This window comes from Balaenoptera ricei, chromosome 16 (assembly GCF_028023285.1).
Source record: "Balaenoptera ricei isolate mBalRic1 chromosome 16, mBalRic1.hap2, whole genome shotgun sequence".
In the NCBI taxonomy this organism is placed as follows: domain Eukaryota; kingdom Metazoa; phylum Chordata; class Mammalia; order Artiodactyla; family Balaenopteridae; genus Balaenoptera; species Balaenoptera ricei.
The window spans coordinates 48133261-48204918 of record NC_082654.1 but is presented as its reverse complement, the minus strand read 5'-3'; the positions used below and the strand labels follow the sequence as shown (position 1 = coordinate 48204918).

The following is a 71658-nucleotide window of genomic DNA, read 5'->3' as shown; positions in this document are numbered from 1 at the left end:
TGGTTGCAGTGGGCTGAATGGTGGCCCCCAAAAGATATGTCAACATCCTAACCCCCAGAACTTGTGAGTGTGACCTTATTTGGGAAGAGTCTCTGCAAATATAATTAAGGATCTAGAGATGAGGAGATCAGCTTAATTATGCAGGTGAGCCCTAAATCCAGTGACAAAGTCTCCTTTTAGAAGCACTCAGAGGAGAGAGACTTACAGAAAAAAAGAAGGCCATATGAAGATGGAAGCAGAGACTGGAGTGATGTGGCCACAAGCCCAGAAACACCTGGTGCCACCAGAGGCTGGACCAGCACTCAAAGGCAGCTCGGCCCTGACAACACCTTGATCTCAGATTTCTGGCCTCCAGAACTGTGAGAGAATAAATGTCTGTTGTTTTAAACCCCTCTGTCAGCACTAACATGTTATAGCAACCACAGGAAGCATTCATAAAAGAAAGAATGTAAAGATCCAACAAGAAGGAATCATTACAGGTCACTTGCATTTCTACAAAAGAATAGTATGCAGCCATGCAAAGAAGTTCGTGGACAGTCATTAATGATGAGGCAGATATTCACATTATGATATCAAGCCGGAAAAACAGAGTACGAGAATATTAATTTGTAAATGTATATGAATCTAATTTTGGTTTTAAAAGTATGCCAAGAAAAAGGGAAAAAAATAACTTTGACCATCTCCGGGCCATGTGATACCATGTTCTTTATTTTCTTCTTTGCTATTTCCTATATTTTCCAAATTTCCTCTCAATGAGTATAACTTTTATTATCAGAAAATAAAAGAGCTGTTCTAAAATCTTCTGCCTACCATGTCACGTAATTGTGCAAGAGCCACTGGAGGCCCACTTTCTTTCCACATATAACCTCATGAGATCCTTACAAAAGTCTCACCAGAAGCTCAGCTGTGATTCCATTTTGTAGGTGAGAAAATCATGCTTCAAGAGGTGAATGGTGACCACAGAGCCAGCTTGGGGCCAAGGATGGGAAAGGAACTCAGCCTGCCTGCCTTCTGAGCCTTGGGTGGGAAACCACACTCCCCTAACCCACAGAGACAGCCGCTGCTCTGTCCTCGCCTCCCTCTCCTGACCACGCCCAGGACTTGGCCTGTCCTTCAAGTCAGAATGACTGATCAAAGTCTTAAGTGCCCTCCAGGCAGAGATAAATAGCAGAGAGCTAGATCCTGGGATTCTGGTTTCCTATTTTTAAATGGAATGAAAAATAAATCATTTCTGCTAACTGTTTTTACCCGGCTGCAGGAAATGATGCATCACCATCTTTTAAAAGAAAATTAAGCCTTTAATTCCATGGCACATGTAATAAAATGGTACTTCAGCTCTCTGCCCTGAATATACGGCCCGTCATGTCCTAATGTACTATTTTGATGCTGCCTGAAATGATCTGAAGTTATTAATGTGGCAATATATTCAAGCACCAAACCTGGCCTTCACATGTTGTCGAAGCGCTCATTTAACACAATGGATGGCCATGCGGGAGCCAGAGGGGTCATATTGAGGGGTAGGCCACGTGGGTGGGGGGCACAGCTGGCTCTGCCATGGAGCGCTACCATGAGCCGGATTCCCAGTTTCTTCCTCTGGAAGGTGGAGATTATGGTACCTCATTCACAGGTGCAAGGTGCCAGGTTCGGATCCGTACCTGGATCTCCAGGTGCACCACCATCTCATTCTCTGCCAAGAATGCCCCAGATGCCGTTCTCTTTATTCTGGTTCTCTCGTGGTCCACAGGAGAGCTGTGAATGCTTCCACATGCATACCAGTGCTTAGCATGTGTGCACAGGCTCACACATGGGGCAATTCATCTTAAGGCTTTGAGCAGGCACATCCCGTTGTACTTTGAAAAGCAGCCCTTTATGAGCAGGGAACTGCCCAATGAGCCATGCAAAGATACACTGGGGCAGAGTTTCAAAGCAAGATAAAGGACAGGGGTCTGGGGGTTTCTAGGCCCGTGTTCGTCATCTTGTACACCTCTCTTCTCTCCCGTGGCCGTGTGATGCTGACAGGGAGACCGTGTGCTACTGTCAGCTGACCTCAGGAGTCCTCCCTGCTGGCACTCGGAACAGCCACTTCATGTGAGCACCTGGATGGGGCTACTTGAATGAGAGCCCTCGTGTTCTGCAGAAACCTCCAAATGGGCTCAAAGACACTGCTGGGGTCTCTGGGTTCAGGGACTTCAGGTCTTTCCATGGGGCCCTCAGCAGGGCGCCCAGCCCCCTGGGAGGTTCAAGGCAGCCCTGTGTCCTCTACAGGGTAAGGCTTGTCTGTTTCAGGGACAGGGAGTTGGGATAGTTCATTTAGCTTTCAGCAAACTCATAAGGAGAATAATTGCAAACCTATGTCTGGAGGGGAAGGCAAATGTGAAATTCTCAAATGTGGACCTGATCCCTTAGCAATGGGCATGAACCAAGCTCCCTCCGATACCCAGAGCTGGTGGCCCGAGGGAGAGACGACACTTACTGCTGAGACAAATTTTCTGGATGCTTGGGCAACCAGACAAGTGACTTGAGCAAATTATTTAGAGAACAATAGCAGCTTTCTTGTAAGATTGTTGCGATTATTAAAATGATTCAATAATGGTGATCAGTCACACAGATGCGCTCACTACCTGTTAGCTGTGGAAACCAGCCAGCTGCACGGTTGTTTCCTAAAACTGAAGCTACCCGTTTGTGGCAGACAGTGTGAGTATGTACTCAGTGCTGGGAGTCCTGCTTGGGTCTCCTCTTCCTCGTCCATCACATCCAAGCCTCCAGAGCCAAATTCAATCCCAAATGACCTCTCCCTCCCCTCCCTGAGCCTCTAGGCCACCGGCTGTCTCCCCTGAACCCCTGCAATGTCCTTCTGACTGGCCCTGCCCCCCATCTCATCCTACAACATTCTATTTTCCATGCAGCAGCCAGAGAAATCTTTATTTTTTTATTGAAATATAGTTGATATATAACATTACATACATTACAGGTGTACAATATAGTAATTCACAATTTTTAAAGGCTGTACTCCATTTATAGTTTTTATAAAATACTGGCTATATTTCCCCATGTTGTATAATATATCCTTGTAGCTTATTTTATACCTAACAGTTTGTACCTCTTAATCCCCTACCCCTATACTGCCTCTCCTCCCTTCCCTCTCCCCATTGGTAACCACTAGTTTATTCTCTATATCTGTGAGTTTGCTTCTTTTTTTGTTATATTCACTAGTTTGTTATATTTTTTAGATTCCACATATAAGTGATATCATACAGGATTTGTCTTTCTCTGTCTGACTTATTTCACTTAGCGTAATACCCTCCAAGTGCATCCATATTGCTGCAAATGGCAAAAGGTCGTTCTTTTTATTGCTGAGTAATATTCCATTGTAGTATATATACCACATCTTCTTTATACATTCATCTGTTGTTGGGCACTTAGCTTGCTTCCATATCTTGGCAATTATAAATAATGTTGCTATGAAATCTTTTTAAAATGTTCATCAGATCCTATTGGCCCTGTAACTAAGCCCACCATTGGCTTCCTATAACACTGAATAAAATGTAAACTCGATGGCCTGGCCACCAAGGCTCCACGTGGCCTGGCCCTGTCTGCTCTCTGCTCTCATCTTGAAACTCCCACCCCCAAACCCCAAAGTTCCATTAAAGCAGTGACTCTGCCTGTCTTGTTCATGGCTGTATTCCATTGCCTGGCCCATGGTATTTACAAAACAAATGCTTCTAGAATCAACGAAGGATTCAAAGCCAGACAAGCTATACTGCATTGTACCACTGGACAGGGGAATAGACATTAAGGAAAATAAATCCCTTCAGCTAAGCAAATTTCAATCCCTCCTCCTAAACTGGGAGCCTGTGGGGCTCAGAGGGCTGAGGAAAGAGTTTGTACACACCCAGCCTGTATCTCCAGTGTGCCAAGATGGCTTCGGGGGAAAGTGGCCCTAGAGGGACCACTGTATTCAGCTGCACAAATCCAGGGATGACACTGACATAGAACAATGCCCCTAGAGTTTTCAGATGAGTCAGTACAGCAGCCCTGGACCCCCCAACCTGCTCCATCGGGGGTGAGCCCCCTTGAGTCCCCTCCCTCAGCCCTGCCCAGACCCAGCTGTGCCCCTCTGTCCTCAGTTGGTTTCCTGCTTAAGAATTCTCAGACCAATAAACCAGAGAACAATACAAATGATCATCACTGGGTGAAGAGGGAGGATGGAGTATCAGATGGGTATCACCCTGTCTCTGCTGCTTCCTGTCTGCGTGCCCTTGAACTCATCGTTTTTCTGAGCCTCAAGCTCCCAGCACACAGAGATGCTCAGAGCACTTTGTCTGGGCTGAACCGGACACCTGCATGGCAGGGCTGATGGAGAGATGGCAAAGTCCATACCACGTGGCAGACTCCAGTTCCACCAGTGTGAGAGCTTCAACAGGACCCAAAGTCAGCACATCCTTGCTTTCCTTTATTCACTGTAATGGTGAGCATGAAGTTACCATGACTCCTTCTTGCACATGGGGCCACTGTGGCTCAGAAGTTCAATGGTTGCCCGAGTTCCCACACTGCTGGTGGTGAGACAGTGACTCACCCTGGCCCTACGGATGGACCCTACAGCTCCTGTGAGGCAGTCGTGTTCCCAAGGCCATAGGGCATAGGAGTCAGAGACTTTGATCTTGAGGACTCAGCTCGCTGTCATGCTCAGGTCTGCAGGTCCAGGCTCTCTCCAGCCCCACCCTACTTCCCACCTGCCTTCCAGATGGCTCTGTGGGGTCTGTCCCTGGGCTTACAGTTCGAGGGGAGGAAGGTGGGACGTCTGAAAACAAAATCCCTGTCCCATAACTGAGCTTAACTGTCAAGTCCCAGTCTGAAAACCTGGGACACACTGCTGACAATCTAAATGACAGCCCATGTGGAAGGGCGGCTATATTTAGCAACATGCTTGACCTACCATGTTATCGAGAGCAGAACCAAAAGGTTGGGGAGCTGAAGGGAGATGGCAGAGAGAACCTCCACCCCTCGCCCCCCCAGACATGCAGCCTTGAGGAGCTGCTCCGGAAAATTTCCACTTTCTGACCACATCTTTTTTCCCAATGTTAGGGAGCTTCTGTGACCTGCCCAGTGCTTTCGGCCTGGAGGTAGAGGACAAAACCAACCAGCTCTGTTTGTAGCAGGAAGAACTTCAGCACAAGGGAGTTAAGAAGCATGTTGGCCGTGGGTCACAAAGCCAAGATTTCCTTCCGCACCCCTGGGTGCTCACAACGATAGGAGGGCATCTGTGCAAGCAGCGCGTGGGCTCTGGGGAGGGGACCTGGGCTGTAAGGAGGTGGATCCACATCCCAGGTAATGACGCTCCCCGCCTCGTGGAGTTTTGAAAAGATCTAATGAAGCATAACATGAAAAGTATGCAGCACAATAAACACCGTGCCTTTCTCTCCTCTTCCCTAGATCCTCATAACCCAATGAGGTAGGATTTAGCCAATTTATCCCCATTCTACAGACGAAGAAACTGAATGCAACACTCAGAGAAGGTGATTTCCCTAAATTCTCAACAGGGGTTGAGCAATATTTGTGTTGCAGATACATCAATATTTCCCATCTCTGAGTTTGACATGTGTGTTCAATGGTCCAAGAAAATCAAGGTTGGGGGCAGGGGTGATGGTGCTAATTTCCCAGAAGCAATCTTACCTCTGCTCTTTGAAGTGTCATGAAATTGGCTGGAGACTGCTCCCGTCAGCAGCACTGCACTAGGCTGCTGAAAGCACTTTTAGCACCTGATTAAAAAGGAGCCTTATTTTCCTGAGCAATTACCAGCCTGCCTCTCATGATCTCATCCCAAAGACAAGGAAGAAAAATGAGGGAAGGCTGGCCTCCAGATGCTCCCCCCGCAGAACACTGAATGGCCTGGCCTCACTCGTGTGTGGGATGTACCAGGCACGGCTTGGGCTGCGGCGGCCAGAGCTGCAGGGCAGCAAGTGGTGCTCGCCATGGATGTAGGTTATATCCTTTCCAGCTCCGATGGAGATCCTGCTCTGGCCTGCATCCGGCCGTGACCTGGCTCCTGGGGGATTTGGGAATGAAGCGAAAGGAAGAAAGGAACTAGCCTGATTTGAAATCCTCCTGTGGGGAGGTCATCCCTTTCATTTCCCAAAACAGCTCTTCCTAGGAGCATTTTAGCCTCAAGGCATATTAAAGGAAACAGAGACTCCTCAGGAGATAACTTCCCGCCCCAAACTACACAGCCAGGAGTTTAGCAAAAAAGGATTCAAACCCAGGCAGAGCCCTAAACAGCACACTGCATTACACCATGCTGCCCTGTAGCGTCCCTGGGCTGCCTTTATGAGTAGCTAGGGGCTTGTGTTCACCTGGGCTTGCTCCCTCTGGTCCCACAGTGGGTAACAGGAAGGGTGCCCCACCCTGGGCATGGCTGAAGACTCCTGCCCCCATTTGTCCTGTAATTGTGTCACCCCAAGGGCACTCCACACCTGATCTCAGTCATAACCAGGGCTGTCTCTTAGAGCTCATAGTAGCAAGGAGCCATAAAAAGGAAATACCCAGTGCTGCCAAAGATGTGGTCAAACAGGCAGGCTTACTCATTGCTGGTGGCACTGGAGAGCAATTTGGCAAGATGTATGCATAATGTGAATCTCTTTGATCCACTAATCACACATCTGCAAATATATCTTTTTTTTTTAACATCTTTATTGGAGTATAATTGCTTTACAATGGTGTGTTAGTTTCTGCTGTATAACAAAGTGAATCAGCTGTATGTATACATATATCCCCATATCCTCTCCCTCTTGCGTCTTTCTCCCACCCTCCCTATCCCACCCCTGTAGTTGGTCACAAAGCACTGAGCTGATCTCCCCCTGCGATGCAGCTGCTTCCCACTAGCTACCTATTTTACATTTGGTAGTGTATATATGTAAATGCTACTCTCTCACTTTGTCCCAGCTTACCTGTCCCCCTCCCCATGTCCTCAAGTCCATTCTCCACGTCTGCGTCTTTATTCCTGTCCTACCCCTAGGTTCTTCAGAACCATTTTTTGTTTTCAGATTCCATATATGTGTGTTAGCATACGGTATTTGTTTTTCTCTTTCTGACTTATTTCACTCTGTATGACAGTCTCTAGGTCCATCCATCTCACTACAAATAACTCAATTTCGTTTCTATTTATGGCTGAGTAATATTCCATTGTATACATGTGCCACATCTTCTTTATCCATTCATCTGTCAGTGGACACTTAGGTTGCTTCCATGTCCTGGCTATTGTAAATAGTGCTGCAGTGAACACTGTGGTATCTGACTCTTTTTGCATTATGGTTTTCTCAGGGTATATGCACAGTAGTAGGATTGCTGGGTCGTATGGTAGTTCAATTTTTAGTTTTTTAAGGAACCTCCATACTGTTCTCCATAGTAGCTGTATCAATTTACATTCCCACCAACAGTGCAAGAGGCTTCCCTTTTCTCCACACCCTCTCCAGCATTTATTGTTTGTTGGTTTTCTGATGATGGCCATTGTGACTGGTGTGAAGTGATACCTCATTGCAGTTTTGATTTACATTTCTCTAATGATTAGTGATGTTGAGCATCCTTTCATGTGTTTGTAGGCAATCTGTATATCTTCTTTGGAGAAATGTCTATTTAGATCTTCTGCCCATTTTTGGATTGGGTTGTTTGTTTTGCTTATATTGAGCTGCATGATCTGCCTGTATATTTTGGAGATTAATCCTTTGTCAGTTGCTTCGTTTGCAAATATTTTCTCCCATTCTGAGGGTTGTCCTTTCATCTTGTTTATGGTTTCCTTTGCTGTGCACAAGCTTTTAAGGTTCATTAGGTCCCATTAGGTTTATTTGTGTCTTTATTTCCATTTCTCTAGGAGGTGGGTCAAAAAGGATCTTGCTGTGATTTATGTCAGAGTGTTCTTCCTATGTTTTCCTCTAAGAGTTTTATAGTGTCTGGTCTTATATTTAGGTCTTTAATCCATTTTGAGTTTATTTTTGTGTATGGTGTTAGGAAGTGTTCTAATTTCACATGTAGCTGTCCAGTTTTCCCAGCATCACTTATTGAAGAGGCTGTCTTTTCTCCATTGTATATTCTTGCCTCCTTTATCGAAGATAAGGTGACCATATGTGCATGGGTTTATCTCTGGGCTTTCTATCCTGTTCCATTGATCTATATTTCTGTTTTTGTTCCAGTATCATGCTGTCTTGATTACCTTAGCTTTGTAGTATAGTCTGAAGTCAGGGAGGCTGATTCCTCCAGCTCCATTTTTCTTTCTCAGATTGCTTTGGCTATTTGGGGTTTTTTGTTTTTCCATACAAATTGTGAAATTTTTTGCTCTAGTTCTGTGAAAAATGCCATTGGTAGTTTGATAGGGATTGCATTGAATCTGTAGATTGTTTTGGGTAGTATAGTCATTTTCACAATGTTGATTCTTCCAATCCAAGAACATTGCAAATATATCTTAAGGCAATAAGTCCAAATTAAAAAATCTTACCTACAAACATCTTCATCGTAGCATTTCCTAAGGAGCCAAATACATTGAAATTCTATAATGTGGAATGTTAAGCCATTAAAAATAACGTTTGATCTTGGATTGGAAGAATTAATGTTGTTAAAATCGCCATAGAACCCAAAGCAATCTATAGATTTAATGCAATCCCTATCAAATTACCCATTACATTTTTCATATAACTAGAACAAATAATCACAAAATTTATATGGAGTCAGAAAAGACCCAGAATTGCCAAAGCAATCCTGAGGAAAAAGAACAAAGCAGGAGGCATAATCCTCCCAGATTTCAGACAATACTACAAAGCTACAGTAATCAAAACAGCATGGTATTGGCACAAAAGCAGACATATGGCTCAACGGAGCAGAATAGAGAGCCCAGAAATAAACCCACACATCTATGGTCAATTAATCTTCAACAGAGGAAGCAAGAATATACAATGGAGAAAAGACAGTATCTTCAGCAAGTGGTGTTGGGAAAGCTGGACAGCTGCATGTAAATCAATGAAGTTAGAACACACCCTCACACCAAACACAAAAATAAACTCAAAATGGCTTAAAGACAAAAATAAGACAGGACACCATAAAACTCCTAGAAGAGAACGTAAGCAAATATCTCTGACATAAATCATAGCAATGCTTCCTTAGGTCAGTCTCTGAAGACAATAGAAATAAAAGCAAAAATAAACAAATGGGACCTTATCAAACTTATAAGCTTTTGCACAGCAAAGGAAACCATAAACAAAATGAAAAGACAACCTACGAACTGAGAGAAAATATTTTCAAATGATGTGACCTGCAAGGGCTTAATTTCCAAAAGACACAAACAGCTCATACAACTCAATAACAAACAAAAGCAAACAAAAAAACCCAAATCAAAAAGTGGGCAGAAGACCTAAATAGACATTTCTTGAAAGAAGACATACAGATGGCAAACAGGCACATGAAAAGATGCTCAACATCACTAATTATTAGAGAAATGCAAATCAGAACTACAGTGAGGTACCACCTCACACCAGCCAGAATGGCAATCATTAAAAAGTCCATAAACAATAAATGCTGGAGAAGGTGTGGAGAAGAGGGAACCCCTCCCCTACACTGTTGGTGGGAATGTAAATTGGTGCAGCCACTACGGAAAATGGTATGTTTCCTTAAAAAACTAAAAATAGAGTTACCATATGATCCAGCAATCCCACTCCTGGGCAAACATGTGGAGAAGACATTAATTTGAAAAGATACATGCACCCCATTGTTCATAGTAGCACTATTTACAATAGCCAAGACATGTAAGCAACCTAAATGTCCCTCGACAGATAAATGGATAAAGAAGATGTGGTACATATATACAATGGAATCCTACTCAACCATAAAAAAAAGAATGAAATAATGCCATTTGCAGCAACATGGATGGACCTAGAGATTATCATACTAAGTGAAGCAGTCAGACAGTGAAAGACAAATACCATATGACATCACTTATATGTGGAATCTAAAATATGATACAAATGGAGTTATTTACAAAACAGAAACAGACTCACAGACATAGAAAACAAACTTATGGTTACCAAAGGGGAAAGGGGGGGAGGGATAAATTAGGAGTTTGAGATTAGCAGATACAAACTACTATTTGTAAAATATATAAACAACAAGGTCCTACCGTATAGCACAGAGAACTATATTCAATATCTTGTAATAAACTATGAAAAAGAATATATATGTATAACTGAATCACTTTGTTGTACACCAGAATCGAACACAACATTGTAAATCAACTATACTTCAATAAAAAAAAAAGTTTCAGAAAAATTCATAATAACATGGAAACTCTTTTGTTATAAAGTTTAATGGCAAAAGAAAGTTATGAAATTGTCCAGATGGTGTGAAAACAACTATGTTAAAAACAAAAAAAGAGTGAATGAATAAATTGCACATGGGACTTATGGGTGGAGGTTTGTTTTTGTTTTTAATTTACAGACTTTATTTTTTATAGCAGTTTTAGGTTCACACCAAGATCGAGTAGAAAGTCCAGAGATCTCCCATATACCCCTACCCCACACAAGCATAGCCTCCTCCACGTCAACCTCCCTGGGCGGGGTTTTTTTCCTACTTTCTTTCACCCTCCCCAAATTGTCAAATTGTCTATAATGAGAAAAATAAATTTTGTTAGGGAGGAAGGAAAGATGGGAGGAAGTGTGGGGGAGGGGGAGGAAAGGCAAGAGGAAAGGCAAGAAGAGGGAGCCCTCATCCCAAAGGGAGAACACAAACGGCTCTTAACCCTTTCAATTTCCGATACACCTTTTTATTTCACCAGCTGTTGGAATTCCTCACCATTTAAAGTTTGTGACATCATTTCCCACGTCCACATACTTTTTCTCAGGGAGCAAAGACCATTTTAATGCTTTCTCAACCCTAAAACCATCCCTCAAACACCAAATTCAAGCCGGCCTTTGAGGGAAGCCTCTTTAGCTCACTCTGTGCCTCCCTGTACCTTGGACAAGTTTTCCTATTGATGTTGAGCACCCCCTAACCTGCAGCCTTGGAGCCTGGGCAGATTCTCTGGCTTTACCACACGCACACGCACACTCACACACGCCTCCGTGGTGACGGGGAAAATATGACCTGCAATGCGGGCCTCCGGCAAGCAGGGGGCAGAGTGGGTGGGGGCCAGCCCTGTGTGTGCATCTCAGGGTCCCCAGTACCCAGAACCAGAGAGGCACAGGCACGTTGAATGAATGAGTGGATGCTTCAGCAACCCGTTTTTTGGCACTCTTTGGAACTTTAAATTGGGAATGGGTTTTTCTGGGCAGTGATGGTGGAGTTTACATGCGTTAGATCACCCCACAGGAAGAATGGTTAATATCTAGCCTGCTTTGGTCTCTAATAGGTCATTCTAAGGGCCATTTCCACCCACTTGTGTGTCAGAGGAAAGAGGCCAGGACTGGGGATTGCCGTCCACACACCACAAGGCTCCTTTCCCCCTAGGGGCCTTGTTTCCCCAGTTATAGGATGAAGAAGTGGGATGCCCTCCAGGGCCTTCCCATGATGCTGTTCTATGACCCCATTAAGGATTGCTTGACTATATAACAAACTCTTCATATTGAAGTATTTCCAAAACATGAGACATTTCAGGGGATACATTTTATTTTTTATGTCATACATAGTAACATCTACAAAGAATTCAAGGTGAGATTCTTAGAAAAATTAGATCCCAAAGCAGTAGAAATCAGTTTCTTGTTCTCTTTTTGGTTAGATGGTAATACAGAGTCTGATCCACAAAACTGTCTGCACCCACCTCACACACACACACTTAGCCATGCACACACACACATATATTCACACATACACACACACACTCATACACATTTCCCATAATCACCACCAGCCCCCAAATGACTGTACGGTAAGTACACATGGAAAATTTCTAGGAATGGGACCACCCAATGGAACTTCAAAAGGAAAGGATGCAACTTGGATGTGAATTAGGAGGAAATGACACCAGGGAAATGGAGGCAATAAGCTCTCGATTGGGACTTAAAATAGAGGAAGGACTGGCTATTGTTGTCTTTCTGGGGAGGGAAGAACCGAGGGGTGAGAGGATTGACTTTTTCACCAGTACAATTACTAACAGCAACGAGGCATCCGGGCACTGCTTTCTGTTGCTTAAACAGGTGGCCTCGCCAAAAAAAGAGGCAAGGTCTGCCCAGGGGGCCTCTTTCTAGGACCGCAAATAACAGAGCACTCTCGGAGTCTGAGCTGCTTCTCACTGAGCGCCAGCCTGGGATTAAGTATGGAACCAGCTCAGACGCCGGCCGAACCCCCCGACACTGCACTCCAGAGCAGAGAAGACGAGCGCCCAGCACCCCGCATGACTCAGACCCTACGCCCGGCCCTCAAGCGACTGCACCTGACCAGGAAGCCCCTGACAGGAGGCTGCCCCTCAGGCGTCTCCAGGACTCGAGGAGAGGAGCCCCCCCACAGGATACCCGGCCCTCAGGTGACTCTGTGACAGGACAGCTGCCCGAGCTGTGTGGCTGACAGGGTCTTGGTGCTCTGGCCTGGTGTCAGGTCTGAGCCTCTGAGGTGGGAGAGCTGAGTTCAGGACATTGGTCCACCAGAGACCTCCGGGCCCAACGTAATATCAATCGGCAGGAGCTCTCCCAGAGATCTCCATCTCAATGCTAAGACCCAGCTCCACCCAAAGGCTAACAAATTCCAGTGCTGGATGCCCCATGCCAAACAACTAGCAAGACAGGAACACAACCCCACCTATTAGCAGAGAGGATGCCTAAGATCATACTAAGTTCACGGACACCCTAAAACACACCACCAGACGCAGCCCTACCCACCACAAAGACAAGATCCAGCCCCACCCACCAAAACACAGGCACCAGTCCCCTCCACCAGGAAGCCTACACAAGCCACTGAACCAACCTCACCCACTGGGGTCAGACATGAAAAACAATAGGAACAATGAACATGCAGCCTGTGAAAAGGAGACCCCAAACACAGTAAGTTAAGCAAAAAAGAGAAGACAGAGAAATATGCAGCAGATGAAGGAGCAAGGTAAAAACCCACCAGACCAAACAAATGAAGAGGAAATAGGCAGTCTACTTGAAAAAGAATTCAGAGTAATGATAGTAAAGATGATCCAAAATCTTGGAAATAGAATGGAGAAAATACAAGAAACGTTTAACAAGGACCTAGAAGAACTAAAGAGCAAACAAACAATGATGAACAACACAATAAATGAAATTAAAAATTCTCTAGAAGGAATCAATAGCAGAATAACTGAGGCAGAAGAACGGATAAGTGACCTGGAAGATAAAACAGTGGAAATAACTACTGCAGAGGAGAATAAAGAAAAAAGAATGAAAAGAATTGAGGACAGTCTCAGAGGCCTCTGGGACAATATTAAATGCCCCGACATTCAAATTATAGGGGTCCCAGAAGAAGAAGAGAAAAAGAAAGGGTCTGAGAAAATATTTGAAGAGATTATAGTTGAAAACTTACCTAACATGGGAAAGGAAATAGTTAATCAAGTCCAGGAAGTGCAGAGAGTCCCATACAGGATAAATCCAAGGAGAAACATGCCAAGACACATATTAATCAAACTATCAAAAATTAAATACAATGAAAAAATATTAAAAGCATCAAAGGAAGAGCCACAAATAACACAGAAGGGAATCCCCATAAGGTTAACAACTGATCTTTCAGCAGAAACTCTGCAAGCCAGAAGGGAGTGGCAGGACATATTTAAAGTGATGAAAGGGAAAAACCTACAACCAAGATTACTCTACCCAGCAAGGATCTCATTCAGATTCAATGAAGAAATTAAAACCTTTACAGACAAGCAAAAGCTAAGAGAATTCAGCACCACCAAACCAGCTTTACCACAAATGCTAAAGGAACTTCTCTAGGCAGGAAACACAAGAGAAGGAAAAGACCCACAAAAACAAACCCAAAACAATTAAGAAAATGATAATAGGAACATAATCAATAATTACCTTAAATGTAAATGGATTAAATGCTCCAATCAAATGACATAGACTGGCTGAATGGATACAAAACCAAGACCTGTACATATGCTGTCTACAAGAGACCCACTTCAGACCTAGGGACACATACAGACTGAAAGTGAGGGGATGGAAAAAGATATTGCATGCAAATGGAAATCAAAAGAAAGCTGGAGTAGCAATTCTCTTATCAGGCAAAACATACTTTAAAATAAAGACTGTTACAAGAGACAAAGAAAGACACTACATAATGATCAAGGAATCAATCCAAGAAGAAGATATAACAATTATAAATGTTTATGCACCCAACATAGGAGCACTTCAATACATAAGGCAAATGCTAACAGCCATAAAAGGGGAAATCGACAGTAACACAATCAAAGTAGGGGACTTTAACACCCCGCTTTCACCAATGGACAGATCATCCAAAATGAAACTAAATAAGGAAACACAAGCTTTAAATGATACATTAAACAAGAGGGACTTGATTGATATTTATAGGACATTCCATCCAAAAACAACAGAATACACTTTCTTCTCAAGGGCTCATGGAATAGCACTTCTCAAGTGCTATTCTCCAGGATAGATCATATCTTGGGTCACAAATCCAGCGTTGGTAAATTTAAGAAAATTGAAATCTTATGAAGTATCTTTTCTGACAACAATATTATGAGACTAGATATCAATTACAGGAAAAAAACTGTAAAAAATACAAACACATGGAGACTAAACAATATGCTACTAAATATCCAAGACATCACTGAAGAAATCAAAGAGGAAATCAAAAAATACCTAGAAACAAATGACAATGAAAACACAATGACCCAAAACCTATGGGATGCAGCAAAAGCAATTCTAAGAGGGAAGTTTATAGCAATACAATCCTACCTCAAGAAACAAGAAAAATCTCAAATAAACAACCTAACCTTACACCTAAAGCAATTAGACAAAGGAGAACAAAAAAACCCCAAAGTTAGCAGAAAGAAACAAATCATAAAGATCAGATCAGAAATAAATGAAAAAGAAATGAAGGAAACAATAACAAAGATCAATAAAACTAAAAGTTAGTTCTTTAAGAGGATAAACAAAATTGATAAACCACTAGCCAGACTAGTCAAGAAAAAAAGGGAGAAGACTCAAATCAACAGAATTAGAAATGAAAAAGGAGAAGTAACAACTGACCCTGCAGAAATACAAAGAATCATAAGGGATTACTACAAGCAACTCTACGCCAATAAAATGGACAACCTGGAAGACATGGACAAATTCTTAGAAAAGCACAACCTTCCAAGACCAAACCAGGAAGAAATAGAAAATATAAACAGACAAATCACAAGCACTGAAATCGAAATTGTGATTTAAAATCTTCCAACAAACAAAAGCCCAGGACCAGATGGCTTCACAGGCGAATTCTATCAAACATTTAGAGAAGAGCTAACACCTATCCTTCTCAATCTCTTCCAAAATATAACAGAGGGAGGAACACTCTCAAACTCATTCTACTCATTCTCATTCTTGGTATCAGGGTGAGGCCACCATCATCCTGATACAAAAACCAGACAAAGATGTCACAGAAAAAGAAAACTACAGACCAATATCACCGATGAACATAGATGCAAAAATCCTCAACAAAATACTAGCAAACAGAATCCAACAGCACATTAAAAGGATCATACACCATGATCAAGTGGGGTTTATCCTAGGAATGCAAGGATTCTTCAATATATGCAAATCAATCAATGTGATACACCATATTAACAAACTGAAGGATAAAAACCATATGATAATCTCAATAGATGCAAAAGAAGGTTGCAACAAAATTCAACACCAATTTATGATAAAAACTCTCCAGAAAGTAGGCATAGAGGGAACTTACCTCGACATAATAAAGGGTATATATAACAAACACACAGCCAACATCATTCTCAATGGTAAACAACTGAAACCATTTCCTCTAAAATCAGTAACAAGACAAGGATGCCCACTCTCACCATGATTATTCAACATAGTTTTGGAAGTTTCAGCCACAGCAATCAGAGAAGAAAAAGAAATAAAAGGAATCCAACTCAGAAAAGAAGAAGTAGAGCTGTCACTGTTTGCAGATAACATGATGCTATACATAGAGAATCCTAAAGATGCTACCAGAAAACTACTAGAGCTAATCGATGAATTTGGTAAAGTAGCAGGATACAAAATTAATGCACAGAAATCTCTTGCATTCTTATACACTAATGATGAAAAATCTGAAAGTGAAATTAAGGAAACACTCCCATTTCCCATTGCAACAAAAAGAATAAAATATCTAGGAATAAACCTAGCTAAGGAGACAAAAGACCTGTATGCAGAAAACTATAAGACACTGATGAAAGAAATTAAAGATGATATAAACAGATGGAGAGATATACCATGTTCTTGGATTGGAAGAATCAACATTGTGAAAATGACTATACTACCCAAAGCAATCTACAGATTCAATGCAATCCTTATCAAGCTACCACTGGCATTTTTCACAGAACTAGAACAAAAAATTTCACAATTTTTATGGAAATACAAAAGACCCCAAATAGCCAAAGCAATCTTGAGAAAGAAAAAAGGAGCTGGAGGAATCAGGCTCCCTGACTTCAGACTATACTACAAAGCTACCGTCATCAAGACAGTATGGTACTGGCACAAAAACAGAAATATAGATCAACGGAACAGGATAGAAAGCCCAGAGATAAACCCACGCACATATGGTCACCTTATCTTTGATAAAGGAGGCAAGAATATACAAAGGAGAAAAGACAGCCTCTTCAATAAGCGGTGCTGGGAAAACTGGACAGCTACATGTAAAAGGATGAAATTAGAACACTCCCTAAAACCATACACAAAAATAAACTCAAAATGGATTAAAGACCTAAATATAAGACCAGACACTATAAAACTCTTAGAGGAAAACATAGGAAGAACACTCTGACATAAATCACAGCAAGATCCTTTTTGACCCACCTCCTAGAGAAATGGAAATTAAAAAAATAAACAAATGGGACCTAATGAAACTTAAAAGCTTGTGCACAGCAAAGGAAACCATAAACAAGAAGAAAAGACAACCCTCAGAATGGGAGAAAATATTTGCAAATGAAGCAACTGACAAAGGACTGATCTCCAAAATATACAGGCAGATCATGCAGCTCAATATCAGCAAAACAAACAACCCAATCCAAAAATGGGCAGAAGATCTAAATAGACATTTCTCCAAAGAAGATATACAGATTGCCTACAAACACATGAAAGGATGCTCAACATCACTAATCATTAGAGAAATGCAAATCAAAACTGCAATGAGGTATCACTTCACACCAGTCAGAATGGCCATCATCAAAAAATCTACAAGCAATAAATGCTGGAGAGGGTGTGGAGAAAAGGGAAGCCTCTTGCACTGTTGGTGGGAATGTAAATTGATACAGCCACTATGGAGAACAGTATGGAGGTTCCTTAAAAAACTAAAAATAGAACTACCATACGACCCAGCAATCCCACTACTGGGCATATACCCTGAGAAAACCATAATTCAAAAAGAGACATGTACCACAGTGTTCATTGCAGCTCTATTTACAATAGCCAGGACATGGAAGCAACCTAGGTGTCCACCAACAGATGAATGGATAAAGAAGATGTGGCACATATATACAATGGAATATTACTCAGCCATAAAAAGAAACGAAATTGAGTTATTTTTAGTAAGGTGGATGGACCTAGAGTCTGTCATACAGAGTGAAATAAGTCAGAAAGAGAAAAACAAATACCGTATGGTAAGGAATCTAAAGAAAAAAAAATGGTTCTGAAGAACCTAGGGGCAGGACAGGAATAAAGACGCAGACATAGAGAATGGACTTGAGGACACAGGGAGTGAGAAGGGTAAGCTGAGACAAAGTGAGAGAGTGGCATGGACTTATATACAGTACCAAATGTAAAATCGATAGCTAGTGGGAAGCAGCCACATAGCACAGGGAGATCAGCTGGGTGTTTTGTGACCACCTAGAGGGGTGGTATAGGGAGGGTGGGAGGGAGACACAAGAGGGAGGGGATATGGGGATATATGTGTACGTATAGCTGATTCACTTTGTTATACAGCAGAAACTAACACACCATTGTAAAGCAATTATACTTCAATAAAGACGTTTAAAAAAAAAGTATGGAACCAAGGATTGAGTATGCATTGTTTCACTTAATCTGTACAAAAACTTCCAGGTCGATATCATGAAGCCCACTTTATAGATAAGAACACTGAGGCAGAGGGTGGATCAATAACATGCCCACACCCACAGATCTCGGTAAGAGGCCCAGCTGGACTCTAAAGCCAGATGCCAGGTATTTTCCCTTCTTTGACTGCCTCGAAGTCCCCTTTCATGTGGAAGGGTTGGGAGGGGTGAGCAGGGTTGGCCAACATTCCTTGGAGGAGGTGGAAAACATTCCCTGAGGTCATAGCTCTGCCTTGAAGTCTCGCTCCTCTTTCAAGCCCAGCCACTCTGGAGGTTTCCTCACCATTCTGGGCTGACCTGGCATTTCGACAGCAATCTCTTTTAAAATAGTTCCTGAAGGGTGTGGCCTGTGTCTGGTGGTTTGATCTCACTCCAAATTAAAGCTATGATTAGTGGCAATCCCACTTTATGGCATCCATGGTTCTCCCTGATGCCCTGGGTGGTGACATCATTTTCATGTCTGATTTGCCTACTTATGCAATCCTTTGTTTAAAGAGTTCTTCCTCTTTAGTGTAATTCAGAATCCTAGAATCTAATTGGTGGAGCATTTTGTTTAGGGAGTGGGGAGGGCTGTCTTTAGATGAGGGATGATTTGTGTGTTTATTGGCCAAATATACTCTAATTTAGGTGAAAGGCATGTCTGGGTGGCACATACTTCACTCCTTCCATTCTTGGCTCTCCACATCCCTTGCAGAAAAGTGAGAATCCGGTGTAAGAACCTTCTGAACTCCCGCTACTGTGGGGTCCGTCTTTATAGACAGGGGTCCCTGGATCCAGAGTCTGGAACCCTGGTCTTGAGTTCCAGTTCTGCCCCTCGTTTCACTGACTGATATTGGACAAGGTATGCTGTCCCTCTGGGCCCTGGTTTCCCAACTGTCAAACATGGGGCTGAATGAGGTGGTGTGTAAAAATGCTTTGTTAAGACCCACGGTTGCAGGAGAATCCCTCGGAGGACTTGTAAAAACAGACCTTTCTGGGCCCACACCTAAGAGTCTCTGATTCATTATAGCCTGAGAATCTGCATTTCGCACAAGCTCTGAGACGCTGATGCTGCTGGTCCAGGGTCCACACTTGGAGAACATCTGGCTGAGAGTGAAGGGGTGTGCAGTGAGAAGCGCGTTATCATGGTGCCGGACAGGGGTCTACAGCCAAGGGAAGCTGCTCCCCTCCCCACCACTCTGCACACTACACTACACGGCAGTGTTTTTCCTAACTCCAGATAAAGATCATCTGCGGTTGCTTGTTTCAAAACAAAACAGATGCTTTGGCCCCCAACCCAGACTTACTGAATTAGAAGTTCCAAGGGAGAGGCCTGGTAATCTTTATTGGAACCAGCCTCCATACTGGTCTTACCATCAGAGGTGATTGGGAAACTCTGCAGCTAGTTCCAGATTGCAGAAATGTTATGTGAAGGCAAATGGCCCATGTCCCCTCTGAATGGAGATGTGGATAATCAGTGACAGGTTCTTTTCCACAAGGAAGAGGTATCCCCGAGCCTAGTAATGAATACACGGTAAGGCCTGGAAACCAGACTTCAGGGGTTTCTGATGGCATCAGGGCAAGTGACAAAGAAGACCTGAAGTGGACTTCAGTGTGGTCCTCATCTCCAGCACCAGGAGAAACCTGCCCAAAGCAAGGCACTCATCCACTTCTACGCAGGCAGCTATGTCCCATCTCTGGCCCCTAAGGATCCCGCACCAAGGAAACAATAGCACAACTTGAAGTAGTGGTTCCCAGCCTGGTTGCACATCAGATTTACATGGGAAGTTTTGTAACCCTCCCCTATGTATGGCTGAGCTTTGCCCCAGAACAATTAACTCAGAAGTGTGCGGGGTAGGATGCAGCCTCGCAATGTTTAATGTTCCACAGATTATCGTAGTGCACAGCTGGCGCTGTATTAAAGGGAAGACACCACCACAGTTTGCACACCTTCCCAGGATCTTGAACAGATATTTGGACATCCATGTTTACAGCAGCACTATTCACAATAGCCAAAAGGTAGAAACAACCCAAGTGTACGCTGATGGATGAATGGATAAACAAAATGTGATAAAATGGAATAATATTCAGCCTTAAAAAGGAAGGAAATTCTGATATATGCTCCAACGTGGATGAACCTCAAAGACAGGATAAGCCAGTCACAAAAAGACTGGATGATTCCACTTATATGAGGTACCTAGAGTGGACAAATTCATAGAGACAAAAAGTAGAATGGTGGTTGCCAGGGGCTGGGGGGAAGGGAATGGGATATTGTTTAATAAGTATAGAGTTTCAGTTTGGGATGATGAAAACGTTTTGGAGATGGATAGTGGTGATGGTTGCATAATAATGTGAATGTACTTAATGCCACAGAATTGTACACTTACCAATGGTTAAGATAGTACCTTCTATGTTATATATATTTTGCCACAATTTTTTAAAATCACAACATTAAAAAAAACCTGCCATTTTGTAGAAACAAGTAGGGTCTCCTCCACAATAAAGTAGATTGTTTCTGAACCAAATGTAAGAGTCAGGGCTCTTGCTAAGGGAAGCAGGACAGGCATGTGTCAGTTTTCAAAACATCTCCTACCAAAGGCACCAGAGAACCCAAGGAACATGCCACTCCCTTCCCAAACACAGAAATAATCTGCTAGGGAGAACGTGTAAGTGAAGAACGTTGGTCACAGAAGTTCATGTATCAATGCTGGGTACACATTTACAGTGTGTTGCATTCATTGACCCCTTAGTGCTTTCATTCATTCATTTTCTCTTTCACTGTGTAAATGGCGCCCAGGCACGGGGGGCAAGGAGAAGCCTGAGAGCCCAACCTACAGGCTCTACCTTGGCAAGCTCCCAACCCAGGAGGTCCTTTTAGGGAGAAGCAGCCCAGTGTGGGGTAAGACAGAAGAAGATGGGAAGGGGGAACCAGGGAGAGGAGAGGCCCAGACCTTCCACAGGCTGTTCTGGAGCAGTGGGACGGGGCAGAGGGAGGAAGCTCCCTGCGGGACCTTGTCTAGGAACTGGCTTCCGGGAAGCCCGAGGCTGTGTCTGCTTCCGTCTGCAGCCCCTGCGCTGGCACAGAGACCCAGCCTAAGTTGCCCTGTGACATGTCAGAGTAGGGGCTAATTTTGCAGGAAGTACAAAGGAACAGCACAGTCTGGGCTTGGGAGTGAGTTACAAATGCAGAGGAAGCTGTCCACACCTACTGCCCTGGGGGGCCCAGAGGAGGCCACAGCCCTGCCCACCACTGGGTTCTGAGATGCCTCACTCCTAGGAGGAGGCATTTGGGGTGGACAGCCCCTCTGCACTCCCATCTCTCTTCTAAGCCAGCGATGGATGGTTTTCATTTCATTCCGATCGAACCGCGAGACTAAACTGGGCCCAATTTCTCATCAGCATCATTTCTCTCAGGCTTGCTCAGGGAAGACAAAATCCATTCAACTCCCGCCTGCTCCCCTATGAGGAGCGCTGAGCTCCCCATGGCAGCAAGATGGCAGCTCTGGAGGGTAGAGACTCATTTTATGTGGATCAGTGACTGGCTTATTGTAGGTGCTTAATAAATATTCAATCATAATAATCTTAATTACTGGATTACATCATGTCTGTCTTAAGGTAGGATATAAATAAATAATGCCATAATAATAATGAGCCTCTAACAGAGGGCTGCTCAGTTTGAGTTCCCACTTCTATGCAGGCAGTTTTAATAAATTTGGGTGGATTTCATATTTCATGAAGACATATCTGCTCACAGCAGGTAAATGTTTCTGAAGATAAGCCTTATTTAGTATTAATGCCGGCAGAACACTTCCTGGTTTCCTAGTTTATGTGCTCTTCAAGGTTTAATTCAACTCAACGTGGCACCCAGTTCTGTGAGTGTTCGAGGGTGTCTGGTGGCAGAGAGGGTGGTGGCCAGGGTGTTCGGGGTCCGGCACCCCAGCTGGCTTTAGGGGAGATGTTGAGACGCGTCAGCTATCCCTCTCCAACACAACCTAAGCCATCCCCTGCTCAGAATGGAGCTGCAAACAGTCCTGACGGGTTATGTAAATGATAAAGTTAGCTGGTGGCCAGCAGGATGGCGTGCGCCCTATCTGAAGGGGCAGCCCCGCTCGGCCCCAGCTCCTGCAACCTGGTGGTGCCCGGCCTTCCATTAAAAGGAGCCAGAAATGCCGTTGTCACCCCCAAATCTCCCAAATTTTAAAGGCTGCTAACCAATCCAAATTCTTTTAGAGCAAAAGCCTCCTGCAGCCTTTTGGGTCCCATCGGACCACAGACGGCACTAGGTGACTGGGCTCTGGAGCTGAGAGCAAGGGATGTTCAAGGAAGGGAGTGTGCTGGTTCCTCCAAGAAAGCCAGGAAAGAGCCAGAAAGCCCCTGGTGGAATTGTTGGGCACCCCAGGTCTGACACCAGCTCTGTTATCTGCTGGACTCGCCATGTGCCTTCCATAAGTCGCCAAGACCCCACTCCCTCTGCAGGAAAGTGGAGAATGACAAGCCTGCTGAACCCTCCTCCGAGGTCTGCATGGAGAGCCAACGCCCCATAAAGGGGTGGCGAGCCCTCTGCATGCCAGGCGGTACCATTCATGCCAACAGAACTCCAACTAGTAGATGCCCATGAAGTCGTGCAAAAGCCTCACAGCTCTATGAATCTGGGTTTCTGGAAGCCTCTGGAAGCTTCTGGAAGCAGAGCTAGTCTTGGGAGTTGGAACCCAAACGTCAGATAGTGAACCTGGAGGGGAGATGGTGACTTGCAGAGCTGCTCATCTCAGAGTGTACAGTCTGGCTCTGTCCCAGCCTCCCAAGGCTCCTGAGCCAGTCCCGGTCCCACTGTGGGTATCTGCTTCCCACTCTGTGCTCTAAAACCGGACAGGAGAATGCAAAAGAACCTCCTCTGATGGAGCCGAGGGGCGGGGAGGGGTCTTGACACCCTCCATTCCCCCTAAGGAAGCCAGAGCTCTGAAGGGATTGAAGGTACATGAGCAGGGCAGCACCCCCTACCCGTGGTTGTGAGCTCACCCTCCTCCCCCCTCCCTCTGGAGGCCTGAGGTGACCCTCTGCAGCAAAAGCAATGCCTATAAAGGGACCTTCACACGTGCAAGGGTCCAAGAAGCAGCTTTTGCCCCAGACACAGTCATCACGTCACAGCACTGGCCACTGGAGAGTGACTCCCCAGACCTTGGGAGAGAGTAGACAGCTCCGGGCTTTCTAGAGAAACTTCCCCTGCACTGAGTTATTTTTAGCCCCCATCCCATACATCCATTCCAGGGGTGTTAACATCACTGGTGAAATTAACCACCCACCTCGGCCAGGCGAAGGTGGCTCCGGCAGGGTGTGTGGGGCGAGGGAACGGAAAGTGTCTCACTAAAACTCTGGACTCAGGTTTCCCTGCAAGTTGGTCCAACGATAATCTCTTGTCAAAAGTAGAAACAGGTTTCTTAACCCTGATGCAAATCATCTCCATGAAAAATGCACTATCATTAAAAAAAAAAAAAAGGAAAAATCAACACATGCATGTATTCTGCTTACGAAACAATATTTGTTGGTTTTAGGTATCTTTTTACCTAATGCTTGGTGATATATTATTTGAGAACTTTTTTTCCCACAACTACATTTTTACAGTTTTTAAAAAATTTTTCCATGACTATGTACACATTTTTACATTAATATATAAACTCCATTTTTCACTTGGTTACTTAACACTCTTCCATCAATATTTCTTCTATTTTAATGTCTTAATTTTTAAGTGTAGCCTTAGTCAACCAAACTCTAAAATTGGACGTTTGTTTCTGATGCTTTGTGTACCTGCCAATATTTGTAGAGTTGTTGGCCTCTCTGAAGCCACTTTATATCAGATAACCCTAAGTGAGGTTACGAGACAGACTGGAGTCTGAGGGATGGGCCAGGCAGGCCCAGGTGCCACCTCCTCGGCCATGTGTCCCTAGGGACAGTCTCAGGTCTCGCTCTGGCTCCAGCAGAGCCTGCCAGTGTCCTCTGGCTCCCTGCTGAGTCTCTCTCCTTCCCGGGAGCTCCCATCTCCCCATCAGCTCGCTCTGACCCTCATTCTCTCCTTCCTGCCACAGGGAATTTTCTATTTTTTTAAATTATGGAACATTTCAAATGTATACAAAGGTTCAGAAGATAGTGTAACAAATGCCTAACTTCAAAAATCTTGTTTCATATACTCCAATCCATTTCCCCATATACTGCATTACTCAGAAATAAGCCCCAGATGTCATATTTCATTCATAAATATTAGTGTAGGTCTTGCTAAATATTAAAGCTGCTTTTTTCAAATACCATTATCACATCTAAAACATTAGCAGTAATCCCTGAATATCATCAAATACCCAGGCAGCATTCATATTGGCCAAGTTGTCTTATAAATGTTTGCTATGGATGGTTTGTTGGAATTAAGATCGAATGAGGGTCTGCGTATGGCATTTAATCACTGTGTCTCTTTAGTGTCTTTTAATCAATCGGTCCCACCTACTTTGATTTCAATGGCTTATTTGTTAAAGAGATTGGTCACTTGTCCTATAGAGTTTTCCACACCCCAGATTTTGCTGATTGCTTCCTCATGGTGTCATTTAACAGTTTCCTCTGTCCCTTTTATTCCTATAATCTGGTAGTTAAATCCAGAGTTAGAGGCTTGTTCTGATTTAAGTTTGGTTTTTTGCAAGAACACTTCATGGGTGTTGTTTGTTTTTACAGGAGGCCCCTTGGGGATCATTGTCTTGGTCATTATTTGTCAGGGGTTTGAAAAATGATAATATTCTAGTTCTACCCTTCCTTCTTTATTAGAAAAACTCTCCTTCATTCATCACTTGGCTCTTTGGACTATTTGATATAGTTCATACCGGAAAGTCAGGTGAGGTACTTGACCCTGTTCAACTTTTCAGAAGGATGAAGCTACTCCCTACATCCTCCAAGGAGACCACAGAGGGTTATTTAAGTTGTTTTGTTTCGGTTTTTTTCAGAATCATTATGAACTCATGAGTTCAAATATATTCAGTGTTTCAATCTATTGTGGATTTTATTTGTACTGATGTAAACTGCTCCATCTGTTGCTGGTGGAAACTCTTCAAAGTCAGCTCCTTAGTTGTTTTGATATCAACCCAGCCATCTTACTTAGGCTGCCTGCCTTTGGTGTGACAAGAGGTTTCAGACTCTTCTTACACATTTTCTGCTCCAGATAAGAGAATGTTTGTTCTTTTTAACGAGAGTTCATATTCAGAGACAAAAATCTTGGTACAAAGGACAGTCATTGTTATGATGTTACTGTTTTTAGGTCTTTTCAGTAGGAAATACTTTTCTTTTTTTAAAAGAAAGTATATCTTGATTTTACAATTTTGTATATTTGATTTTACACTTTTGTATATTTGATTTTATACAATCTCTTTACTTTATATTGATATCAAATATACAGGTACTGAGTTTTACTTAACATTTTGATTTTATATCTGCAGCTCTTTTCTCTAACACTAAAAAAAAAATCTTGCTTTCTTATGACATTAACATACTTCCTAGTTCACTTTATCTATATCTATCTACATTTCTGAGAACGACTTAAGATTTTACTTTACAGTTAATTTTATGTTCAGGTATATCCTCCTTATGAATGTTAAGACAAACTAATGTATTTTAAAGTCATTTGAAATAATTCCCCTTTGTGAAATTATGCCCCCTACATATTAGGTTCATTTGTTTCATTTCGCTGTCAATTTTTAGGGACTGCCTTTTTTTCACTTTTGGTTTGGTTTAGTTTGATAATTAGGTAAGGGGCTGACATGACTCCACTTCAAGTCTACCAAACAAGGCAGACTCTGCGAAGTCTAGCTCCTTCTCCCATTCCCACACCTGTGCACTCCTGTCCCCAGAGGTAACTGTTTCAGTTTGGGGTTTATTCTTTTATTGTTTTCCTTTAATATAAGAAAATACATATAAATACACACACATTTGTATCTTCTACTGCTTGAGTAAATGGTAACATAACATGAGATACCATGTTTCTCCCTCTTGCCCTGGGAATTGCTCCTTACAAGTATGGAGAGATGCCCTTTGTCCCTTTCTACAGCTGTGTAGTACTCCACTGGGGTGTCTCCTCTCACCACCTCCTCAGCCCCAAGCTCCCAGATTTTACAATCACTGCAGACCTGCTCTTGCCCACCTACCAACCCTGATATAGGCAAGGCAAGGCAATCAGAATTATAACAGAATAGCTTCATCAGCCTGTTGTGCCCATTCATGTGTAGCTTCCTGTGCTAGGCACTTGCCTCATCCCCTTTAACATTTGCAGCAGTCATCTGAAGTAAGTAGCAAATGCAAGTTTGAAGAAATCAAATCACATGCCCAAGGTCACACAGCTGCTGATCTGGGAACAGAACCCTTACATCTCTGAGGCCAAAAATCTACATTCTTGGCTGTTTCGCTTCTCAGACCCTCCTGGCTGTGCCTCCAGAAGTTCTGTGTGGCTCTGCCAAGTGCCAAACAGAGAAGGAGTGGAAATGGATCTACCTGGCATCTGTGACCCACACCAAACGCTTCTGGGAGGCAAGACCTCAGAGAGGCAGCAGGACAGGATGGGAGCCTGCTTGGGCTAAGCGAATCCCTGAATCCAAGCCCCAGCCTCACCTTCTCCTGGTTCTGTGACCTTGGGCCATTTATTTACCTCCTTGTGGCACAGCTCTCTTACCTGTAAAGCTAACTCAGAGGTGCAATGAGGATGAAGGGGGAGGATGAGTGAGAAGGCACCCAGTAGTGCCTGAGGCACAGTGAGTGCTCAGTAGATATTTGTTGAATCAACTTGAACAGGAAGCAGCTCTTGAGCACCCGCTCCCAGGGAATCATCTATAGCAACAGTGGAAGGACAGAGCCAACCCAGCTCATCCACAGCAGGTGTGTTTTCTTCTCCAAGTGTGGTCCTTGGACCAGCTGCATAAGCATCATCTGGAAACTTGTTAGAAATGCACATTCTGAGGGAAGGCCCCAGCAATCTGTGTTTTCACCAGACCTCCAGGTGATTCGAGAACCACCGCTCAGAAAAAAGCTCAGCAACCTGAGTCCATAATGACAGGGAGAGGGGTGAGGCAGTAAGGAGCCTAACCTCCAGAGTTAACCCCTTCATTCACTAGCACATAGTGGGTGCAGAGGAGAACAAGGAAGATAAAGTTTGAAAGTCTTATTGGAGCTTGCATTCTGGGGAAGATGTAGACAGAGCGTAAACCCAGGACCAAAGACCTGAGATGGTGTCTGTTAATGATCAGTGCCATGAAGGATATAAACAAGGTGGCATGACAGAGGCTGAGGGTCTTTAGATGGGATGGTCAGCTCTCTCTGAGGAAGTGACCCCTGAGCTGCCATTTGAATGGGGAGAAGGAAGCAGCGTGTAAAGATAGGGGCAGAGTGCTCCAAACACAGGGTCAGCAGCTGCAAAGGCCCTGGGGCAGGACAGAACTGCATACATGAAGAGGAGCAAGGAGGCAAGTGTGGCTGGAGCCAGTGTAAGTAGTGATTCTTACCTTGTTCCTTTTCTGAGGTCAAAACAGTCACACTACCCCTGTGCCAGAAGCGAAGGCAGGACAAACGAGAGCCTTCTTCTCCAGGTGCTGCTGGGGGGAAGGGAGCAGGCAATGGCTGGGTGTGCAGAACAGCAAGAGGGCTCACTTGAGTGGGCTTTGTACTCCAGCCCTGCCTCAAGATCCTCCTCCCCCAGAGCCAGGCTGCTCTGCGCGATCCCTCCGTTTCCTCTCTGCACCGTAGGGAGAAGCAGTTCTTCCAGGAAGGCCCTGTTTCCATGGCATTTTAATGATTATGGCACCAGGGGAAGAAAAAACGCAGTCTGGGGAGACTGGGACACCGGACCTTGAGACCAGCTCTGCAACCAGTTACATAATTTTGGGCAAGGGATTTCACCTCTTTGACCTTGTTCTGCATCTGGAAATAGAGATGGGCATGGCTTCCTCCCAGGGTGGTTGTAGGGATCAAAATACACAGAGTGTACAAGACAGCTAGCCCAGCATCCAGTGGGTGCTTGAAAAAGAGCAGCTAACACCATTTTCTTCTTCATCAGCAGAAAGTTTAATTTCTTCAGATCCAGTATTTTACAGATAATGGTAGAAGCAAGTAGGAGCAACAATACTAGTGATCTAAGAATACAAAGTTCCTGTCTGAACTCAGAGCAGTTGATGATGGAGAAGCTGAGACATTTCCACCATGAGCACATCAGCCCTGACCCCAGGAACGGACCGCCCTCATGGAACACTGAGGCCTCATGGCAGTGAGGGAGAGGGCCCGTGACCAGGAGAAGAGCTAGCCCAGCACTGTCCTAGAGAAATACATGTGTCATTTAAAATTTGCCAGTAGTCACATGAAAAAAGTAACAAGAAACTTGTGAGAATGATCTTAACAGTATATTTTATTAAAGCCGAAATATTCAATGTGTTACCATTTCAACACAGATTCAATACAATACTCAGTACAGAATATTACTAAGAAGATATTTTATATTCTTTTTTTTTGTACTAAGTCTTTGAAATCCAGTGTGTATTTTACACTTACAACATGTCTCAGTTCAGACCAGCTAGGTCTCCAGCGCTCATTAGCGACACGTTGGTGGTGATGGAAATGGAAGGAGTGGCTCAGGAGTCTGCACACGACGGCCCCTGAGCCAAATCCATCCCGCCCCTGACTTTGTACAGCCATGTGAGCTAAGAATGGTCTTTACATATTTAAATAATTGGGGATGGGGGAGAATCAAAACCAGAACATTTTGTGATATGTGAAAATGATACGAAATTCAAATCTCTGTGTCCATAAATAAGGTTTGATTGGAACGCAGCCCCACCTCTTCATCTACAGAACATCTCTGACTGCTTTTCACAGCTGAGTGGAGCGGTCCTGACAAAGACAATCTGACCCACGAAGCTAAAGACATGTACTCTCTAGCCTTTTACAGAAAAAGTTTCCTGGCCCGTGCTGCAGGGAGTAGAGCACACTTCCCCCAGCCCCTCCTGACTCATTTCCAGATCCCTCCGTGGGGAGAGATGACTCACGGACACTCCAGATGCCCTGGTGGCCATCGTCCCAGCTGGTCACCGTGATTTTGTTGGTGTTTGGGAGTATTTTAATAAGGTGGATTTACTTCATTTCCCAGCACAGGTTCTGTTTCTTTCATTTAAATCTGTCATTATAAAGTCCTAAGCCAAGAGTCCTGAAGGAAAGGCTTCAAGGAGAGCCTCCAGACTGGGTAGCCCTCAGTTGACTTTGACAGCCACCAGTCTGGCACCAGGTTGGTCGGATGGGGTGAGCAGCAGCCCTAAGGAAGGGGCCTCAGTGACCTGGGCCAGTGGGCGGTTTCCTAGCTGCGAGTTGCAAACAGGGCCCCCCAAATAAATCCAGCCCCTCTGAGCTAGGCACTGGATGTGCATTATCATGCACATCCCTTCACAAAGGCACTAACTCAGAGCTCCTGGTAAGGGGATCCATCTGAAGGAGGGGTCCGATTAATCAGGCCCCTCAGCAGGTGAGAAGTGTCCTCCTGCAGTGACACCCCATTCTGCCATCAGCCCTGAGGACAACCTTTTACTGTGCTGACAGGTACAGAATCTCCTCAGTTCCCATAACAAAGCAGTAGCTAAAGAGGTACCCTGGCCAGACTTTACTCTCTCCCCAGAGAGACACAGGAGAACAGGTGGATGGAAGGAGGCCATGTTCCCTGGACTTAGTCTGGGAGAGTGTTTTGTTAGGGAGGGTGAAACAGAGACGTATAGTCCAGACAGGCTGGAGAACAAACCCTCATCTGTATCCTCAGTGCCAGCATGAGCTGCATGACATCCAGAACCTCTGCAAGCCTCCGTTTTCTCATCTGGAAAGAGGGGGCATGAACAGTCATCACGTATAGTGAGAAAAGAAATCAGACAGCAACATAATGGGTGCTCAGGAAATATCAGTTGCCCCTATCTTATCTTTCCCTAGCTCCCCGACGGGGAGCAATTCATGGGGATAGAGCAAAATGGTACTGGCCCCTAAGATAGAGTGTACAGTGTGTAGGTTAATTTACGTAAGGGCTCAGAACAGAGTAGGGCACAGAGTAAAGGTTTTATATGTGTTTACTGGCATGACTATTTTGTTGTTATTATTATTATTAAGCCTGGGAAATGCACCAACCTCCTGAAGACGTTTATGGAAACAACTCCTAAAGAAGGCCGAGCAGTGGCGAAGAGACCTCTGACAAGCCGCTCGACAAAACCACGTCTCAAGCGTGGAAGAATCAGGGGAGTTGCCTCATGTTATTTGCAGGGATGTGAACTTCAAACACCAGCACCAGAAATTGGCCTGAAGGACCCATTCTACATTGCCCTCCTTACCAGCTTTTGAATGTTTCTAATTAGTACAGATGCAGAACGGAGCAGATCTGTCACAGAATTAAATTAGCCAGCATCACGCATGTCCAAGCAAGAGCGAGGCCATTTTCACCCATGCCGTCAGGCAGCTGGGCAGCTCTCACGATGCTCCAGAGGTTTGGCGGAGAGTCAGAGCCAGTGAAGTCACTGCAAGGTGGGGGGGGACACTGTAGCACGCCGCCTGAGGACAGCTTTATTTATGCTCTTGCAGAATGTACAAGCGGGTCTTGTTTTTCTGGATGGTGAGGGAGCCGGCTCACATAGCGTTCGTGATTCTACATTTAGAATTGTGTCTTCATTCACATTCTTTCCATGCAGCTCACAGCTCCTGGACTGGAAGAGAGTGGTCACTTTGCCTGGGCCCATCCCCCAGAAAGATGCCAGCTCTGGCTCATGCAGACCCTGATGAGCTCCTGGTGGAGCTTGGGCTGAGTTCGCTGGCTGTGTTTTGTGCCTGGGGTGGTCCATGCCAGTGCCCCGCCAGGAGCGAGCCACACGTGGTGTCCGTGGCACGGGGCGGGTGGGGGCATATTCTGGGAGAAATCAGATTCTGCCGCGGTCAGCTGTGGTCAGGCTAGCTGGATAGTCATGGACCAAGCTCTGAGGGCTCCTGCTCCCAGGACAGCCTCTTGCCAGGTCAACTGTGTTTTATTGTTCTCTCCTGACCCCTCCTGCTGACGTCGTTGACAAAGCTGCCAGCCACAGCCCTGCCCCCTGAATGTTCTCTGGACCATCCTTATGGTTTTCTTTTCTCAATCAGTCACTTGAAGCAAGCACCATCAGCGCCTGACACACAGCAAAGCTCACCGCTTCTAGGATCCTAAGCCAGACACGAGGTCATGTTCACCACCTGTGAAGAATTAAAAGTAAGCTGGGGAAGAAATGTTGTGAGGAGCGGGAGGAAAGGAAATGAGGAAAATCAGGGGCCCTGCTGAATCATTTCAGCTCAGGTTACCTGCTCCCCAAAGCAAACTCCTGCATAAAATGGGATTTAGTAATGCAACTATTCCTAAAATCTGGAACAAAATGACTTGGGTCAAAGCAGATAACATATGAGCTGGCTATAAATTTATTTCAACATGTAATCAGAAAAAGAATTAGAGCATCAAATCCATGATTTCTCAGGTATTGCTGTTGACCAGAAAGCTCTGTTTTTTAAAAAAGTAGGTCAATTTAAATTCTCTTTATAGAAAGATAAGTTAAAAATAGTACAGATGGTTGAAGATGTGGCAAAAATCATGAAAAAAATAACAAGTAAATAACTACCATTTGAGAAGCTTTGCAATATAGAAGCATATCCGTGTACATGAGCTCATTTGATCTTCAACCCCACAGAACACAGGCAATCTGTCCATCTTAGAGACGAGTAAACTGAGGCACAGAGAGGTTAAGTGATTTGGCTGGTGTCAAATAGCTAGGAAATACAAGGGGCCAGGGCTCCAAATCCTGTTTTGTTTTTGTTTTGTTTTGTTTTGTTTTGTTTAATGCTGGCTCATGTCTCAGATTGATCTACCAGTTTGGCTAGTGTTGATTTTGACAAGCAGGGGAGGTAGGTGGGGTGGGTAGAATCAAGGGGTTCACTTTGGGTCTCCCTCAAACCACCTCTGAGTGCTGATCAGTGAGCAGGTGTCCCCACAGCCAGGTCCTAAGTTCTTAGGGCAAAAGGTAAGTTTTGAGGCTTCCAGGAGGAGGAGGGGCGGGATGGTCTTGCTGCTTGGGGGTCTGAACCCTCCATCTACAGGGCAACAAGGAGCTGTTCTTTCTAACTTGTTTGAACTGAAGTGCATAGACCCAGCTCCCTGGGACCCTGGCCACTGGTGGGTTCAAGGCTGGAGGTGGTGCCAGGCCTTGCGTTGGGGCTAGAACTGAGGTTGTTGGCTGTGAGGAGCCCCTGGGGGTAGGCAGGGCAGTCCACAAATAGGTACGGAGGTACAGTACGATACAGACTTCCAAGGGCTTTGGGCATCTCAAAGAGCAGAGCACCTGTCTGGGACTGGGCACCTCTGCCTTCCCAGGCCATGGGGCAGGGGAGCATGAGAAAGGATCTTGAAAAGAAAGAAAAAAAAACCTCCTGCATTAAAACTCTTGTGCTCCTGGTAGTGAGCGGACTCTTCCAGGGTCAACTTGGAGAGGGTAAAGAGGGCACCCAGGAGCTGGCCCGGCATAAGCAAAGGCAAAGGGGTTGGCAAATGTCTGGGGGTCTGCAGGCAGTTTGGGGAGCAGGTGACCCCAGGCCAAGACAGGAAGTGGCCATTGGGAAGGCCGATGTAAGCCCACCTTGGAGCTGTGGAGGGACCAGCCCCTCCCAGAGATGGAGAGGGGAGCTCTAATCTGGCAGAAAGGGGTCGATCCACTGGCACTTGGACCTTGCAAACAACCAGACCTGCCATGGCCAGGCTCATCAAGTGCCTACTTACCTTGCCTCTTCTCTGATTATTTCATATCCTTCTGCAACTGTCACCCTGAAACCCCAGGCTGGCCTTCCCCCAGCCTGCAGCTGGGCGTGTTATTTTGCTCCAAAAGCACAGCCCAGTACGGCTCCTTACTCGAGGAATGCAGGCTGCGGTCCTCTGAGCCGATGATGAAACGGGCTATTTCTGCCCCGGGGCATCAGCAGGCCTCCAGGCGCTGGCTCCAAGGCACACAATATCGTGTTTTTAATGTTTCCCTAAACAAATGTTTTCCTTTGCACCTCGGGATATTTTTATTTGAATCTCAGTGCTGGAATAGTTTTAAAAAGCATTCTGGATTGAAGTTGGAATCGTGGTTAGGGTCCGGCTAAGAGGCAAGCAATTTCTCACTCCCCAAGTTATCTATTACCCGGTGGCCGATCTGGATGTAAAAATAGCTGCTGAGGCTGTTTGTTTAATCTGACTGTTACTTGACACCACGCGGGTGTTGCAGTGGGGACTGTTTGCCTCTTCCCCACCAAGAACACCATTTGGTTTCCCCCGGCTGGGTCTCTATTTAGGTGCGCTTCCCGAACTTCCAGTGTCTGGCCAGCTTCTGGTCACTGATTTTCCTCAGGTGGGCAGGTTTGTGAACAATAAGAGGTCTGGGTCTTGAGTCCGGTCCCCTCTATCTTTGGGCAGTCTGGCTGACAAGGGAAGACGTTTTGGCTGCTGGGCAGAGCCGGGCTGCTGGAAGAGTTAGGGTTCTGTCCGGTTCCTGGGAGGCCTGAAGAGCAAGCCGCCGGGACTAGCGGAGAGCGGAAGGTAGGGTCGGACGTTTGTCTGGGTCCCTCGTGCAGGCTGGGAGGCTCAAGCTCCGGCCGGCCCAGAGGGATGTGCACTCTTGCACCGGCGGGGTTGGGATGTTGCTCTGTGCCAGGGCGCTGTGCAGGGCGGTGTGAGTGGCCAGGGGCATGTCGGGGGCTGAGCTTCTTCAGTGCTGGGTGTGCCGTGGTGCTGGATTGCCATGTGGACTATGCGGGAACAGGGTACATGGTATAGACGTGTGTGACTTTGTCCTTCTGTGCATCTGTCAGGGCGCTCTGCTCCCACATGGCTGAACGGGTACAAGCCTTGGGTGTGCCCAGGGCACTGTGTTGTCAAATGGGGGCAACCCCACAGGTTCTATTCTATGGCAGGAGACTGGCTCTCTTGTGTCCCCCAATGCTGCGCCAGGCAGGGTCCTACCAGCTGTAACAAAGAGGACAATTGGTCATCAGGACATTCTGGCCCATGAACTCTGAGAGCATGTGTGGCCTCAACAGGGAACCCGCCCACAGACTGTGTGTTCTCCCACATCCCGGGGGTCCCCAACCAGACTCCTGCAGGGTGGGCTTAGCCAAATCTAAAATCATATCTTCTTTTCCTCGTGGAGGAGAACTGATCATTGAGAAGAGCAATATTGAATATGTGTGGAAATCTAAATAGCCTTTAAAAAATTATTATTTAGGACTTTATAACACCCCCATGGATATTGATAATGGAGGAGGCTAGGCATTCGGGGGGCAGGGGCAGGGACTGTATGGGAAATCTCTGTAACTTTTACTCAATTGCCCAATTTCGCTGCAAAGCTAAAACTGCTCTAGAAAATAAAGGTTATTTAAAAAAAAAAAAAAAAAACCTAAATTTATGGATCATTTCTTTGAACATATCTAACCCAATTATAACAAACAATATTTGAAGTAATATTTTTAAAACCCAAAATTATAGGAGTCCTAGAAAGTAGATTAAGCAAATGTTCACATTAAATGAAGTCTGATTTTCCTGCATTTGTGTTCCCTTTACTACAGTGGTAGGTTAAACCAGGGCCGTGGGCTGGGCTCCTGGTTTTGTAAATAAAGTTTTATTGGCACACGGCCACACTCGTTCATTTACATAATGTCTACGGTGGCTTTCACACAACTGTCCAGGCTGTGTGGCCGGCAAAAACAAGATATTTACTATGCAACCCTTTACAGAAAATGTTTGCTGACCCCTGTTGTACATGAACACTCCTTGAGATGGGTCAATCTGGTGCACACACAAACAGCAGTGAACGCTCCAGCTTGTACAGCAGCCTGTGAGCTGGACCCTTCAGGACCCGTGGCTGGCTCTGGAGCTCCCTGCCCCTTCGCTGGGCCGGTTTTTCCAGTCTAGCTGGTACAGGAAATGTTCAGTTTGCCCCCGGGAGGATTAGCTTTGCTGTGGAGTGTGGCCTGGGCTGAGCAGGGCAGATTGTGCTTATCGGAATGCTTTATAAATAGACGCCTCTGGGTGACCCAAGTCCAGCATGCGTCTGCCCCTTGGTCTTCAGGAGGGGAAAAATTGTGCCTGCTCACTGGTGACCAGAAGCTCGTTGGGATGGGAGCACCTGTGCCCCCTGGGAGGAAAGCCGAATGCTGGGTCCTGGAAACAGAGGGACTTGGATCCCCTGGGAACCCAGGAGACAGAGGTGTGCGGAGGAGGTAGAGAAGGCCCGATGGCCCCGAGTTCTCCTAGGAAGAGTATGTCCACCCCGATGTCTTTTCACTGGGACTCCAGCGAGTCACCTGGTGTTTTCTGCTTTTTGCTCCTGACCCTAAGGAAGCCCCGGAGACCCTTACAGAAAGGGGAAGCTCCACATCTAGAATTAGCCCTATGCCTCCAGCCTGTGCCAGAAATCTCAGTAACTGAAACCCGCTGGCCAGTGGAGCCAGGCCTGGGCCATCGTCCTCCTTGGCTTTCAGGCCTTCACTCCATCTGCCCAGGATTACTGGAGAGACGAAAAGGGCTTTCAGAGAAGGCTGCCTTGTGGAGACACCCAGTGCTGACATTCCCCAACAGGCTGCAGTGGTCTTGGTTTTATCTCCATATGAGGGTTTAAATCACATTTCACCAGATCCAGCCAATCCAGAGCCCTATAACTCAATCTTATGTCTCATTTCATTAGTTGGGAAAACCCGAAACACCTCTTAGTTTCTACTTGATCCCAGGGGTTGCAGGACCTGAGCTGGGGGTGCGGGGGGAGGGGGAGGACAAGGGATCATTCAAAGCCTTGGATCAAGGCCCCAAAATGGAACATGTGGAGCACTGCTGAGATGTGTCCCCCCCCAACGTAAGTCATCGCTATCATTCTGGAACACTCCCTGGAGGGGGCTGCATGTGTGAGTACTACGTGACAGCGGATGTCAAGGTTGAGACAGAGTGGGTTCACAGCTGGCCTAGGTCCCTAGGCTGAAGGCAGAAGGAGGCTTGGTGCGAAGCGTTTTCCCGTCTGAGCTGCGGACGCCAGAGTGTTTGGGAAACTGAGTGCAAAAGGGGCCAAAGAGTCAATGGACCATGAATGGCTTTCTCCCCAGGACTTGGTAGACCTCTCTTTCTCATAGGAAGGGGAAAGGGACCCTTCTGGACCACAGTCCATGAAAGTGGGGAGAAGGCCTTCCCTATATCCTCCATGCTCTGCTTGGCCCTCCCTGAAGACTGCACAGCAAAGGGCTTTCGGTATCAGTGGGAGTCCTTGGTTCCTTTGGGCCTCTGCACTCTGGATGCTGTTCCCTGGCCTCAGTGGGTCCCTTTTGTCCCTGAGTGGCCCCTTCCCAGGTGGGCTTGAGCTGCTGAGGAACTTCAAGGCTGAGCTAAGAGAGGGATTTCATCTCAGCCATGTCCCATCTTAAAGCCTTCACCTGAAGCTTAAGGAAGGCAAGGGGAGAGAGGAAAGTGAGATTTGCTTGAGCAACCCAGGGCTTTCCCTACTCCCTGCCCAGTCTAGAGGCTGGTTTCAAGCCTCTGAGCCCTGCCTGCGATGGACAAGTCATGCTGGAGCTGCCCCTTGGCTTACCCTGGCCTGGGGCAGCCTGGCCACATGTAGCACCACCAGCTCGTCCCTTCCCCTGGCCCTGTCTGCCCCTCTCTGAAGCAGGTTAGCCCCAAAGGCTGCAGCGATCAAGGGGTCAAAATTCAGACCCACTGGGCTAAACCCACGGGTTCAGAGCCATTTCTCACCCTCAGTGTCCCACCAAGTTCATCACGGCAATCTGGCTGCGTTACTCCTGTATACAAAACACTTACGTAGATCTCTGGTTTTATTCTCACATCCAGCAGGCAAGGTTTCCCCAGATTAGTTCCAGTGATGGCCTAGGAGATGCAGGCATGGTTTTCGAGGGGAATGCCCGCCATACAAACACCGAGGCTGCTAAAGGTCAGCTGATGCCCATTCAGAATGAGGGAACTGAGTGGTTTGCTCAGGCACAGAAACCAGACAGAGAGGGCAAAGGTACAAGGTGGTTCCGAGGACAGGGAAGCCTCAGGGGTTCTGGGCAGCCGCTGCCTCGCTTCTCTCTCTCTCTTTTGTGTTGGGGAAAGGCAGTCGTCCTTGTGACCCCGTGCCCTGGCCCTGGCTTGAGCAGGTTGCGTGGTGGGGATGGTAACCCCAGGTCGACAGTTGCTAGGTGTCAGTCACCTCACAGACACGAATTCACTGAGTCCTCCCAAGGACACCAGGAGGCAGGTACTACTTTAGTCTCATTTTACAGGTGAGGAAGCCAAAGCACAGAGAGGTTTTGTAATTTGCCGGGGGCCCGCTCACAGCTGGTACAGCAAAGAACGATGCCCAAGGAGGTCTGGCTTCAGTCCAGGCATTTCCCACTGTTATAGCGCCCCCGTCTGGAGATTAGAAATGAGGCAAGTGACATTTAGTGAGCACCTACTATATGCTTTACGTACATGAGCTCACTCTGCAATTCTGTTGGCCGGTGTTAGTACCACAGTGGTAGATATGGCATTCCTTCCCAGCATGGTCTGTTTCAAAAACTCAAGGTCTCTAGCAGTGGAAGCTTCCATTTATTGAGTCCTTACTCTGTGTCTCTTCTGGGCTCTTGATATTTTTTACCTCTACCCTTCACAACCACCCAGAGAGGTAGGGATAGTTACAGATGAGGGAAGGGAGGCTCAGAGAGGTGAGGGAACTTGCCCAGGTTGCACAGGGCTAGGAAACGGGAGCATGGTCTGACCCTAAACTTTCCACCCCCCTCTGCTTGGTGCCCAGGCTGGAGCCAGCTGGGTGCCTGTGCACAGACTGGCAGCAAACTCCCTCCCAGCTGACTTCAAGCAAGCCCTGCCGGTGAGATCACCCTCTTCCCGCCTCCTGGACACTGCAGCTCGCACTGACCTCTGCCCGTTCTCCCCTCACAGATGACTGTCCCTTGGAGAGGGCACATTTCTGATTGATCTCTGCACCTCACACATGCATGGCCTGCCCAGAGCCAGGCCTAGAGCCAGGCAGGCACAGCCCAAACCACCGTCGTTGACAGCTATGAGCCCCAAGTGGCCCAAGTGCCTATGACTTGTCAGTACAACCTCCCGGAAATGGGTCCAACCTCCAATTGCTCAAAACCTAGGGCAGTGGTGCTCCAAGTGTGTGGCCCCAAGACCAGCAGCACCTGTATCCCCAGATGCTGTGGCCCAGCCCCGATTTCCTGAGTGAACATCTCTGGGGTGAGGCCCAGAACTCTGTTTAACAAGCCCTCCAAGGCATTCTGAAAAGCAAGGACCACTGACCTAGGAAAGAAAGGGGAGACAAGATTTCTTGTTGTTCTCAAAAACAGTAGAAGATGCTCCCAGAAGCTGATAATTTTTCCACTTCAACTCATTGTTGAAGCCATTGTTTTAAATAACATTGCCTGTTGAAAGAGCATTTTTCAGTTTTAATTTTTAGAAGGATAGCCTGGATGGCCACGTCTGAATTCCTTTTCTTTCTGCTGTAAGCACTCCACGAGGAATTCATGAAAAAGGAGGGATATTTGTCAGTTCCATGACTGTGTCCCCAAAGCAGGGAAGTTCTCTCTTTCCTTCCCTGGAAGAGTTGGGCTCACAGCTGCCACATGGTTTGGAGAAAGGACAGCTGTCATCTACCAACCAGCCATCTCCCTTCTACATCCCAGCCTCCAGCAGGAAGTGAGGAGAAGGCCAGAGAGAGCAGGGCTCTGCTGTGTATGTGAGGTTGGGGTGGTGTTAGAGATTCCCAGTGGCTCCATGGGATGTCCTCCTCCAGCCCAGATACACGTGCCTTCCTGGTAGTCCAGGGACTGGGAAGAGGGCACCCTGCCGGATGCTCCCAAGGGACGGTCACTTCCAGCGGTTGCCTTCTCTAGCTTTACTAAAGCAAATGCTCCTTGGTGGGAAGAGGAGGGTGTGGGAGATGGAAGAGAAGGTGTTAGGAGAGAGGTCTCCACCCCTCCTTACCCTGCGGGGACACCATGGCAGAGGGAAACGCCTGCCCCATAATTCTCTCTACTTTGGCTGCACAAGGAGGGCAAAACCGTTTGGCACAGAGATTTGGGTCTGAATCCCAGCTCTGCCACTCCCTGGCTGTGTGACCTTGAGCGAGTTCCTCAGCCTCTCTGCCCCTCAATTTCTCCACCTCAGATTCCTTTGGCACGGGCCCTATCTAACTTGCCCAGTGGTTGTGACCACTGAGCGAGATCGCACGTGTGAAGTTCATGGCAGTTAGCAGGAGCTAGGTAAGCAGTGCTGGCTCTTCCAGCTCTGCTTCTCCCCCTTTGCCACCCAGCCCTGTGGTACCAGTTTACAGGTGGGGAAGTGGGGTCCGTAGATGGCGAGGGAGCTCTGCAGCCCCTCTGCCTTCTCATGGTTCTGGGAGCCATCCCTGGAACCTCCTCTATCTGCCCAAGCCTGGGACACCCCAGGGCTGCTTTGCAGGGATGCCCCTTCCCATATGGCCTGGCTCTCTTCCCAGGGGCTAGAGAAAGGATGGTTACTAAGGGACACCCCACTCCCAGCAAACCCAAGTGCCTCTTCCTCTGGGAGCCTCTGAGAAAGCCCTCTCTGGACAAGGCCCTCCAAAGCAGTGTCTGGGACATCGGTTACAATTGTCCCTGCAACACCCACTTCATAATCCATAGGGGCTTCCTCGAGGACCAGGCTGCTGGATATGCCTTCCTACCAGCCCCAGGTTACAAAAACAAGACTGAGGCTCAGATGGATTGCGTGATTTGCCCGAAGTCTTACTGATTCCACAGCTCTTAAATGGAGAGTCAGGTGTCCATCAGTGAGGGGCAGGGCAGGCTTTCAAGGCCTTGGCCCATCAAAAGTGGACTCCCGGGTGGAATGGGATGCAGGGGATAGAAGACCCCCTGTAGCCGTGGGTCTTAAAATGAGTGCTGGGGAGCCCTGAGGGAGAGAACCAGGAGTGAGGGGCCCTGTAGGGCGCCCAGGGGTGGGGTGGTGCCGAGCAGAGGTTCTCAGCCTGCAGCAGGCATTTCAGAAGCTCCTGGAGGCACCTCTTTAAATGCAGGTCGCAGGGACCCTCTCCCTCTGCAGCAGCCTCAGGTTCAAGCCCTACATCGCCAAGTATTAAACACCTCTGGACTCGAGGTCTTCCTCTGTGAAGAGCAAGAGTGATTTCTACCTCACAAGGTTTTTTCGAGTACTGATTACATAATAAAAAATAGGAATCAATAATACTGGAGTCTATAAAGTGTCTCTTATGCCAGGTGCTCCGTAAAAGGGGATTTCTTTTACTCATTCATTCAACAGATGAATGGCCCTCTGTTAGGCCCAGGTACTGTACGGGGACTGGGGACACAGCACTGAAGCAGAAAGGCAAGGCCTGGCCCGTGGACCCAACCCCTGGGCGGTCTCCTCCCTTCCCCACAACGTGAATCTGGTCAGACCCTGCCAGTCACTGCGTTTGGGCCTTGGGTCTCCATTTCTCCATCCAGATGAGAACCCAGTATCACTAAAAATAGGGCAGCAGCAAACAGAGCCTGATCAGGAATGCCTGGAGATTCTGGTCTAGGACAGTTAAAAAAAAAAAACCACACTGCCGACTCCAACTCATTATTGGGTCCTGAAATCACTCACTACATTGCAAATGGTTTTTTTTAAATGAAAGAATACAACAGAATAAGATGAAAATATCAGAGTGGTACATTTAAGCAGAGTAAGTTTTGTTTCGTGAATTTTCCTTGTTTTATATAACTATATGTCTCTGAGTTCATTGTACGCTGTGATGTAGATGTATTTCTTACTGTGTGTTGAGGGAAAAACGTGTGGAACCTCTGCTCCTGTGAGATATGTAGAGAAAGAGCGTGCACATAATTCCCTCGCTGCCCAGGGGCCTGCGTGCGGGTAAAATTCAGGGTCAGGATGGCCAGGGCTCACTGGGCTCGCTGGGCCTCCTTCTGGTGCAGGTGGCCCCTTGACTGGGGGAGAATCCAGGACCTGGTGAGTCCAATAGCTCCAAGCACCTGGAGACTTTCAAGCAGTGGCTGCCTCGGGGACCAGTGTCATGACCATTCCTTTGCTCAGCCTGCTCCGGCATGGGGAGCAGCCCCAGGTGGTTGGGGTGGCAGAGCTGGAGTTGATTTTTATTGTCCCAGTTTCGCAGGTGTAGGTAGAGGTGAAGTGACTTGCCCAAAATGACACAGCCTTGGAATAGGACTTCACCCAGGTCTCCAGCTCTTTCTACTGCCCATAACTGCCTGGTTGATTCCTATCTCATGTCAGTTCCTACTGTTTCCAGGATCCAGGGCAGGATGTTCCTGGGAAAGGTGGAAGGGATGAATGAATGAGTGAATGAACAAACAAAGGATGCTCCAGAGACTTTCTCCTTGCTTCTGTAAAGCAGTTCTCAGCCAGGGGTGATTTTGCCCTGGGGGTCATGGCAAAGTCAATGGTGCCGAGGCTGAGAAGCCCTGTCATTAATACACAGGGGCAGATCTTTAGCTCCATTTTACGGATGAGAAACCTGAGGCTCACAGACTTGCTGTAAGTTAGCCAAGGTTGTACTCAACGAATGCAGAGTAGCGCTGGGACCTGGCCCAGATCCCAGTGCACTCATCATTTCAATGGCCCCTGTGTTTCTGAAAGAGCTGCATGTCCCCCTTCTGGCAGCTGCCCTGCTCTGGTCTGGCAGTGGTGTGGACTTTGGGTTGTGTCTAACAAGGAGGCCAAAAGGTCATAGGGCTGAGCATTGAAACCATTTCTTCCAGTTTGGCCCCTTCTCATTTCCCAGCCTTTCACCTCTCTGTCAACTTCCCTATGACCCTCCCTGGGCGGTGGAGCGTGGCCGGCACTCACCCCAGCTCCAGGAAGGCACGAGGGAGGCAAGGGCAGAGTTGTTTGTGGTCAGATCTCTTCTGCTCCTATTTTACCTTTGATGGCAGCACCGATGCTCTTATAAAAGTAAATCGGGGCACCTCTAAGCCCACAAGAGGATCCAGTGCCCCTTGTCCAGGGGGGCATCTGGTCCCTGAGGCTGGTCCCCCAGCATCTGCAGAGAGCTCCCAGTGGAGCAGTGCTAAGAAGCTGGGCAGTGTTGGGCCTGAGCTCCTTCCGGTGGAAGGGAGCGTCCAGAGACGGCATTGACCAAGTCCAGCCCGTCTGGCCACTAGGAGCTTTAAGAAGTGATCCTCAGCAATGCCCAGCCATCAGGAATGGTCAGAAACAATGCTGCTGTTAGCTTTTGTGGAGTGAGACCCTTGTCCAAGGATCCTTATAGAAGCAACTGCAAATTCGATGGGAGCCTGCAGGATTCTGAGGCTCCAGGAGCTCATGTGCATGCCTCGTCCCAACTCTGCTTCAGACGCTGGGTCATAACAGAAATCAGCCATGGAAATCGGTCAGTGCTACAAAGCAGGGCTTTGGCCCCAGAGAGCAAAACATTGCTCTGTCTTCCTGGTCACACAGTTATGAAACAGGAACGGGACCCAGAAGAAGCAGGTTGCTGGGTCTTGGAACCCAGCCCATCTCTTCATCCCTCTCCTCCTCTCCTTGCCTCCATGCCTTGCTTCTCTGCTTTCCTCCCACAACTTGGTCCCCCCTTGACTGTGTGATGCCAGGTGCTGGCATCTTCCTGTCCTGGGGAGCGCTGGCTGGGTCAGGCCCAACTTTCCTTGTGCCAGGCTCCCTGGCCTCTAATTCCAGACACAGCCCCAGATCTGGGCAATGCTCAGAGGCTCCTGAGGAAACATCCCATCCAGACACAGTGGACCAGGGACCCAGGCAGGAAGTGGGAGTCAGGCTGGGCTGAGCTCCAGAGAGAAAGCATCTCTGCCCCCGAGCTCTCTCCCAAGGGCAGCAGAACACCAACAGCAGCTGCAGCTACAGCTCACAGCCAGCTCTGTGAGCCTGGCAAGCCCAGGCAAGCTGATTTCTTCAGCCACATCCCTGGGATGTCCTGGACTCCTACATGCTGCAGGGTTTTGAGGCCCCCTGTACACGTGATGTGATTCAGGGGGGATTCAGATGCATGCCAAGCCAGCGCTGCTGCCGGGGCCCCCAGTGCTAACCAACCACGTTCCTGGGGTTGGATGAAGGCGGCCTTGTCCTCTCCCAGCACATGGAAACCTCGGGGTCCATCTGAGAACCCTTGCCTTGCCCAGTCTAGCCCGTAGGTTGGGGCCATTTAAGTGAGGCCAAGCCAGGATGCAAGCAGAACCCCCCACCCTGGAGTGCCAAGAACCAGACCAGTGGAGCCAAAATGGCCAAACCAGATGTGTGATGACCTGTGCACAAATCAAAGGTGCGTTTTACGTTTATAAGAGGCACTACCCAATGGAAACCTGTCTAAGGCAATATGAGCGTGGCGCAATGCCATCCCTCAGTTCATTCCAGTTCTGCAGGGAGAAGGCCCAGGTCAGCCCTGCCTCAGCTGTATCTCCAGCACTAGAACGGGGTGGCACATAGTAGTGAACAGCTGTTGAGTGGATGGATGCATAAAAGAGCTTCAAGCGTGGCTTCTGAGAGCCCACGTTTACCTCTATTAGAATATAAATGAACCTGAAATTTCTGATTTCCAAAAGTCCAAAGGAATTACAAGGACAGAGCAATCATCGCATTGGGAGAGAGCTGGGAAGGAATCATCACGGGCCGGACAGTGGGGTCCTGGAGCCAAAGGCAGGTGTGATCCCACCTCCAGCACTCTATAAGGGACAAGCTGCCCAGGTAGTTCCAGTTTCCCAGCCATAAGGTGTAAGTGTTAGCGAGGAATGAATGAGGACAGTCACATGCAGCAGTGGCCCTGGACACTTGACAGGAGTCTGTGCCTGTCTCCAACTGAGGATGTTGATTTTGCCATGTAAAATGTAGGACATAGACAAAGACGTTCCCTCTGAAACAGCAAGCGGGAAGCCTGTTGGAAATTGCACAAAGAGGTCAAGAGCTTGGCCCACGATGGACCAGCAGGGCACACGTCCAGAGCAAGGCACCTGCCCGGTATGGGGTGGGTGGCAGAAGCTGTGCGTCCAACATGTGTGCGTTCACAGGCTGGAACAAGCTGGCTCTGTTTGGTTTCACTGCACCAAACCACTCCTCAAGGCAACCCCAACTCAATGTCTCAAAAAACCACCCAGAAAGAGGAGCGAAAAGAATCAGTTCCAATTTGTCAGGGCCTTCTGGGTGTGATAAAGCCAACCCCTGTCATCTCCACCAGCTTCCTGCTTCGCCTTTACTGAAAAGTGAAAACACCATTCAATTAAGGTAATTAAATCCACCCAAAGAGCTAGAGCTCAAAAACCACACTACAGGCAAGTGGTCAAACCCGGCAACAAAGCAAATCTCAACAGCTTCCTGTGGGATGCAAGGAGAAAGGAAGGGCCTGCTTAGCAGCCGGAGAGCATCCCTCCCAGCTGTGCAAGGACCGGCCGCCTGAGCCTCCCCAGACAGGAGGGACCCTGTGCTGCCCAGTTGCATTGTTAGTTCTACTCCTGTGGTTGTCGTGAAAAAGCTGAGCTGAGAAGATTCTTGGGAGGTGAATAGAATGATAAACCCTCCTTTTCTCCATCAATCGTCAATTCTCCCTTGAACCCCAGCCCAGGAGCCCAGGACACACCCTTCTGTGCCTGAGCCCAAGGACCAGCGGGGTGAGGGTTTCATCCTGGAGAAAGTGTGGGGTGGTCAAGTGGTGAACCGAGCTGAATCCCAGCCCCAGTTCTCTTTTCTACATGCTGTGTGACGCTGAGCAATATTCTGCACCTCTCCGTGCCTTTTATTCTCCACCTAGAAAATAGTGACAATGAGACCTGTTGAACCCATCCCATAAGGGTTATGAGAATCAAACAAGATAATGGATCCCAGAGTGTGTCTTGAACCGCAGGGTAACATGCAGATACGAGTCATCCCAGGATTGACTTGCTGGATTGGCCTCCTCTGACTGTGATCCACTTTGGGTCCTAAAAGTTGGTGAGGACCTCAGCTTGCCAGATAAAAAACAAGATTTCCAGTACAATTTGAAGTTCAGATAAAGAGTGAGTACCTATTTTTAGTATAAGTATGGGATGATTCATTTGATAGAGAAATTTGACTAATACAAAGTATAGCCCAAATATGGGACATACTTATACTAAAAAATGTTCATTGTTCTATCTGAAACTCACATTTCCCTAAATGTCCTGTTTTTTAATTTACTCAATCTGGCAACCCGGCCATGCCAGGCCACCAACTGCTACCTCCCTTGCTGTGTCCTGACTCCAGGACCACCCGGGCCGGGGTCCCCAGCCCAGCTCCGTCACTCAGCAGCCGTGTGACATGAAACATTCTGAGGTCCCATTATCTTGTCTCAGAACTGAAGGCGATAGTGCACAGCTGCAGAGAGGAATAAGGAACTGGGGCCTCCCTGGGGCACCAGGCAGGGCTCTGGTTCTGTGGGCCCATCACACTTCCTCAGCCCCGGGGCTCAGATGAGTAGCTGTGTGTGGCAATCTGGATCAGGGTCCCCTGGCCACTTCCTGTCGTCACAGCCTGGGGCAGGCCAGCAAAGGTTGGGTTGCTTGACCTGTCGGGCCTGGGCTGGCTGCCAGCCAGGAGTCCCGTGGGAGACAAGGAAAACGTGAGGCGGCAGAGCTTTTGGTCCTGCATACCCACACCACACACTCGCGGCAAACCTCTGTCATCACATCCTTGTGGCCCAAGAAGCGTACCCAGCAATGGCAGCTGAAAGCTTTGACAAGTGGCCACCATGCCCCAGGCATCCTGTCAGTCAGAGACGAACCAGGCCGGGGACCTCACCCCCAAGGAGCTCAAAGCCTTCTTGGAAAGTTGGATTCATAGCAGATAAAGTGGAATAAAGCAGCGCAAGTGATTCTTTTAGAACTCTATGGAGAACAGAGGAGGAAGTGGTCAGAAGCTGGTGACCTGGGAACAGAGAGAGACATTCCAGGCAGAGGGACTGCCACTCCAAGGAGGCAAGCCAGGACCCACCTGGGCCTGCAGGTCCCTCATCCAGGGTACTGCAGGCCTGGCTGGAGGCGGGTATGGGGAGACTTCCAGCTTCCCCGCCAAGAGAGAGCCTTGAGGGTCATGCACAGCCATACGCAAGGGATCAGAAGAGAGAGAAAAAACTGAATCTGCACAAAGCAGCCTATTCCAGTCCATGATAATTCAACAGCGTTGTGCAGGATGACATGGAAAAAAGCACCATGTGAGAAAACGTTTTGGAAGAGTCCGAATTTAGTAATGACCGTGCAAAGGCTATTTCATTTCTCATGGTGACAAAAAGCTGACTCATGGGGATGCTCACTCAGATTTGGTTTGTCTGACATATTCTGAATCAAAAAGATGACCCTGGCAATGAGGAGAAGACAAAACGCATCCTCAACAGTAATTCTCCCAGCCTCTGGCTACTGGGGCACATACATGCCCCCAGTTTTCCCCAAGCATGTCTTCACTATGGTTGTGTCACCAGAGCCTTTGGCCCCTCCCTGATGGCTGAACTGGAAAACCTTGTCCATTCATTCCTGTTGGGGACCCCGTTTCCCCTTGTGCGCTCCAGTGCTTTGCAGAACCTGTGCCCAGCATCCAGCCTCTGTGGATGGAGTGTTGAAAGACCAGTTCTCAGAGGGCTGTTGAGCCTCCAGGGTTGCCTGTACAACACAGGGCAGATGCCAGCACTTCACCTGCTGACACCTATAATTTAGGTATCGTTATCAGTTAATGGCCATTTGCGATGTGGCTGTAACCAACACCCCAGTTAATGTACACCACTATTATTTGCTGGACGCTAGCCCTCCAGAGAGATTCAAAACCATTCCCCAGCTTGGAACACTGAGTGCCATTAGAGAGACAAACAGGAAAATGGCAAAGTCATGAAGTCACTTATTTCTCCCTGATGTAAATGCTAGCCTATATTCACCCTGAAACTCAACCCTAACTTAACTGGTACACGCCATGGTGTGAGTGAACACCTTCTGCCATCCTGCGAGCTGGCTCTAAGGATAACTGCTCTGCCTGCTTCCACCTCCCACCACAGGCAGATTTTATATGTTTTAGGGCTAGGAATCAAAAAGGAAATTAAATCCACCTGGATTCAAATTCACTAATTTGAAATTTATGATAATTCTGAAACTACTGGATTATAACTGACTTTCAGTACAGTCCCACTAAGCCAGTCAATAGTGTGAATAATATCATGACAGAGGTGGAGGGATTTGCTCATTTTTAAACAGATATTTCTTGTGCTGTGCACTATGCCACAAGAGGAGATAGCCTGGAAAGCCAGACAGACACGGACCCTGCCACAGTGAAGCACCCAGGCTGGCAGGAGAGACAAGAATTCAACAATAATCACCCAGTTAAATACTTAATTACAATTATAATAAGTACTTCAAAGGAGAGGAGTATAGTGTGCTGTAAAAACAGATAGCAGAGAGATTTAAAACAACCTGAGGAAGCTGCCTTATTGAAGGGGCATGTGAAGTGGGTTCTGAAGTATACATAGGAGTTAAGCAGGTAACAGGAGAAAGGTAGAATTAAAGAACTCCAGGCAGAGGGGAAAATATGTGCAAAAGTCCTGAGGCAGAAGGTAGACGGCATATTGAAGAAGCTGGTAAAAGGCCAGGGTAGCTGGAAAGCCAAGTATGTGGGGGAAAATAGTCCAAGATGAGGATGAAAAGGGAGGCTTTGTTAAGAGAGATTGATTGTCATTCTTTCAAACTGGAAAGCCATTGAGGGATTCTAAGTAAGAGGATGACATGGACAGATTTGGTTTTTAAAAGCTGCTTCTGGGTATAGTGCAGAGAATGACTATGGGCTCCTGCGGTAGCCCGAGGTAGACATGACAGCAGCTGGGGCCACACAGTGGCCGTGGAGATTAAGATCAATGTGCGGAGGGGGCAAGAGACCTTTCAAAGATGAGACTCGTGGGACGTGGAAAGGGATCAGTTTCGGGGAGGCATGGAGGAGGGAGAGGGAGCAGTCACAAGTGACTCAGATTTCTGGGATCCTCAGAGGAAGAACTGGCTTGTAGGAAGGTCACGGGTTCCATGTTAAATGTGTGGGTTTGTGGAGCTGTCCAGGGGCAGATGGAAACAGACGCTGGAGCCCAGACAAGCTGCCTGGCCTGGACGTGCCGTCAGCGCGTGTCTGCTCATGGTGACACTGGGTGTGGGTAAAATCGCCCAGCGAGACTATCAAGGGAGAAGAGAAGAAGCCCCAGGGCCTGGCGCAGAGGAAATCCAACCATCCAGGAGAGGAAGATAAGAGATGAACCGTTAGGCCAGGCAGGGAGATGTAAAGTGTGTGCGTCCCACAAATCAAGGTGGGAGAGCTTCCCAGGAAGATAGTGGCCAACGGTCTTGATTGCAGCTTAGAAGTTAAGTCAGATGAGAAACAAAGTTACCCCTTGGGCGATCCACTGGGGGAGGGGAAACTAAAGGCAGAGTAAATGAGTCAAGGAAATAATGGGGGTGAGGAATCAGGAAGCATTTAAGAGAGCAAACTGATTTTGAAGGCCATAGACATAAATAGGATCTTACCGTGCCATGAATAAATATTCATTCTTATTTCTATATATTCATCAGGGCAGATTCCAAGACCTTTTTTATAGCATGATTTAACAATATGCCATTCTTTCTCACTCATGTTACCTGAGGGGAACTGCACCCTTTCACCTGAAAAGTGCTCTTATGAGCCAGACTTTTCAGCAATTCGGGTTGCCTTCCATCAAACAGCCCAAAGCAGGGAGCAGGATGGTTTTGTGCTGACCTCTGGAAAACGTGTTTCAGCCGCCATGACAGTGAGTCCGTGACCCCCAGCACAGAGTGATGGGCTCCCTAAATGTCCACGAAATAAACGCACCATGTCCTTCTGCACCTCTGCCTCATCCATGTGTGACATGAACTGATTTCATCCTCATCCCTAAATTGTACCCCAGTGGTGCTGCAGGCAGCAGAATGGGCTCTCTAGTTAGTGACACAAATCTGAATTTTCCAGATCGTCTTAAAACCCAAGACCAGGGGTCCTTCTCAGTAGAACTTCTCCATCTTTCTTGCTCCTTCTTTTCTGTGCCTGTTTTGCCCTCCATTAAAATTCAGGATGAAGACACCCAGTTCAGAGCATTGCCACGAACATTTATTCGGCTTCTGTGTTGGTGTGTTCAGTACACAAGGGCAAATAAGACTCCCTTCCTGGACTCATGGAATTTTCTTTCTAATTGAGGAGAGAATGAAGCAATCAGCAATTCCTAAGACACGTGGGTTATAATGTGTGGCAATACGGCATGAGCTATGGAAAAGGTGAACCCAGCGTGCGGTGGGGACACAAAGGACCGCCTCGAGGGTCAGGGACGGGGCTAACCGGATAGTGAGCAACACAAAGTGCCTCTGTGCATCTCCAAAGAAATGCACTCCACAAATGTGAGTTACTATGATTATTAATATTACTAATAAACCACCATGGACTGGATTAATATCCAGGAGTTGCAAGATGAGGACAGTCTTCTGGGAACCCCAATGGTCTGCATTTATAATTTGCATAGTGGATTTATTTTAATTACTTCACACTTCATTCTGAGCACTCTTAAAATTCTCTTGGGCAGCTTTTTGGTTCTTTTAGCTGTCAAAATAGATGTTCAAGCCTCCTGCCAACAGTAAATCGAACAGTACTGCCTGCCGAGTGGATTCAAGTTCAGCCCACTCTAGTTCTCTTTGCTGCAAAACCTGCATTATTAATTCACATGGGAAAAGGGCCTTTGGTCCAATTTGACTAGCAAAAAATGATTCACAACTGGGCCATTCATATTAGAAATCCCAAAGACTTAAAACAGGTCCCTAAAGACTTCTTGGACCAGAGACAAATTAATGAATATTGGAAGGGATATAAATCTATCTTGGTTTCCCCCAAAATGCCTGCGTTTGGAATTTTGTTGAGTTCAAGTATGAGATCCCCCCCCCCCAAAAATTTGAAAGCCAATTGTATTACTGACATTTAAAGATAGCTTTTGTACTGAACTCGTGCTTGGCTTTTTGTCCTTAGGGTTCTAATGAAATTATTTTTCTTCTTCTTTCTAGATGGGCAGCAATGACAGCGAATGTAATTATGAAAAGAAGTTTTAAAACTACAGATCCTAAAACCCAGGAAGGCAGGCACCCACTACCCCCACTCCTGTAACAGGTATGTATCAACTCAATAGTCGGCCCCTGGAAAAACCTTCGGTTTGGGCTACCCTGCCGAAAGTTCCATTGGGTATCAGGAGACTAGGGGATGGGAGTGGGGGGATGAAGCCAACTTTATATCGTCCCATCTGAACCCAGGTAAATCAAATCAGAATGGAAGAAATTATCTGAATGAAGTTAGCAAGAGGGAGGTCTCTCTTTTTCCTGAGGCAGAAGCAATGTGGTTATCTTCTGAATACTCCAAATATCAGTGACCATCTTTTGTTACTGTTTGGAAGTATGACACGAGCCCAAGATCAGGTTGGGTTTTTTGGTCACACGCAACAAAAACAAAAACTGGACAAGTGAAGCAGAAAAGGATACGTATTACGAGGAAAGGGGACCCCTCGTGGACTCAAGGTGAAGGCTGAAGCTCCAGGCTGGGAAAGGACAAACAGGGTGCCTGCTGCTGCTGGAAAGCAGAGGCCCTCCTTGCGTCACTCCAGGAGAAACAGTCCAGTGGGCTGGCCTGGGTCTCACGTCTGCACTTGGCCCTGAGAGGTCTCTGCAGGTTCCTTGACTTTCAGCCCTACCAAGACTGAACGCCAAGGGGAGAGGAAATTCCCCAAAGGGTACCAAGTGTTCTTACTCGAAGGAAGGGATGGAAGCGGAGTGTTTAAAAAATAACAAATATCTGCTAATAGTAGGCGGTATTTAATTGACTGGGGGTGTTTACTTAACTCTAAGATTCTAATTTAGATCTCTAAGGACGCTATTTCCATCTTAACGTGGAAGTAGAGAAACCCCAGTGTTACTGAGTTCAGTCATTGCCGAGGTCAAAACCCCAGCATTCAGGATACCAGAAGACTCCCTGACTGTATCCATAAGACCTCAAGAACAGAAAACTTGACTTAAAATGTCCAAAGTCATGGAGGGCCCCCAATTCAGCCCAATAGCACAGATTCCAGACAGGGGCTGATTCTGGCCCAGGCTCACAGCCCAGCAGGGCCACAAGGACTCAGGAATGTCCTTCTGTCCACCAGGCCATCCTCAGCAAATTGGTCTTGAGTCATCATTGTTTGTCCCTCAGAGTTGCAAAGTGAATGCCTCAGTGTTATGAGTTGAATTGTATCCCCCCCAAATTCATATGTTGAAGTCCTAACACCTCATGCCCTCAGAATGTGATTTATTGGGAAACAGAGTCATTGCAGATGTAAGTAGTTAAGATAAGGTCATTAGAGTGAGTTCTAACCCAATAGGGCTAGTGTCCTGATACACAGAGGAAAGGCAACATGAAGGTACACGGGAAGAAGGCAGCCACCTGCAAGCCGAGGAGGGAGGCCTGGAAGAGACCCTTCCCTCACGGGTCTGCCTCTGCCCTCAGAAAGAACCAACCCTGCCCACACCTTGATCTGGGACCCCCCAGCCTCCAGAACTGTAAGATAATGAATTTCTGTAGTTTGAGCCATCAGTCTGTGGTGCTTTGTTACAACAGCACTAGCAAACAAATACAGTTTCAGGCTCCATGTCTGCACTAAAGTGAGAAAAAGGGCACCAAGAGAATGGAGACGATGGGGATCATTCCCTTGATCAGAAAGGCAAGAGTTTTCCCAGACGTCGGAATGCTTCCACCCCTGTGGCCAGAACTAGCTGTGTGGGAGTCTGAGACCATGAGCATTTAGCCTCTGCAGTTTTTTGAGAGGAAGTAGAAGAGAGAGAAGGGGGTGGGGACAGGGGCGAGGTTGGCCAAGTGCAGGGGCGGGGCCGATGCTCTCCCCGTGCGGGTGCCTTCTAAGAGGCACCTACTGTGCTTTCTGGGGAGCAAGTGGCCTGATTTTCAAGGCAGGGCTGAGGAGTATGTAAATACAGGCTTTCCCAGGGCCGTCAGTGGTGCCTCATCAGATCATCCAGTTTACTAGAACGTGGGGTCCTCTGCTTTCTCTGGCAGCCCCAGCTCAGCCCTTTCATTCATAAAAATGAGTCGGCCTCCCAATGAATCAGCATCAGAAACCCACCGGAGTGCTGTGGTCAAGAGACAGGAAACAGAAAATCCCAAGGAAGGCTGGCCTCCAGGACCAAAACACAGCAGTGCTAGCACAGCGGCATCAGGCCCTGTGGGGCACCTGGTGGGCGACCCTCTATGAGGAGCCAGGATAGCATCAGGACCCCTGCTGTGCAGGCCCTACCACCCTGGTGGCACATCTTCATCTTCCGTCCCTTACAGTCTTGTTCAGGCCCCTAAGCTTACTGCTCAGGCCAGCCAGGCAAGCAGGGGAACGTGCGGGCTTGCCAGTTTCCTCTGCTGATGTGGCTGAATGGGGCCACTGTGTGACAGTGTTTCATCTGTCAGCTGAGGACTCACAGCACCCTGCTAGAATGTTCACTGTGCCAAATGCCCCCACCTTGAGCCCACTCTAGGGTCTATACTTGCTATTTTATCTAACTTTCCGTGTAGTCATGTGCTCGTCCCCTGCCCTGGCCAGGCCTGTTCTAGGCCTTGGAGGTGTGTACCCAGTGGTAGTAATCAGGGTCCCAGCAGGAAGTAGCATCCTGAGACAGAATCCAGAAGGGAATGCAATGAACCACCTCATACCTATTAGGATGGCTACTATCAAAAAAAAAAAAAAAAAAAAGCAGAAATTGGAATTCTGTGCATGGTTGGCAGGTGTGTAAAATGCAACAGACAATGAGGAAAACAATATGGTAACTCCTCAAAAAATTAAAAATAGAACTACCACATGATCCATCAATTCCACCTCTGGGTATGTGCCCAAAAGAATTGAAAGCAGGATCTTGAACAGATATTTGGACACCCATGTTCATAGCAGCATTATTCACAACAGCCAAAGGGTAGAAGCAGCCTAAGTGTCCATTGACAGATGAATGAATAAACAAAATATGGTGTATACATACAATGCAATACTATTTAGCCTTAAAAAGGAAGGAAATTCTGACACATGTTCCAGCGTGGATGATCCTTGAGGACATTATGCTAAGTGAATAAACCAGTCATAAAAAGACAAACACTGATTCCCCTCATATGAGATACCTAGAATAGTCAAATTCATAGAGACGGAAAGTAGAATGGTGATTTCTAGGGGCTTGGGGAGGAGAGAATGGGGAGTTGTTGTTTAATGGATACAGAGTTCAGTTTTGCAAGATGAATGCACTTAATACTACTGAACTGTACACTTAAAATGGTTAAGATAGTAAATTTTATGTCATGTGTATTTCACCACAATTTTAAAAAAAAAAGAAGAAAAGAATGCAGTGAAGGGAATATCACAGAGGTGTAGGCAGAATTAGGGAGACCCCAGGATGTGGAGTCACTGAGGAAGTGACAGCCACTCTTCCGGCAGCCCCAGGGGGCAAGGGCAGCAGTGTTGCTGGGCCCAGTGAGAGTCAGAGCCCAGGGGAGGGGCTGTAGTTAGAGAGGACTGCGGTGTTGCCAGGACCCCACTCCACAGTCAGAAGCAGGAAGTGGGGGGACAGAAATGCCAGGAAGGCTGGCTCCCCCTTGATCCAAGCTCCCACCAGCACCTCCCACTGGCCACACCCAAGGGCAAGTCAGAGAGTGAAGGATCCCTGGTGAGGCAGGCTCTGGGGGACTGTGCCCTCTTGGGGTGGCTCTGGGACAAGGGCAGTCAGCGAGCAGACAGCCTAGTGGCTCCTGAGCTCCTGGTCCTTACAGCCTAAGGAGGGGATAAGCAACAAAGAAGTACATTTAGTTTTAGATTGTGCTCAGTACCCCAAAGAAAATAAACCAGGCCCTGGGAGAGACGGTGAGGAGGGAACACCCCGTGGAATGCCAGGGAAGTTCACTCTGCAAAAATGACACATCTGGACTTTAGGCACTGTATTAGTCAGGGTTCTCCAGAGGAACAGAACCAATAGGATGTATGTATACATACACGGAGGGAGGAGGAGATTTATTGTAAGGAACTGGCTCATGTAACAGTGGGACTAGCAAGTCTAATATCCTCAGGGCAGGCCAGCAGGCTGGACACCCAAGGGGGAGTTGAAGTTGCAGCTCCAGTACAAAGACTGGAGGTAGAATTGATCTCAGCCTTGTGGATGAGGCCCACCCACGCTGTGGAGAGTAAACCGCTTTACTGGCATTTGACCAAAAACTGGGCACCATGGCCCAGCCAGGTTGACACGTAAAATCGACCATCCAGACCAGCGTGTCATTCTTATATGGACCCGCTAAGTTGAATATCATATTCATACCCTGCACTTTTTCCTTTTGCAGAGAAAACAAATTCCCACTTTGTAATTGCATCTGGTCAACGGGAAGCTCTAGTTTTGTGGGGAGAGAGCTGCATCCAACCCTTCCTAAATCATCACCCAGAGGCGCCCGCTGACTGACAGGGACGGTCTTCCTGGCTGGCAGAGGATGCAGGGGAGTAAGAAGTGCACGGACGGCTTCAGCGACTCCTCGAGCATTGGCAGCGTGCTGGACGATGCAGACAGGGAGGTGAGTAGCCTCACGGACCGGGCGTTCCGGAGCCTGTGCATCTCAGAGGACGCATCCTTCCATGACTCCGACCTGGCCCTGTCCCCAGATATCACCCGCCAGGTGTTCGGGAATTTTCACCAGAGAACGGTGAGCCATACCCACAGGAAAAGCGGCATTTGGAGCCAGTTACCATCCCAAGGCACGGAGCATGCCGGCTGGGCGGCCACGTTCCAACAGCTGCCCAAGTACGTTCAAGGGGAGGAGAAGTATCCCAAGAGCAGCCCCCCACTGACACCAGCCCAGAGGAGACTGGAAGTGCCAGTTTCCGGCCTGAGGAGCAGCAACAAGCCTGTTTCCAAAGTGTCGTCACTGATTAAATCTTTTGACAGGACCGAAAGCCAGCGTTGTGACAGCAGGCCTCCTACCAGCAAGCCTCCAGCTCTCAAAAATCCCCCCAAATTTGCTCCTCTTCCAGAAAGCAGTGTCAACTTCTGCTTCGATTCTGCCTTTTTGACGGTCAGGAGGGTGCCTGCCGAAGTCTCCAGCACCCATAAGACTAGCCACCAGCCTGGCAGGAAGCACGGAGAGCAGGAGTCCCCCAAGAATCCTGAAATGGCCTGTCATGGCCCCAACAGCTTCCTCCCAACGCCCGAAAACGCGGCCAACTCATTTGAGTCAAAGTTCCCCTCTCCGGCCCACAAGGCAGACACCAGCGAGACTGGAAGGGGCCAGGAGTGGGCTCGCAAAGGGACCTTTCTTCATAGTGAAAACAGTGCTTTTGAGTCATGGAACGCCCACCAACCCAGGCTGCCCGAGAGGAAGGATGCCGCTGACACAGTCGCAGAAAGCAAGGCTCCCAAACATTACGAGGACTCGCCCTTGTTAAGAGAGCCCCCGGCCTGTGAGCACAAAGCCTCCCCCCGCCACATCCGGGCCGGCTGCGGTCAGGAAGAGAACAGGCTGGCCGCAGGGACTCTCTCCACATCTGGAACCTGGGGATCTAGGGATCTGGGAGCCCAGGTATCTGCTACGGAGGGAAAAGCTTCCAGCTCACAGCCTGAGCCTCCATTGAAACCGACCCATGCCCCCTGGAGGAAACCAAAGTCTGGCAAGGGAGGGAAAGAAAGTCTACAAGATGCTTCAGAAGAGAAGAAGCAGACCAACTGGAGAGGTCCAGCCTTGTATGCAAAGCACGATCCCCAGGGGCAATTTCCAGAAAAGGATGCTCTTGACATGCCTGTGGACCCCCATGAGCATTACGATCCTCCTTTCAACATCAGTAAGCTTCTGACCCCCGTCATACCCAGCAAGCATGTGCTGGAGTCATGCCACAGCCAGCCAGCAGAGATAACCCCGTCACCCACAGGACAGCTAAACGGATACCAAGAGAAGGAGCCCAGTGAATGTCAGTCCCGGGACAGTTACAAATCCAAAGCCCCCAGCCTGCTGTTCAACCTCAAAGATGTGCGGAAGCGTGTGAAGAGCACGTACAGTCCCTCGCCTCTCTTGAAAGGCCCTGATGAGAAAACCAGAGGCAAGCAAGAATCCCTGAGCAACGGCGGCCTCCTTCCCAACGGGCTCGAGGAAGGCCCTCCAGATGAGCTTTCTAAGGAGACACCCGCTGATGCCCCTCCTGTGTCACTCATCAGTACCCAGAAGGACCCCAAAGCTGACCCCGGTGCAGCCTCTGCAGACAACTACCTAACTCTCACCTCACCATCACCTAACACCAAAGCCCCCTTCTGTGTCAACGGCGAGGCCGACGACAGGAACAGCTATGGGAAGGACGATGCCAATGGAGAATCGGAGATGGGTGGTGCCAGGCCCAGCTGGCGTCCAGACTCCAGGGAGCACTGCCCCAGGAAACATCTGTCCCTGAAGTTTTGCAGTGGAGACCCTGAGGCAGGGAAGGCTGCGGAGACCCCAAAGACCTCCGGCCTAGAGAATGGATTCTTGAGATCCGTCTCTCAAGATACAGAACGCGAGAGAGAGGCAAGACTTCAGAATCCAAACTTCAACCAGAAATTCTCCCCAGGGCCCCTTTCTCCCGAGGAGGAAGATGTGTTTTACAGCGACAGCCAGTCTGATTTTATGCCAGCCCTCAAAAGTAAGGCCAAATTCAGCACCAGCTCTTCAGATCAGTCCTTTGCCTCGTTCGAGGATCAGCAGAAGACGTGGTTCGCCGAGAGCCACCAGGAAGACAGGAGGAGTGACATGAGTGTAGGTGACGGTCAGAAGGATGAGAAGGAGAAAGTGATGGAGGAAGGTGAATTACAATACTGCACCTTGAGTAATGGGCACGCATGCGTGGAGGAGCACAGCAAGCGGGAATCCTCGCAAGGAGAAGAGGAAAGTTCGCCAGAAGGTAGCCCCGGGGACCCCGGGAAGGCGCCGAGGGAGGAAGCTAATTTCAGAGGCACTGGCATTGGGGGAAGTAAGGATACAGCTCTTTCAGATGCCAAAGACCTAATCCCTTCCCCATGTTCCACTTCAAACAAGCACACACTCTTTGCAGTTAAAGACAACACCCTCAGGGCCACCCCCATGATAAAACCCATCATGCTGCCCCTCCTGAGATCCATGTCCTCAGAGTCCCTGCTGGGCAATGGCCACAAAGAGGAGGAACTGCCAAGGCCAGGCTGGGGCAGGGATGCTGGTCTTTGTGCCCCCGAGAGCCAGGAAATGCCCAGCACTCTGACACCCGCCAGCGTGCAAGGCACACACTTGAAGGGGGCGGCCTGTGAGGATATGGAGGACCATGGGTGGGGTCCCAGCGCAGCCAGGTCAGAGACCTCCCAGGCAGCCCCAAAGGGGTATGTCCCATTTCCTCCACTCACAGGAGAGGGCCAAGGGTTGAAGCCACCCCGAGAGGCCATACATAAAGTCGTGGCAAACAATGGCAAGAGCAGTTCCATAGACCAGGGGAAGCTGGATGCTCCAAGGTGCATCCCCACGATTGCTTTGCCAGAAGGCGACCTAGAAGACCAGCCACCCCTACAGAAGCTTGGAACGTGTTGGGAAGAGCAGGTGCAAGGCTTCAAAAGTCACTTTTTGTCTACACCCAGAGCACGGCCCCCGGGGAGAAGACTGGTCCCTGGTGAGCTAGCAGCTTCCCCCAACGCCAGCTCCCTGGAAGAGAACAGTGCATGCTCCCCTGCCACCAGCAGCATTTGGGGTGATGCTTACCAGGCCCCCAGTGAGCCCAGCCTGCTGCCAGGGGAGCCTCCCCGCAGCAGCCCCTGGGCCAGCCCCCGCCCTGGCAGGGTGGCCCAGAGGGAGGACCTGACACATGCCCTCACGTGGGGGCCTGGCTCCGACCCCCAACTGGAGCCATCAGCAGAAGACCTCAGGACACTTTCTCCAAGAGGCTCGTTGTTGGACGTGGCCACCAGCTCAGCTGGCCTCCTGGAGAAGCCAGAGCCTCCTGCTCAGCTGGAGAGGGCGGCTGGCAAGCCACCAGCAGTCCCACCCAAAACAGAGAAGGCCCTGCGGCGGGCGAAGAAGCTGGCAAGCAAGAGGAGAAAGACCGACCAGCCACAGGAAAAGCATGGTGAACGCCGGGAGGAAAAGCATGGTGAACGCCGGGAGGAAAAGCTGTATCCCGAGGACTCGGAGCATAGGCCACCGTCCCCCGGAGAGAAGCCCCCAGCCAGGTTCCCCATGGTCCGTTCCCTGCCCCCTCCCGTGCGCCGCCACTCGGTGTCCGCCTTCTCAGAGCCGATCCGGAGGCAGCCTGGGGGGTCCCAGTCCCTTACACCCCTGTCCCCTTACCCTGCCACCCAGAAGGTCCTCCAAGACCCCCAATCTGGAGAGTACTTTGTCTTCGATCTGCCGCTCCAGGTGAAAATCAAGACCTTCTATGACCCAGAGACGGGCAAATACGTCAAGGTCTCCATCCCATCCTCTGAGGGGGGTTCCCCTGAGCCAAGCCCGCCGGATGCCCTTGCTGCTCCCTACGTGCTGTACCCGGGCTTCCGGCCCCTGCCCGTGACAGCCTTGATGCCCCTGCGCTGCTCCTCTCAGCTCTCTGCCCCCACCTTCCTAAGGCAGCACCCTCACACCGCCGAGGCAGCTGGCCCCAGGCCCCAGAGCGCCCAAGATGCTGGCCTGCAGCTGGCCTCTGAGCCTCCCAGTGACCCCACCCAGCACTCCGAGGGGCGCCCCCAGAGCCCAGGGGAGGAGGTGGGAGATGCTCCAAGCCTGGATATCATCTCCACTAACGACCTAGAGGACTTTGCCATGGAAGGCATTTCTTGAGAATCACAGCAGCCTAACCCACCCCCCGATAAACCCAGAAGAGCTTACTTCTCCCTCCCCCAGAACAATCAAACACACACACACACACACACACACACACACACACACACACATCAACTCATACTCAGCCATTTGAGATCCCTAAAGTTTCAAAGGAAGTGGGGATCCTCAGAAAACCCAACCTGCAGGGCTCCGCAGGGCTTCCCCCCCTGGGAGGGCGCTGCTCTGCTCTCGTAACAAGTCCCTTCTGAGCCCCTTCCTGGATCCAGGATCTGCTCCACTTCTTTTCTCCTCCCCTCCCTGCTCCCGGTTCTCCCCTGGCCCTGCCAGCAGGGTGGGTCCAGCCTGACTCCTTCACAAGCTGTTCCCCCCAGCATTCCACCCACTCCTCCTCCAGGGTCGGCTCCCACAGTGAGCAAACCCCAGGGCCCCCAGAAGCACTGCGCCGCGCTGAGCCCTGCCCGGCCAGCAGACCGCCCAGTACACCCCCTCCTAGGTCAGGTGTGACACCCGGTGGCCCCCCCACCCTCGCTCAGACACAGCAGCCCTTTCCAGCTCGCCTTAGGGGGGAAATGGCTGAGGGCTGAACCAAGGCAATCTTGCAGAAATGTTTATTTGAATAGAATGGGTTTTCTTTACTGAGGAAACTTTCCTCTGAAGGCTATTTTCTGATCACCTTGTAAAAAGTGAAACAAGTTTGCAGGTGCGTTTCTGTCCGTGGACTCCTGTCTTTCTTCTGTGGGCAGTGGTGTGTCTGTGCTGGTGAGTAAAGTGTCGTGCCTTCTAGGCCTCCCATCACGACTTGGCAGCCACCCAGGGTCTCCACTCTGAACAGAGTGGCCTCGACACCCACCGCGGTCCCAGTGTCCCTGCTTGATCCTTTAACACCTGTCCGAGCCTTCTCGGGCCAGGCTCTCCACCAGTGCTGGGGCGGCAGAGATGAGGAGGACCCACGTCCGCCATCGAGGATGACCTGGGACCTGAGTCAGGCCCTGACGGTCCCAATTTAATGACCGGTACTTGTGCCCTATGCTCAAAAGGAAATCGTGTTTCCCCCAAGTCCCTCTGGGAGTTGGAGGGAAGTATCTGAATCAACTGAGGGGAACAGAGTGCAGTCACCACCTCTGCACCTCTGAGAGCAGTGAGGGTCTGTGAGCAATGCCCACAGTGGGCAATGTGCTAGGAAGGAAACAGACCGGCCTCGTGGGCCTCCACCCGGGGCTTCCGCTGAAGCCTCTTAATTCTCGTGCTGTGGGAAAGACTGGGGCTAGAGTGCCTTCATCCTTGTTTAGAAGGGGCAGCTGTCAAGGCAGCTGTCAGGACTGCACTGCTCACGTCCCAGGAGACCACACAAAATGTATCACCCTGGTCCTTTTGGCCAACATGCCATTTCCAGGCTAGGAAGATGGGGAGGCACCCAGCTCACCATGTCCCAGACTCGTGCAAATACTGGGGTTTTGAAGATATTCTGGGTCGTAATTTGGATTCAGAATTTTACACCTGTTTGTTTTTCCCAAAAGTGCAGCCACACCTTAATTTCATTCTGAAAATGCTACACAAGTCCCCCAGCCTTGGCATAGCTTGTCTACACCTGGTGAGTCAGCTGGATAGTTAGCCAAGAATTCAGGCAGGCCATTGTCTGAGAAATCTGGTTCGCACGAGTCACTCACTGGGATGACAGTGAAGCGAGTTGGGACCTTGGCTCTGCCACCAAATCACCAAGCATCCTCTCACCTGTTTTCATCTTACTCAAATAAGAAAGATAATATCTCATTTCAAAATTCTCAGGGCCCAGGAAAAGAATTACCTAACAAAAAAAGAGTCCCCCAGTTAAAAAATAACCGTAGTTACAGTAACCACAAGGAAAAATATACTTTACATAAGAGGAGTTTATGTTTGGGGACCAGTCATCTTCTGTCTTAGAAGCAATATGAGCAAGGATATTGACGGAGCTAAAAGCATAAAGGTAGATATTTGGAGATCAAGATCAACTCCCCAGTCCTCTTTGCTCCTGTGAGTGTAAAAGAGGAACAGGGCATCTGGCAGAATGCAGCATCCACTCACAAATCTAGAGTAAGGATTCCTTGGACACCTGGCTCTCCAGCAAGTCAGCTAGAGGGAAGGCTTCCATCACTTACAGCAAAGTACCTAAATCCCTAAAAAGCAGATAATGTCTCCAGGGGACAAAAGTCACTGAAGACCAACTCATTTGCAAATGAGTTTCTTTCTGTTTCTTTCTGTTTGGGGTTGGGGGGAGTCATTTATGCCTCCTTCCTTCCTCCTCCCCCCGACCCCACTTCCTCCCTCCTACCCTCTTTTTTTCTCTCTTCTTTCCTCCCTCCCTTCACAAACATTTTCAGAGTCCCTGCGCTGTGCCAGGCGCTACACTGGGCACCAAAGATACCATGATAATAAGATCTGATCTCTGTGCCCAGGGAATTAAAATCTAACAAAGAAAGACAATTACAGTCCCACATGGTAAGGGATGTAATAGGGTGGTCTGAAGAGCATCTGACTCATATCCTGGAGGGAAAAAGGGCTTTCCTGCAGGAATGACACCTGAGCTGAGCCAGGAAACACAAAGTGGTGCATCAGCTTGTGAAGAAACAAGAATTTCCCCACCTTTAATCTGTCTATCAAACAAAAGTGACATGTATTAAATACTAATAGATCTGTCTTGCAATATCAAAGTGTATTGGTTTAGCTAATTGTTCTTTAGCAGTTCTAATCAGCACGAGCATAGAACCAGTGTAGCCTGGCAGGACAGACCTTTGCTGATATGTCCTTCAACTTCTGAATTGAAATTTCACTCATCTGAGTTGCCCAGAAAAACCACTGTTTCTATCATTGTGTTTATAGTAGGATAGTGGTAAGAATTGTGAACATATTTTTTGTGGAAACTGTAGGTAAAGACCACGCCTACACCTTCTGTTTAGTGGGCTGGCCCTTTACTATGAGCTATGGCCCTTCCAAGTGTCTCCTGGGGAGGGGACATAAACACAGAACACCTCGAGGGAACGATCAAAGGTCCTGGGGCTGCTCAACGGAAAATGACCAAGAGCTTACACTGTCCATCACACAGGCTGTGCCAGCCCCTGAATGGGGAGATTTGAGCCTGGTCTCAGACCTCACTACAAACCTATGAGAGGTACCCTCATTAGCTTCATGTTACTGTAAATAAGCAAAGGCACTGAGATGTGGAGTAACTTCCCACAGTCAACAGTCACCGAGTGAGGGGCCCACACAGGAACTCAGGTCTCTCTCACTTCCAGGCGGGCACTTGAGCCCCCAGTCATGCATCTCTAAGTGTGGTCCATAAACCAGCAACCTCCACATCACCAGGGAACTTGTTAGAAATCCAGAATCTCCATCTGCATTTTCAAAATATTCCCCAGTGATTTGTTTGCACATTAAACTTTGAGAAGTGCTAGCAGCTCTTGTTTGGCCTGGAAAGGAGAAGATTTAGGGGAAACAAATCGATGTCTTCATGTCTCTCAATATCACCATGGGAGGGAAGAGAAACTTACACGTCTGGGTGGGAGAGTTGCAGGGATGCTGATTCACACTGACTATGAGAAAGGCATCTCTAATGACTACAGCTGTCTCCACGTGGCGCAAGTGGCTTGGGGAGAGCTAAGCTCCCTGTCACTGGAGATGTTCAATAGAAGCCAATGACCCCTCTCCCAAGGCAGGGATGGATGCCGATGTCAAAAGGGGCCTAATGCCAGCTTTTGAGACCCCAGGCTCTATGTGGGGCTCCAGCATGCCAATGTCATGAATCCAAAGTCTACACAGGGGATGGCCATGTGAGTGAAACATATGAGGGAAATGATTGCATGTAAAGGAGGAACTCTGGGCAAAACCCAAATTCTACGTATGTGGAAAGCATTTTGGCCCAGATAACAAACACCCTGACACTGGACACAATTATCTTGTGTGGTCCTTCCACATCATTGCCATAAGTGGAGCCCCCATCTCTGCTCTTCCTTGCACTGGTAGCCTGTCGTGTACCTGTGTTAGGTATATATCTGAGGGCCCTCCGTCCAGCCAGGTGACCCACTGTATGGGGCAGTGTGATTTCGAGGGGCCTCCCCATCTGTCCTGATCCACACATGTTAACCACCCTTCCCCTGCCAAGTTTGCTGACTTCCCAGAGGGTGGATACCTTCTGATGGAAACCTTTTGACCAATGTTCAATATCACTAGAGATGTTCAAATCAAAACCATAATGAGGTGTCACCTCAGACCCATTAGGATGGCTACTATACAAATTAAAAAACAAAAACAAAAAAAGAGAAAACAGGTGTTGGTGAGGATGTGGAGAAAGTGGAACCTTTATGCATTACTGGTGAGAATGTAAAATAGTGCAGCTGCTGTGAAAAACGGGATGGCAGGTCCTCAAAAAGTTAAACAGAATTACCATGTAATCTGAAAATTCCATTCCTAGGTATATATACAAAAGAACTGAAAGCCAGAGTTCAAAGAGATATTTGCATACCCACATTCATAGCAGCATTATTCACATTATCCACAAGGTGGAAGCAACTCAAATGTCAATCAACAAATGAACAAACAAAATGTGGTATATGCATGCAATTGAATATCATTCAGCCTTTAAAAGGAAGAAAATTCTGACACATGCTACGACATGGATTAAACTTGAGGACATTATGCTGAGTGCAGTGAGCCAGTCACAGAAGGGTAAGTACTGTATGATCCCACTTTTATGAGGCACTGAGTAGCCAGACTCATAGAGACAGAAAGTAGAATGCTGGTTGCCAGGAACTGAGGGCAGAGGGGGTGGGGAGTTGATATTTAATGGGTGCAGAGTTCCAGTTGGGGAAGGTCAAAAATGTCTAGAGTTGGATGGTGGTGAATGTACTTAATGTACACTTTAAATGGTTAAAATGGTAAATCTTATGGTGTGCAAATTTTGGCACAATTTAAAAAACAGAACAAAAAAAGCCTTTTGACCAGCACAAACATCCCATTCACCCTGAGGCCCCAGCACAGGGTTGGAGGTTAAAGAAAACGCTGCCCCTGGTGTGGCCAAGCACAGACTGGTCTCCGCCTTCTCCTGGAGACAAAGGTGCAGGGTTCGGGATCATGGTGGGTGGGCCTGCTCAGATCCACACTCTCGTGATTCCAAAACACCACTCCCCTCAGGGTAGCCCAAGGCCCCACCTAACACCCCAGGGCTCCCTGCTCACCCCAGCAAAGAGTCAGGCTCCAGAGAAGGGCGTGCAAGGCTGCCACATGCTGGGGACCCCCATCCTCTCCGGCCTCATCTCCTGCCTGCTCCTACAGCTCCTTTGGACTCCCACCAACTCGAGCTTCTTTGAGTTGACCAAATGGGCCATTTCCAGCCCCTCTGCACGCTCTTTGACTCCTCCACAAGAGACGGGGTCTGTGTCCTCTCACCGACTGGCTGTGCCCCGCAGAGTGGAGTCGGTGTGCAAGTCCAAGGTCAAGTCAGAAGGCGCCATGCCACTTCCATCGGTCCCCTGGAACGAGTGCCCTGGGAGTCCTCAGCTACCACAGGGCAGTCCACGTACCCTGGTTCACTCTGCTATGGAGAAGCCCACCCTGGCCCACGTGGAGATGGCCTGGAGAGGCCCTGAGACAATACAGAGAGGAAGAGATCCGCCCCCTCCTGTTCCAGCTCCAGCTTCTGGCTGCCCAAGACAGAGCCACCTACCAAGCCATTCCCAGATTCCGGACCCACAAAGCCGTGCCAGATAACAAAGTGATTGCTGTCATTTTAAGCCACTAAGTTTCAAACTTACCCAGCAACAGGTGACTGGAGCCCTCTCCTTCCCCCAGCCTCCCTACCCTCTCCACGCTCACCTTCTCCCTGGACCCTCTGGGCCCTCCCCTCCCCACCAGCCTGCTCCTGCCCACTCCTGCGTGCCTTAAGGTGCTCTACCTTAGACCCCATCATCTCTAGAAGGACACCCCTGATGCCCTAACTCCTGGCCATGCACCTCACTTTCCAAGTCCACCAGCATGCTGTGTTTCTCCCATCCCAGCCCGTGTTGTAATTGTCTGTTTAACTGTTTGTCTTCCTCGCCCCCTCAATGCTCACTTTTGGAGGGAGGGATCTTGTCTGTCCTCACTACATCCCCAGCAGCTAATATGGTGCCAGGCCCAAGGTAGGCCATAGGTAAACATCACTGAATTCCATGGAATTCTTATTCTAAATTCTAAAAAGAATCTTTTGGGAGAAGAAATCGATGTCGTTTTGACCTTATTTCCTCACTTTCCAAACTAGTTGTTAATACTAACTAGATGAGTTAAGCCAGTCCCACACCAGAGCAGGCACTCTGCTCCCCTGATCCTGTGAGATGTGCAGCTGCGGAGGCTGTAGCCCCACAAGTGGGGTCTCAGGCACCCAAGGCCCAGGAACAGATGTTCCACGATGTAACCCATAAGTCAGCATTCACACTTAACTAATGTTCTTTGATGAGAAATTCCAGGCCTGCCAACAGAAGGAGGCCAAAAGGGTTATCCAGGACTCACAACAACATCCAAAACCCAAGTTAGAATCAAATTATTATTTGGTCTTGTGATGATAAAATGATGAGGACATTAGACAAGTTATATTAAGTGAAAGTGGTGAGTGTACCTGAATTCTATTTACTGACACAGGGAGGACTCGGCATCAGACCACAGTCTTCTGAAGTATTTCATCATGTTTGACTGCCAAGTGGTAAGGCCAGGTTAGTACTGATGGGGTTTGAACCCTTAAGTCACCTAAGAAAAATCAAGGGTGCTCTCCTTTAGGACAAGGAGGATAAATTAAGCCAGTTATCTCTCTTCTCATCTCCCCTCAAAGTGTCTACAGTTCCATAGATGGAGAAATAAATATTATTACAAGAAAAAAAAATGGCTCTAAAAGGTAAATAACATCACCACCTAAGGTGTCCACACATCCAGGTTTAACTCTCTAAGTAGGATTTGAATATTATCAAGCATGGAAGAGCTTTAGAAAATTCTAGAGGAGACACTGTTTGACATCTTCACATCTCAGTTAATTTCTCTATGAGTTTTTGAAACAGGGTGACTCTGAAGGTTGTTGGGAAGTCAAATCAGCCACTAAGACTTTCATGTTGCCAAAAGTTCCAACAGTTTCCTCTGAGTATGTTCTTGAGGCTTCAAAAACTTAAAACTAGTTGACCCCAGCTAAGCACATTTGTTAAAGGAACACTGACCATGTTATCTTTTCTGATAACATGTCCAGCCCCAGGGGAGACCTTTCGCTCTTATACTCTGCATGACAAGGGGGAGAGGGGGCAGGGCAGAAGCCACCAGAAGCCAGGAGGGAGGAAGGAAGAAGCCATATGCTATCCCCTCCAAAAATGTCTACCACATACTTGAATCTAATCTCAATCCTCCAGGCTGTTGGCAGAAGATGCTAAGAGAAAGGGTTTTTCTAAGTAAATCTGAGCTCATGTTGATGGCCCTGGTCTAAAATAACTCTCAGTGCAACTCCCTTCTCTCTGCTGCTTGAGCAGGGACTCCAGCAAACCAGAAGAGATGTGTCCTTCCAAGGACATTGGAAACATTGGATGTGTCCCTCCAAGGACATTGGAAAACACTGTATTCTCTTAGTACAAAAGAAGTTTTCAGAGGCTGATCATAATTGCAAAAATTAAGGTAAAACAAAATAAATTATAAATCAGTAGAGTAATTGGAATATAAAATATGGACTATTCCTACAATTGAATATCATATGGCAAGAAGCGTGAATAAACTTTATGCATAGAAACACAGATGACTCTTACTGGCTAAATGTTCACAGGACTAAAATCAAGTCATAGAAGAATAAAAATTTTTTTTTATAAAATAGTAACTGATATCAATCAAATTAGAACAAGGAATAAATAGAGACATTTCATTATGATGAAGGAGTCAATTAATCAAGAAGACATAACAATCCTAAATGTGTATTTATCTAATAACAGAGCTCGAGAGTACAGGGAGCAAATTAAAGTCACAATGAAATGGATAATGGGTAGCATTACCTACCCAACAGATTGGCAAAATTATAAATTCTGACAATCCCAAGTGTTAACACGGATACAGAGCAATGGAAATTCTCATACACTACTTGTGAGAATATAACTTGGTACAAACACTGTATTAGTTATCTATTACTGTGTAACCAAATACCACAAAACTTAATAGCTTTAAAAAAAAAAACTTAATGGCTTAACAAAACAAAACTTTATCTTCTCATGATATCGTGGGTCAGGACTGTGGGAATGGCTTAACGTCCCTCATGAGATCGAGTCAAGATGTCATGTGGGGCTGTATTTATCTGGCCTTCCTCAGTCAAGGGATCTGAGAGAAGGTAGAGGCCACCTGCTTCCACCCCCTCCCCAGGAAAGGGAGCCCTAAAGACCTGCCACCCAGGCATGTCAGAGGAGTAAACCACCTCCTCTCCCCAACCCCACAGAGGCACCTCACAGGCATTGCTGAGAAGAGGCCCTCACCCATCCGGAGCTAAGGCCCAGGCCCGGAATCAGGCTGCCTGGATTCACATGCCCACTGGTCCACTTGTAACTGAACAAGTGGGCTCATGGCCCGCTGTACAACAGAAAGACCAAACACTGAGGCAACAGTCTTTTGCAGAGAGAAGAGGCTTTATTGCAGGGAGGCCAAGCAAGGAGACAGGAGGCGAAGATCAGATCTGTGTCTCCGATCAGCTTTTTGAGTGGGGTACATATTGAGGAAGTAGGGAATAGGAGAGTGTCCGAGCTAAGAAATGCTTGGTGGAGGGATAAAGGGAAGTTTCAAGAGTCCTCTGCGCAGGCGTGACTGTCCTTCCTGTCTCTTCAAGGGCCGCATGTGCACATTTGGGAGGTTCTGTGTGTTACATGCCATGGATTTGTGGCCTGTGATGTCCAAAGTCCACTGGTGGGTTGTCTAGTCCCTCAGTGCTTCTGCACGGTGGGCTGGAGGAAAGTCGTTAGCAAGCTGCTTCCTCATCTGGGGCTTCTTAGGTGTACTGCAAAACAAGCTTTAGAGATCATGGGTGATCATCTCTCATTTTTATTTTGTGGCCATGGGGGTGCCGTTTCACATTCAGTGATTGAGCAGGCCACTCTGAGCTTCAGTATCTTCATCTGTAAAATGGACATCATTCTAATCCCAGCCTCCTATGATGGTAATGAAGATTAGGTGCTTTAGTATGCAGAAAGCACTTAGCCCACTTTCCAGCACCCACTCCGTGCTCATCAGCCTGGTTCCCTCGACCACAGTCCCTCAGTGTTTGGCAGAGGTCTGGGGGTGGTCTCGCCGCAGACTCAGAGAGCTTGGCAACAGACAGCTCGAGGCTGGCTGAGAGGTCCTGCTCACCGCACCCACAGCTCCCATTCCTGAGCGCTGAGGCTGTCACTGCTGGCGGGCTTCCTCTCCCCAAGCGGGCCTGAAAAAGCTGCGAGAGGAAACCCTCCGGGAATGCCGGGCCTCGCGGCCCCTGGGGGACAACCCCTGATTCTGCCGCAGCTGCAGTTCAAGCCCAAGTTTACGAAAGGGTCATTCCTAGACTGAGGGACTGAAGGGGAATTGGATTTGGTTGACAAAGCGAATGCAGCGTCATTGGAAAAAGTTTGCTCCCTCCCTCCTTGTGCCGAGTCCAAGAGCAGAATCCTAGAAGCAAGCCTGGCAGGGGTGGCCTTGCTCCTGAGGCAGGACCGGAGATGATGCCCAACTGGTGGCCAGGCCAGAGAGCCCTGCTTCAAGGACAGGGTCCAGGGCTGGAGCACGGGCCGTGGGGCGAACCTCCCCACTCTCTCTGTGAGAAGTGCCCACTGAGGGATGGGGGCTGATGCTCTGCCCAGGCTCCCGGAACAGACCGTGGACTTTGAGGCACCTGGTGTGAGAAAAGCTGAGGACCAGCGGGATTCAGGCTCCTACCCAGCCCCCTCTCCCATCCACGAGGGCTCCCAGCCCTCACTGTCACTCTCTGGCTTTGTCTCCAGTTACTCCTACATCCTACCTGGCACACTGGCCTCCTGCTGTTCCTCTGATGCTGCGACCTCAGGGCATTTGCACTGGCTGCACTGGCTGTTTCTTTTGCTGAGAATGTTCTTCACCAGACATCCACTTGGCTCCTTCATTCCCCTCCTTCAAGGCTTCTCTCCTATTGCAACTTCTGGCCCAAGCCTACTCTGATTACCCCACTTAGTGCTGAAATGTGCCTACCTCCCCCCCCCATGCCAGCCCCCTCCTCTATTCTTCTTTGTTACTTTTTCCACAGTTTTGTCACCTGCTAACACACCGTGTAATTTAGGATTAAATCATGTCTAATATTTATTGTCTCTTTCCCCTATGATAATATAAGCCACAGGGCAGGGATCTCTGTCTATTTTAATCTCTGCTGTATTCAAAGCACCTAGAACATAATAGGTGCTCAGTGAACATGTGTTGAAAAGAGAAGGAAGGGAGGGAGGGAGGGAGGGAGGGAGGGTGGAAAGTCATGGATGCTTGGACCCCTGGCCTGGCCCCATGGACCCAGTTAGGATGACTGGAGAGGAGAGAGCTGCCAGAGCCTGTCCCAGGCCTTCACACCAGGAGGGACAGGGCTGAGGGAAATGATAAGGTTCCCAAATGCACACAGGAAGTAACAGACAGGAGTGTGGCTTAGCATCAGGAGGTAGACCTCCAACCACAAAGCAAGGTCCTAGGCCCCTTGCAACCCAAGAAGAGACCAGGGCAGCTTCACAGGCCAGCAGGACCTGCAGCCAGCCAGGCCTGGGCAAGGTGGGAAGGTCACGGTCAGAGCCAGGTGGAAAAAGGAAGGCTAGGACTTCTGTGGGGGAACTGTCAGAAGGACAGAGGAATAAGACCTTCTCGTCACTGCTCCTGCCCATGGACCGGCCAGAGAGGAGGTTCAGTACCCTCTGTAGGGCCCCAGGATGAAGCTGTGTGCCTGCTGGCACCCGGCCCCCGGCCGGCTGGTGGAGGCCACGCAGTCATTCGGAACGCCCGTGGCGAGAGCAGGTCTTCCTAAGCCAAGGGGTTTGCCTGACGTCAATCACGGGGAAAGAGGCAGGTCCTTCCAGCCCCAGCCCCTGTCCCAGGGCAACCACATGAAAAATCCAGAGCCAGAGCCACCAGCCAAGCTGTCCTCAACTTCCTGACCCACTGAACCCATGAGATGTAATAAAGCATCAGGGTCTTAAGCCACTAATTTTAAGGTAATTTGTCACTCAGCAAGAGATCACCAAAACAATGGAACCTTCCAGCTGGTCTCCTCTGTGCTCCATTGTGCTAGAGAGAACAGAGGAAGATGGGAGTATCTCTGCTTGGGTTAAAGGAGAGGCATCCTTCAGGCCCAGAGTGGAGGAAGCGGCTGGTCAAGCAGCAAGGGAAACCTCGCGGGTGCCAAGATCCGGCCAGCCAGCCCTCCTTATTTCGAAGGGCTGGGCTCACTTGTTAGAAGCCTGGTGAGCCCTTTTCAGGTAGGCTATTATTATCTCCATTGTGCTGAAGAAAAACCCAAGGCCAAACAGCTCAGGGCACATACGGAGTGGAGCTGGGATCCGAACCCCAGGTCTGTGCACCTGCGAAGCCCACTACAAGAGCTGCTTCGCCAACGCCTTGGATCCTCAAGGGAGAGCCCAGCCATGCTGTCCAGCTTGCACGGGTGTGGGAGGGGTGGGGAGGGGTCCTGAAAGGGTCACTTGAAACCAGCTCGGAAGCCAGCCTGGGGCACCCTTGCCTGGCCCCTCAGCTCCCCTCACACGCAGACGTAGTTCCATCCACCCACAGAAACGAGCTCCTCCCCACACACCCCTCGCTGCCAACCTGCCTCACCCCTGCAGCTCCCCACACACCTTCATAAGAACAGGAGGGGCTCAACTGATGGCCCGTTTAGCTCTCAGCAGTCAGACAGGGAACAGGTACCTCCAGAAAGATACACTGCGCCTAGGCGAGTTATACTGGGGGTGAGAGCCCCACAACTTGGGCCCTAGCCTTGGGTTCTGTAGGCTTCAGGCAATGCCCAGAGGCAGATCTGTCATTAAGGGACACTGCAACGGAAGGTCAGGTTCACTCAAAGTTAGAAAGCTCCATTGCTGGGACCCAGGTTGGGCGGGCAGCAATTGTGGGTCAGGCAGTGAGCAACCTTAGAGTGCGGGGCTGCCTCAGCGAACGACCCTCAGCCCCAGGTCTGCTATAGCACCTCTCCCCAGCTTCAGAAGCCTCCTAAGAATGTGGGGTCAGGAGATGGTGCTGGGGGAAGGGCAGAGAGGGATGCTCAGAGGGTGGCAGGATTCTAAGTTTCCCTAAGTGGGGGAAGGGAGAGAATAAAGCAAGAAGAGTTCACACCCTCGCTTCCCTGGGCCCTCTGGAGGACGATGAGGCAGAGCTCAGTCTGCGGGGGTGTCTGAGGCCCAGCCAGGAGGGGAGGCAGCCCAAGGCGGTAGGGGCACCAGGGGACCTGGGCTGCTGGGTGAGGGGAGACAAGCGGGGGATAGGCTCCTGCACACACCAACCCCCTCATTGC

At 48.2% G+C, this 71658-nt stretch overlaps 1 protein-coding gene across 5 annotated transcripts; it reads left to right on the top strand.

The window, feature by feature from the left end:
- Positions 1-31208: 31208 nt before the first annotated feature.
- On the top strand, positions 31209-59255 carry C16H10orf71 (chromosome 16 C10orf71 homolog). 5 transcript variants are annotated; one of them, XM_059899100.1, is made up of 4 exons: positions 31209-31499; positions 33726-33848; positions 50345-50447; positions 54681-59255. In XM_059899100.1, exon 4 carries the CDS (start codon positions 54825-54827, stop codon positions 59142-59144), a length of 4320 nt encoding a protein of 1439 aa, XP_059755083.1. In that variant the 5' UTR covers positions 31209-31499; positions 33726-33848; positions 50345-50447; positions 54681-54824; the 3' UTR covers positions 59145-59255. The 5 variants fall into 5 exon arrangements, with proteins under 5 accessions (XP_059755083.1, XP_059755085.1, XP_059755087.1 ...); XM_059899102.1 differs by lacking the exon at positions 33726-33848; XM_059899104.1 differs by lacking the exons at positions 31209-31499; positions 33726-33848 and adding an exon at positions 33548-33660.
- The last annotated feature ends 12403 nt before the right edge of the window (positions 59256-71658 follow it).

What these genes read in the sequence shown, in the direction of transcription:
- C16H10orf71 (XM_059899102.1), top strand. Translation starts at nt 54,825, where the DNA reads ATGCAGGGGAGTAAGAAGTGCACGGACGGCTTCAGCGACTCCTCGAGC.